This window comes from Rhinolophus sinicus, linkage group LG06 (assembly GCF_036562045.2).
Source record: "Rhinolophus sinicus isolate RSC01 linkage group LG06, ASM3656204v1, whole genome shotgun sequence".
In the NCBI taxonomy this organism is placed as follows: Eukaryota; Metazoa; Chordata; class Mammalia; order Chiroptera; family Rhinolophidae; genus Rhinolophus; species Rhinolophus sinicus.
In genome coordinates, this window is record NC_133756.1 from 121651725 (window position 1) to 121723813 (window position 72089).

The 72089-nt window shown below is 37.0% G+C and overlaps 6 protein-coding genes and 1 pseudogene across 6 annotated transcripts; 4 read left to right on the forward strand and 3 right to left on the reverse strand.

The window, feature by feature from the left end:
• The first annotated feature begins 9286 nt into the window (after positions 1 to 9286).
• Positions 9287 to 10237, forward strand: LOC109436953 (olfactory receptor 51F2). The gene has a single exon (XM_019715834.2). It carries the CDS (start codon positions 9287 to 9289, stop codon positions 10235 to 10237), a length of 951 nt encoding a protein of 316 aa, XP_019571393.2.
• A 4067-nt stretch (positions 10238 to 14304) lies between these two features.
• On the forward strand, positions 14305 to 15222 carry LOC109436968 (olfactory receptor 51A7; annotated as a pseudogene).
• A 5690-nt stretch (positions 15223 to 20912) lies between these two features.
• OR51S1 (olfactory receptor family 51 subfamily S member 1) lies at positions 20913 to 21884 on the reverse strand. The gene has a single exon (XM_019715839.2). It carries the CDS (start codon positions 21882 to 21884, stop codon positions 20913 to 20915), a length of 972 nt encoding a protein of 323 aa, XP_019571398.2.
• An 18464-nt stretch (positions 21885 to 40348) lies between these two features.
• LOC109436903 (olfactory receptor 51H1) lies at positions 40349 to 41305 on the forward strand. Its single transcript, XM_019715782.1, has one exon. The coding sequence runs from the start codon at positions 40349 to 40351 to the stop codon at positions 41303 to 41305; it is 957 nt and encodes a 318-aa protein (XP_019571341.1).
• A 5180-nt stretch (positions 41306 to 46485) lies between these two features.
• On the reverse strand, positions 46486 to 47436 carry LOC109436904 (olfactory receptor 51H1). The gene has a single exon (XM_019715783.2). It carries the CDS (start codon positions 47434 to 47436, stop codon positions 46486 to 46488), a length of 951 nt encoding a protein of 316 aa, XP_019571342.1.
• Positions 47437 to 61140: 13704 nt separating this feature from the next.
• OR51T1 (olfactory receptor family 51 subfamily T member 1) lies at positions 61141 to 62166 on the forward strand. Its single transcript, XM_019715784.2, has one exon. It carries the CDS (start codon positions 61159 to 61161, stop codon positions 62164 to 62166), a length of 1008 nt encoding a protein of 335 aa, XP_019571343.2. The 5' UTR covers positions 61141 to 61158.
• A 7036-nt stretch (positions 62167 to 69202) lies between these two features.
• On the reverse strand, positions 69203 to 70138 carry LOC109436956 (olfactory receptor 51A7). Its single transcript, XM_019715837.2, has one exon. It carries the CDS (start codon positions 70136 to 70138, stop codon positions 69203 to 69205), a length of 936 nt encoding a protein of 311 aa, XP_019571396.2.
• Positions 70139 to 72089: the final 1951 nt, after the last annotated feature.

Consider the following 72089-nt stretch of genomic DNA (forward strand, 5'->3'; position numbering starts at 1 on the left):
TTTTACCATTTTATTCTTTAGAACTAACAACTGATTTGTTTAACTGTTGCCCTGAGTCCTTTTCATCCTTCTGTTTAAGTCATTTGGGCAACTTCTCAGGGTAGAAAACCAGTTGAAAAACACTGGTTTAAAGGTCCATAGCAATGTTTGTAGTGATGCTGAGTTAGCTTTGACTCTGGGACAGTTACCATGAGGATTTTGGTTGGAAAGTAACTGACTGACCAATTGTGCACTTCTAATTAAATATGTTATCTTTAGTGTATGGCTCCTCCTAGATTAAGGGACAGCAAAGTTTACTTTTTTTTTTCCCTATAAAAGGTCAGATCATAAATATTTTAGGCTTTGTGGGCCATACAGTCTACAACTACTCACCTTAGTCAATGTAGCATGAAAGCAGCCACAGTCAATATATAAATGTGTGGATGTGGGTATATTCTAATAAAAGTTAGTTTACAAAAAAATGCTGAAACCTGGATTTGGTCTGCAGGCTATAGTTTTCTAACTCCTGTCCTATATGATAAATTTTCATGAGGTGAGCCCTGAACAACACACCATCCATAACACTTCTGTGCTTGGCATAGAGTAGGAGTTTAATAAACATTTGCTGAAGCAAATAACAAATAAATGCCATTATTCACTGGCAGTGGATGGACTTAAATAACTAGTTAACCATATCTTAAAATATTCTGACAGAGCCCACACAGAACTTCCTCTCTTTCAATGCTTCTATAGGTCTCTGCTGGTAATCTCTTATTTATTATTTTATCATCATCCCCTGATGTATAAAATGTCAAATGAAGATTGGAGAAAAAAGCATTTAAAAATAGAAGCAAAGATTTATTTGCAAAGAGTGCAAAGGAGTCAAATTTTAGAAGTTATGCTTCACAAAATACAAAACACAACACATAGGGGAACAAATCACACATAAAGTTACCAAGGTTATTAGGTTTACATTAATCTATTAATGATGGATTTTGATCATCATATTCACAAAGGTTGTGATATATGTTAAAACATCAGTATAAAAATCAGGGATACAACAGTTTTTATTAGGGAGTCCAGGTTTACAGAATATATTCAAGGGTTTACTGTTTTGGAGATGAGGCTGACCTTATAATTTTGCATTTATCTCAGGTTTCAAATAATTTTTCTTCCGCTGTTTCTTTTAACTCTACACATGAAGCACTTAACACAATGAAAGTATTAACAGAAGAAAGTGTTAGGTTCTTCTCTTCCTCCTTCTCTTTTCCTCCCTCCTCTTCCTCCTTCTTTCTTCTAGACAAACTTTTCTCCCCAAATAGATGTGACATCTAGGAATATGACCTGAGTTTCTTCATCTGTTAACTCTTCCACAGTCCCAGATGCAATGGTGCCTCCAGACAAACATGACGCCAGGCTCTAGTGGAAGTTACTTGTTAGGCCAAACACACTACTTTTCAAGTATAGCTGGTCATGGCTTGCTGAAAGGAGTGTATAGTAGAAAGTTTAGTCTTTTCCTGATTGACCCTTTTAAAGGTCCCTCATCATTTGTGTCTTTCAAAAATAGCAGGATGCAGAGAGGTGTTGAATTACATCCCCCCAAAATTCATGTGTCGAAGTTCTATTCCCCAGTATCTCAGAAAGTGACCTTATTTGAAAATCAAATCATTAAGATATAACTCGTTAAGCTGAAGTCATAATGGAGTAGGGTGGGTGTTCTTATGCAAAGGGGAAATTTGGACACAGGGACATGTACACAGGGAAAATACCATGTGGACAGGAAAGCAGAGATCAAGATGATATGGGTACAGGCCAAAGTTTCCAGCAAACCACCAGAAGCTAAGAGAGAGGTCTAGCACAGTTTCTCTTTCATAGACAACAGAAGGAACTAATGCTTCTGATACTTTAGTCTCAAAATTCTAAGATCCAGAACTACAGCATGTCAAAAGAACTCAAAGAGAGTCTGGAGGCTTTGGCTAGAAATAGAGGATAAAGAGTTATTCAAGGGTCTTGGAGTTTACAAATTAGAAACACAGCTAGGCAGAAACCCAGTACAGTTTCAAGAAAAAAACAACTTAAGAGTTCTCATAATAGAAAGTACAGTCTTGAAAATAATCAATCCTACATTCTTAGCTCTCGGATTCGTCCAGGATGGTTATTAGTCAGATGTCAGGTGGTCTGGATAATGGATGTCAGGTGGTCCAGAAGATGGGTGCCAAGGGGTCTGGTCATGTCCTATAGTCTGGATAATGGGTGTCAGGTGGATGTATATGTGAGTCCTTCGGGGAGTTATCAGAGGGTCATCTAGAGGTCCAGATTTATATCCAGGCATTGACACAGGACTGGAAAGTTCAAAAAGTTTAAGTTCTGAGGCTAATTAGAACAAGAATGGAGTCTTTCCTCATGCCTCAAACTTCATAAAGTTAATCATTTTAGCGGCTTGGTTAAAATGATTCCATTTTGTATATTCCCTATCTTCACTCTTTTCAGGCACATTTCTATTGTTTTAGCTAGTCATCTTGTGGTACTTTTTTAAAATTTTTATAGCAGCCCTCATTTTACAGGTAGAGAAACTAGGCATAGAGAGGTTAAGATTTTACAGTATAGATATACAGACCTAGAATTTTATACCTAGTCTTATTCATTATGTTAAACTAAACCTTAAAATGTTCAGAAAAAATTTTAAAGCCTAACAATTCTATATATAGCCGATATGCTGATATAGTATAAGAGCAAAAGAGTATCTTTTTTTTAGATGGGAACACAGAAAATTTATCATTTTCTGCTTCCATTTTTTTATGACTAAAACTGGAGTATGTTCTTCAGCAAAATGAAACAGATATCCAATAAAGTTCAACTATTGCTAACCAAGTAGTAGTGGAAACTACTCAGGGGTGCCATGTAACATAATCTCAGGAAAGCAGCAATTCAATATGCCTTAAAAATGCAGAAAGCATTAAAGCCCTGCACAAAAGTGGTGTCAGAGGAGAAGTGGTGTCCAAAATTCAGAACTTAGGCCCATCCCAGATGTAATGAATCAGAATTTTCATTTTAATAAGTTCTCGTGGATGGTTTATATGGTTGTTAAATTTTGCAAGCTTTTAATAACCATTATGAGTAATTAGCAGTGAGACTTAGGGGGATGAAGAAGTCTTTATCCTGCTAGCAGGCAAAAGGGAAGATCATTTGAATTCCAGAGAAAACAGAAAGTTGTCTCAGAAAACCATGATTCAATGTAAATTAAACAGAAATTTGACATAATTGAATCAGCGTCCAAGGAAAGCATCAATTTTATTTTGATGAATGGACGCCCCCTCTAATAGTGGTATGTGTTTTGTGACATAGGATAACATACCGTTCCTTTTTTAGTCACACCATGTATTATAGGTTCTATGTTGAATAATGTTTATTTAATCTCATTTCAGTAAAAAATTATTTGCTTTAAAATTCAAACAACTGAAATACAAATACACAACATTTAATCATACCTCCAAGGCTGTATGTTAATTTATATATCCTATCCAGGGAAATATTATGCTGTAGGTGACTAAAATTGGGAATCAAGAAAGAAGAGAAGGAGGAATGTGTAACAGCATTTCTTGCCTGCACCCTACATAGCAGTAAATAAAATATAAAGTTAATGGAGATAAAAATGAATGTTTATATTTATTCTATTACACAAATAATAAAATACTTAAAAGGGGGATGATTTAGTCTGGTGTGGTGAATCTCCTGGGAAATTCTAGTTCTCAAACCTAGGATCATGTTATTCATCACATTATATTGTCTCCAATCCTCAAGGGTCTCTTGGCAGCAGGGCTGGGTTAATGCTGGGCTCCTTATAGAAGACCAGATCCAAGAGCCACCCACATACATACTTGGCTGGGCAGTGAGTGGAAAGGGCAGCTCTCCCTCTGTCTGGAGCCAGGTATGATGCTAGGGCCAGAAATAGCAGACCAAGAAGAGGGACTGTTGAGAGCGAACCTGGAGTACAAAGGCTAGAGTAGAGGGAGCGGTGGGGGATGGGGAGGCAGGCACTTACAGGCAAAAGACCGTAAATTAGATGTAGAAGAGTGGAGATATTGGGAAGAGGGCTTCAGGGGGACAGACTCAAGCTAAAGGTTGTGGGAATTGAGTGAGAGATCAACAAGAAGTTTGCAAACAAATATTTCCAGGAGAAAACGTCAGTCAGTTAAATCAAGCAAGTAGAGTGAATTGTGATTCTGTGTAGTCCGAATTTGACGTTTATTATATATTTTATTGTTGTTTTACTCAGCTTTTAAATTTGGCTGATTTCTGTATCCCTATTTGCTAGAAAATAGCTTTTGGAGTTCTTTCACTTGGCATCAGCTCCATCTTTTTGCAGGATCCTTGTAGTCTGAACTTTCTAATAGCTATCTTCATAGACACGATTTATATTTAGAAAGAAGGACTTCAAATACCTTTTGTCATTTGACCATCACAGAAATCACTAGAAATAGTCAGACCAGAGATGTTTTTAAAGTCCAGGATTCACAAATGAGGGATCTTAGATGGCAATGAGTTTCCAAGTTCCTACCCCTTGTCTGTGTAGGACCAAGGACTTCTACCTTCATGTAGATTATTCTACTGCACCAAAATAACATATCCCAAAGTCCACCACTTCCTTCTTGACCAAATCCTCTAGATATAGAGATCCATTCAGTGCTATTGTTTCCTGTTCCCAACTCCCTCACCATCTATCAAACCACAGACTCTCACCAAACCAAAACAGACACAATCTAATTTAAAGTAAATGTAGCAGCATTCTTTGGTCTTGGCCTTCTAATGTATGTATGGCACGCTCTACTTCTTATTTTTTTTACATGTATCTTTTGCAGTCAGTAAACATTTAAGTTTGATGTGGTGTTCTGTATCAGTATTTTACTTACTGGCTTTAATTTCATCTTAGTTAAGAAGGCATTCCCTAAAAGAGTCATAAGTGCTTTTTCTCTAATACTAATATTATTATAGGGATTTGTTTTGCCTTGTAATTCTTAATCCAAATGCAGGGATGTTGAAAATATTTTTATGTTTTTATAAATTTGTAGCCAATTGATCAAACATCATTTATTACATTTAAGTTATTTTTTCTAGTGATGTAAGATGTCATTGTCATTATATTCTTTATCTATCTATCTATATCTATATCTATATAAATATAATATATATAAGAACACTGCTCTTTTCTGGGGATATGTTTTTTAAACCTTTGACTGTTACATTTTGTTAATTATAATAGCATTATACTAAATTTTTACATCTCAAAGGATGTCACCTCTGTCATTTTCAATATTATATTGAATATATTTGCACATTTATAGAACCTGATACATTTTAGAATCCATTTGTCACTATTCATCAAAAATTCTGTGTATTTTTGATCAATAATGCTTTGAATTTATGAGAATGTTAATGGGTGAATTCATGTCTTTTCACTATTGAGTATTCCTATTGTCAGGAAAGGAATAAAGGACTTTCTTTATGTTTGACAGTAAATTTTTACAGTCCTCTCCTGTCCCCATCAAACACAAGGTTTTGTTATACCGACACATTTTGTAGTTTTGTGGCTACTGTAAATAAATCCTTAGTTTTATGAAGTTTCCTCAGTAATTAATTTTTATGAATAAGAATAGCTATTAATTGAGATACTGATCTTCTACCTGGTCACTTTGGTAGACTCTATTTTAAGAGTTTGCAGTTCATTCTTTTGAACTTTTCAGGTAAAAAAATCAATTAAAACCTAAATAAAGACTTTTTTTTCCTTTTAAAGGTAACACTATCTTCTTTTATTTATTTGTCTTTTTTCATTTACTAAGACTGTTCCATAAAATGTTGAATAATATTGCAATAGTAGGTATCCGTATTTTATCATTGCTTTTTAATAAAAATGCTTTTAACTGGTCACCAGTAAATATGTTTGCTCCAAATTTCTAGAAGCTATCTTTCATATGGGAATTTATTTAAAATATTAAGAATTTGATTCTGGATTGCCATTGAATTTTCTGATTTTTTTTCATCTCATGAGAAATCATATCTTCCTTCCTTTAATCTATTAGCATAGTCACACCATTGATAGATTTCTTAAGCTGAATATTTTTTTCATTCGTAAGACAAAGTCTACTGTGTCAAAGGGCAATGTTCTTTAAGAGCACAGTTGCATCTGACTTGCTAAAACATTGTTTATAATGTTTGCACGTGTCATCCTAAGTAATTAGATGAATAACTTTTCATCTTTTTATTCGCTCTAGAATAGGATTTCTCAACCTCAGTTCTATTGACATTTGGGGCTGGATAATTCTTTGTTGCCTTATGCATTGTAGGATGTAAGCATCCCTGGTGTCCAACCACTAGATGACAGTGGCACCTCCTCCCCAGTTGTGACAACCAAAACTCTCCAGGCATTGCCCTAGGGGGTGGGGGACGAAATTCCCTATTTTATGCTCTACTAGAATTTGTAAAATATAGAAATTCTCTACTTTTTTAAAAAAATTAAAGTTTGGTTGTCAGTGGAGTTTTACCTGGCATTGCCGTTTTTTCTGGCTGAATTTGATTTCTTGGGCTAGTTTGGTGATTAATGTTTTCCTATAAAATTATTCATTTTATATCTGTTGCTAAATATAGTGTTATGCATCTATTCCATTATATTTAAAGTTTTATTTCTATATCTATTTCATTTTCTTTTTAATTTCTCATGCAGTTAATTGTGACTTTTCTAAAGTTTTCTTGACAACTCTTGAAAGAAGTTCACATATTTTCTTTTGAAATAATCAACTTTGGTTTTATTGTTAACTCATTCATTTGCGCTTTTTTATTTTTGTGAATTGCTTCTTTTGACACTTATTTAAATATTTTCCCAGCATCTTACATTGAAAATATAAAAATGTAATATTTTATATCCTTGTTTTCTAATAAAAGTATATTCTTCAGACTATACATTGCACTTTAATGTCTTACCCCACAAGTTCTGATATGTGGTTTTCTCATTTTTATTCAGTTTAAAGGATTGTTTGTCTCATTTATATTTTTCTGTCGTAGAGAAGATATTTAATAGATGGATGTTGCTTTTGCTTTGGAACTTTTGTTATTTTTACATTTATAATAAATTATTATTATTTGTAGGTTAATTTAATAGTCAAGGTTATACAGTATGAAGATCTGAAAGAGATTATTTCATGTTTAAATATAGAAGAGATGGAAGAAGAAAGAGAGAGATTAGAGATTCAATAGAAAACATTTGGTAATTAATTGGCATGGTGAGCATCAGAAACAAAAAGCATACAGGATAACTCCCAGAACACTGATTTAGATAATTGGCTAATTTTTGTGGAAATTGTAAGTTTTAGATAGAATGTATAGGAGAGAAAACAATTATAGGGGAAAATGATCCATTTGGTTTTGAACACATTGAATTTGATTTATCTATGAGAAATCCATAAGACAATGTTCAAAAGGCAGATCTGTTTTCAGGAACCTGGAAACCAGAGAAGGCTTTCAGGTATTTATTTGAATTTTGTCTTTAAATAGGTGAAAAATGAAACTGTGAAAATGGGTGATATAATTATTTAAATGTCTTGAGAATGGGCAAAGGACAGATCTTTGAAGAATTCTGTATTTAAAGTTCTTGGGGGAAAAAAGGCAGAGAAAGAAACTAATAAATGGGAGGGGGAAATAATAGAGACTGGTGCCATGCAATACACGGGGAGAGACAATTTCCAGAAAGAAAGTTTCATCAGCCTAGTTAATCTAAGTGTTGGATAAATGGATCACTAAAATGAGTCAACCAAATCCAGCAGTTCTATTTTGATGTTGTTTTCATGTAGGTGGGTGTGACTTTGCCGCCTGCTTCCCTGGGCCCTTTGTATATAGGGACTATCAATGAGATTCATTTTCTGAAAAGCCTAACGTGCTTCATGTTTACACAATTCCTATGGAATTAACATAGGAACTTTAGAACTCTACTCCAAAGATGCCACATTGACCATAATGGGTCTCTGAAAGCACACATCTGAAAAAGATTTGTCAGGGACATTTGTCAGACTGGTGTAGAGATTCCTCCAATGCATTCCTCAGCCTTAGTGAATGAAGGTGTTGAGGTCATATATGAAGATTCCAACTCCTGCTCTTCTACTGCCTAACTGCGTAATTTAGGGCAAATTACTTAATCACTTTAAACATCAATTTTCCTGTATGTATATTAGGGATAACAATTTTTGTACTTCACTTGACAGTTACGATTATTGGATAAGATTATGGATATGAAAATGATTGCATCTGGCACATGGTATTTGTCCAAGAAAAGCTGGTTATTAAAGTTCTTTGTGTTTCAGCAGTAGCCTGTGCTATTATTTATCAAAATGTAGTGCTTACTGCACTGTATTAAAATAATTGCAAGGTTTGCCTTTCTCCCTCCTTTCAATGTCTTCTCTCCCTCAGTTTCTCTCTCCCTTCCTTCCTTCCTTCCTCCTTTCTTTCTTCCCTCTCCCATCTCTCTCAATTTTTCTTTTTTTCTCTTTTTTCTTTCTCTTTCTTTCCTCCATCTTTGTTATATATGTGATTTCTCTCAACAACTAGGCAGTGCTTTATAACGATAACCTTGGGGGATTATTTAATTGTTGAGTCATAATTTCCTCATATGAAAAATGCATATACTACTACTTACCTCCTAGAGATGATATATGGATAAAATTATACAATGAATATAAAAAACAATAATGCAGGGAACTCTCAAATATGGGAGTTATACTTACTTTTCTTAGGATGGTTCTTTGGACCAGCCTGTTATCATATATATATATATATATATATATATGTCTTGGGGGATATCTTTGGCATTCTTCTAGACATATCCCAGAAAAACCTAATTATATCCACATTTCAAATGAGACTTGATTTTTTGGTGCTTTTTTCCAGAATCAAGAATTTATTTTCAAACAATACTGAATGTTAGATTTCTCATCATATTGTTTAGGTATTCTACTGGGAACTTTTATTGACAAGGATGATTTAATTGTAATGTTTATTGCCACCAAAGAGAATTATAGACTTAAGAAACTTGATGTGGAATAATTCAGGGAACCTTTCTTCTTAACAAATGAGAAGTACTGAGAGGTGAAGAGAGAAGACTGTAGTTCTAGAAAATTCAGAAAATACTAAAGCTCTTGGAGAAATAACAATAGTAATTCAGTGAATCTGAGTGCCAGAAAGGTGTTCTAAGTGATAAGCTATATATATTCATTATGTGTCGTATTCAATTATTCAAATATTCTTGTTGTCTCAGTCCCTCATTATGTTGGAGCTCAATAATACCAATGATCAGCCTCTGACATTCCTCCTGACGGGTATCCCAGGCCTGGCAGCAGCCCAGGTGTGGATCTCCATTCCTATTTGTCTCCTGTATGTCACTGCCCTGTCTGGGAACAGCATGATCCTGTTTATGGTCATCCATGAGCAGAGCCTCCATGAGACCATGTATTATTTCCTTTCTATGCTGTCAGCCACAGACCTGAGCTTATCCCTGTGCACACTGGTCACTACTCTTGGTGTGTTCTGGTTTGAAGCCCGAGAGATCAACTTAAATGCTTGCATTACCCAGATGTTCTTTCTCCATGCATTTACTTTCATGGAGTCTGGGGTTCTGCTGGCCATGGCCTTTGATCGTTTTGTGGCCATCTGTGACCCACTGAGATATACCACCATCCTCACCAATGCCAGGATTGCCCAGATTGGGGTGAGCATATTGATAAGGAATGTTGCTGTCATGCTGCCGGTTGTGCTCTTTGTCAAGAAGCTGTCCTTCTGCAATTCTATGGTCCTTTCACATTCTTACTGCTACCATGTTGATCTCATTCAACTCTCATGCACAGACAACAGAATCAACAGCATCCTTGGTCTGTTTGCACTCTTCTCCACAACAGGATTTGACTGTCCTTGCATCTTGCTCTCCTATGTTCTGATCATCCAATCTGTCCTCAACATTGCTTCCTCAGAGGGACGGCAGAAAGCCTTCAATACTTGCATATCCCACATCAGTGCTGTTGCCATCTTCTACATCCCTCTCATCAGCTTGTCTCTTGTCCATCGCTATGGACATTCAGCACCTCCATTTGTCCACACCATCATGGCCAATGTGTTCCTGCTCATCCCTCCTGTGCTCAACCCTATCATCTACAGTGTGAAGACTAAGCAGATTCGAAAAGTTATTGTCAAGATCGTAATTCAGAAGCAGCTCCAAATCTAATCATTAGTTATCTCAGAGTAGAGATAAAGCCATCTATGAATGAATGCTTTGATAGTATGGAGTAATTGTCCCCAGAGTGCCTCGATATGCCTCCAACAGTTGAAACTATGCAACTTGTCAGTTATATGATATTTGCTTAGTTAATTTCTTTCTCAATAAGTCCATATTAATATCACATCAATTACGATTTTTTTCAAGACAAAGTGAGATAATGTATCTAAACAACTACTGATATTTGCAAGCAGTATGAGACCCCAATAAATTATTCATACTCTACAAACAATTCTAAAAGTCCAGATTTAATGTAGGAAATTTATTAAAAAGCCAGTTGTGCTTTTCTGAATAATATACAAAAAGCACTTCAATTAATTGGATTTTTTTCTTAAAACTCTCGATTCTCTGCATGCTTCAAATATAGCCATCCCATCTTAGAGTGAATACTAAACTACACATCAGTGTAATGCAACACTGGATCTTATGTAGTGGAGTTATTTTGCCCTTTATCATGTGTAGGGGCATATTCAATGTAAATACAAAATGCCATATCAAGTGCTTAGAATCAGTTACTTCTACTGTTAGCTGAACATTAAAAATTAAGATAAACTTTGTCCAGAATGCCATTGATCATTTTACCTCAATAATCTCATACTTTAACCAAAACAGAGCATCATGGTATGTTTGGTTGCCCATTATCAGTGAGAGATTATATCCTATATTTTTTTTTTTCTAAGAATGTGAAAAGTCAAAGTTAATAGTTTCTAGGTCTGTTTTCTTCAATGTTCTGCCTGACCTAATTTGTTGACTGCAGCCATCACCTCCAGCACATCCCATCTTGTCTTAATGTGAAGACAGAGTAACAAGTGTTGACTCACCAACATTGACTCATTGATTTGTTCTTATTTTGTTTCCGGCCTAAGATATTTTGCTAGATCTTATTTTGTATTCTCTACCTGAAAAACATATTCTCTCCTATAACATGCCACCAGAATTATACCTTTTATTTATTTCCAACCTTTAAAGTTTAGGGATGAATACAAATTGATATTCTCTTCTGAACTTGAGGGTTCAAGATACCAAGAACACTTGTGACTCTGGGCTTTACTTTCTGCTCTGTGAGATGAATTGCCTTCAGTGACCAATAAATGTGAAGCGACTGCATGTAGAACAATGAAGAAATGAGAAGTCAATGATACGTTTGAGAACTTGTGACCTACCTAAATCCATTCACATTAAAAATAAAATTAGACTTTGTGATGAACAAACAGGACATATCTGCGGGCAGAACTCCATATAAAGTCTCTGATAGCCTTAGATAGTGTCTACTATGGCATATTTTTGGAGCCACAGCTGGATCCAGGCTGCCTTACTAATGTCTGAGCTTGGCTCTCCCCAAAGCCTGCACCTGATGTGGGAGCAGGATCACAAGCGTTAAATCTATGACTGTGAACGAGAGCCCGCTTTCTGCATTTCCTTAAGAGAGCCCTTACTGACAGACAGTGATGAAGCAAGTGGGGTCACCAGGGCCTAGGTGTCTGTTAATTCTCAGGAGGATGTGCCTGTGCTAGAGAAAAGTGTGAGAGTGTAAATGGAGATATGGATTTCCAACAGGGTGCTGGATCAGAGAAGCTGCAGAATCTGACTTATCTGAAACTTTTCTACCCTTGCTCTGAGATAAGAAAACCAGGAGCCTGGTAGGTGTCCTAGAGACTCAAACTAAATTTCTGTAAGATAATTTTATGTTTCCCAATGAAAATCTGTCCTTTGTAGAGATCAACCCTATGCCTTTCAGAAGGATGGAGGTAAAAATGCTTTATGGGTTGTACAGCCTAAGGGATCAAGCTATATTTGAGACAACACTGACAGTTGAAAAGATAAGTGTCTATTTATAGGATGGAGTACATTTGTGTATTTGCATGATGAATACAGTTGGAAAAAAAAACCACAGTGTTGTCAACAGTTGTCATTTCTTTAGTTATCTGAGTTAGTTTGGGTGCTTGTTAAGAAAGGCCTGAGCCATGGAATCTTGGAAATGAGCCATTTTGTGGGGACTCATTGAACAAGAATGGACATTATGTTATCACTTTTCTCCCTCTGTCTGAAACCCACTTCCCAGGCAAGAGAACACTGTCAGCAGAATGATTGAGGCTTTTCTGGTCTAGAGCTGTTAAAAGGAGAGTTACCCGAGATATCGGTGATGCTGGTACCAAGAGTGTGAGAAGGATCAGGTCTAAATACCAGAGATAATCTGAATTGGTCACCAATCAAATGGGTAGACACAGAGAAGCCAAGAGCAATTGGAAAGGAATCTATGAACAGGGAGAGAAGAGCAAGGGCTGTGGCCATTTTGAGTAGGATTAGTAGCAATTACATGAAAACGATGTGAGTGCTTTAAGCACCGACTAGTAACAACTGTGGTGTGTGCTGCATGCCAAGGGAACATTAACTGCATTTGAAAGGCTGAGAAAAAATGGACACTCAATACTGTAAGTGGAAAATACGTTCTCTTCATCCAGGCTTACCACTTCCCTTCTCCATATGATACCCATACATACCACTACACCTCCTCCACAGCCCCTATCTCAGTCCATTTGAAGTAGATCTTTCAATTTTGGCAGCAGACGGGGGAGCATCTGCTTTCTATTTCCACCCTTCGCCCTGCAATTTCTTTTATTTGGATGTAACCTCCTCTTTGTCTACCCTTGACCAGAAATGCTCATAAACAACCCGTGAAAAGAGAAATGCTAGTGCCTGGCCATTGCCTCCTCACCACTTTGTGGTCTTCTAGCTGGGTCGTTTACCATGTAGGTCATGATAGCTGGTGTCAGAGGAGTCTCCTGCTCTGCTCCTTGAGGTGCTGCATTCTCTCACAATGCCCTGCCTCAGGCTACTGTCAAGTTCTGACAAACTGGAGATCTCTCTCAGTTTTTGAGTTTATGGTTCTGGGAGTGGTGCTGTGTAAGACAATTAAGAGGCAGAAAGAATTAAAAGAATATAGAAAAATACAGAGAGTAACACCTGTGTTTTCATGATTCTGATGGGCAAATTTAAACATTTATGTATTTGCTTTATGTAGTATTGTTTTTGTTAATGAATAAAGAAACATTTGAAGTTCTTTTTGACCCATGCTCCATTCCCTCCATACTCATTGTATCGTGATTGTGTGTGTGTGTGTGTGTGTGTGTGTGTGTGTGTGTGTGTATGCTTTGTATGCATAATTTTTTAGTCCAGGGTCAACAAACCTTTTCTTTAAATGGCCAGAAAGTAAATATTTTAGACTTTTCAGGCCATAAACTGTTTCTGTTACCTAGGTTTCTTCTTCTTCTTTTTAAATACCATCCTTTAAAAATATATTGATTTTTTAAATTAATTTTTATTAAATTTATTGGGGTGACATTGGTTAATACAATTGTATGGGTTTTAAGTGTACATTTATATGGGGATGAAAGGAGAACTGACTCTGGGTGGTGAACACACAATAAAAATATTTTTAAAAACCCCATAGGTTGTACAAAAACAGGCCATGGGCTGAATTTGGCTCTGCATTTTAGTCTGCCATCCTCTATGGTAGATCAATTTTATATTTTCACACACATGTACCATGAACAATAATATCAAATTTAGTCTTCCTTTAACTCCTGTTACTGTAGCATCTGTGGTTTGTATGAGTACACGACCACTGACCACAAGCATGATGTTAGAGCTTTTCCAGACTGCAATATATTCCAACTTAGTTTACTTGATGAATAAATCTCAAAAAGTGGTAGTTAAGAAAGGGTTACTGAGGCACCTCGGTACTTCCAGGTTATAGAGTTTAGAAATCCATTGAGGAATAAAAATAGACTTGAAAAATATAAAGGTCTTATATGAACATAATGAGAAGCATGTTTAAATCTACTCCATATTTTTTATATAGAAAAGTTACCTTATTTCTTGACACCTAAGGATGAACTGTATTTAATTTAACTGACAACTGAACTTATTTGTGTTAAGTAAATACAACTAAGAATTTCTGTTTGTTGTTGATATTATTATCTACCAGGAACATGTAAACAAGAGACCTGTTTATGATGTTTCCTCTCAATACCTCGGAAGTTGACATCTCCACATTCCTGTAGATTGGGATCCCAGGGCTTGAGCACATGTACGTTTGGATCTCCATCCCTATCTGCCTCATGTACCTCCTGGCCATCCTGGGCAACTGCACCATTTTATTTGTCATCAGGACAGAGTCTTCCCTTGAGGAGCCCATGTACTATTTCCTCTCCATGCTGGCCATCTCTGACCTGGGTCTGTCTTTCTCCTCTCCTCCCACCATGCTGAGGATCTTCTTGTTCAATGCCATGGGGATTTCTGCGGATGCCTGTTTTGCCCAGGAATTTTTTTATCCACAGATTCACAGACATGGAGTCCTCAGTGCTCCTCATCATGTCCTTTGACTGCTTTGTAACCATTCGCAACCCCCTGAGATATAGCTCCATCCTTACCAGCTCCAGACTGTTGCAAATTGGGCTGGCATTTGCTGTTAAAAGCATTCTGCTAGTTCTTCCTCTTCCTTTCACTTTAAAGAGACTCAGATAATGTAATAAAAGGCTATTATCACACTCCTACTGCCTCTACCAGGACATCATGAAACTGGCCTGTTCTGACAATAGGGTTAAATTTTACTATGGTCTGTTGCACTCTGCATGATGTCAGACAGTATGTTCCTTGCTGTTTCCTATGTGTTCATCCTGAAGACTGTTTGGGGTATTGCATACCATGGGGAGCAGCTTAAAGCTCTTAACACCTGTGTGTCCCACATCTGTGTTGGACTCATCTTCTATGTGCCAATCATCACCTTGTCTACCATGCATCACTTTGCCAAACATAAGACCCCTTTGGCTATGATTTTCATAGCTGATGCATTCTTGCTGGTACCACCCTTGATGAATCCCATTGTGTATTGTGTAAAAACTTTACAGATCAGAGTGAACATCCTAGACTAACTAGGCCTGGAGTCTAGATGATGGGGCAAAGCTGAGAGTTCCATTTATCTCTACAGCATATTGTCTTAGGAGAAGGACAATATTTGCTTTCAAGTGAGATGCTTCCATTGACTTCATAGTTCTTCAGTTACATTAATTAGTTAAGTAATTAATCAGTTAATCTCTATCAGGAATCTAATATACCACAGCTTTTCCTGCTTTTAAGGAAGAAGAGGCCTGCATTTCATAAAGTAGGTAGGAGCCCTGTTGCTGTTGTTTGGGGGGGGCGGGAGTTGGTGATGTTTATCTTCAGCTATAAGAATGAAGAGTGAGAATCTAGAGAAGTTTCTAAGGAGGAGCTAGGGAGAGTGGGCCTGAACTGTGATGTGGAGAACTCTGCAAGGTTCTGGAGCCATTTAGCATCTTTATATTTGCCTCCCTTATTTGATTCCTCATTGGGGTTTATATTAAACTCTTTACAATGTATCTAACTTTGTCTAAGTAAGTTTTCTTCCTTCCTACTCAAAGGGTAGTATATTGATCAGTAGCATCACCAGGAAAGTAATTCGATTACAGAAGCTCATGCCTTGTCAGCTTTTCAGTCAGAATGTGTATTTTAACAAGATCCTCGATGATTGGTGTGTACACTAATGTTTGAAAAATGCTGTCCCTAGTGCAAGGTGAAAGGGAAACCTAGAGGGTGTATTTTTCGCTGAAGTCAATTTTGAGAGAAATTGTAGGAGGAAATTATAGGTGGACATTGTCATTTGGCAGCCTTTCAAATAAAGGTAGGTATTGGGTCCTTGACACATATGTCTTTCTCATTGACTGTATTGTGAAACTCAACAACAAAAGGGCTGAGAATTATTCAGTTTTAGAAGTCTCCTCACAACAAAGTAACTTGTCCAGAGTTTGTGTTTGGTAGATGTATATCAACTTGCACTAAAAGAAAGATCTAAAGAAAAGGTAAATAAATAAAGGACAAATAAAATAATAATTCTGGAAGTTTCTGTGAAAAGAGAAAACTTGAAAACTAGTTCCTCGGGTTTTTCTAAGGTGGGGAGATTCAGGGGTGAATCAGGACAGTCTTCATCTATTTTCTGCACCTCTTGCCAAGAAGTTAATATTGACAGGGAATTTAGGGGCCGGCCTGGTGACTCAGGCAGTTGGAGCTCTGTGCTCCTAACTCCAAAGACTGCCGGTTCGATTCCCACATGGGCCAGTGGGCTCTTAACCACAAGGTTGCCGGTTCAACTCCTTGAGTCCCGCAAGGGATGGTGGGCTCTGCCCCCTGCAACTAAGATTGAACACGGCACCTTGAGCTGAGCTGCCGCTGAGCTCCTAGATGGCTCAGTTGGTTGGAGTGCATCCTCTCAACCACAAGGTTGCCGGTTCAAGTCCGCAAGGGATGGTGGGCTCTGCCCCCTGCAACTAAGATTGAACACGGCACCTTGAGCTGAGCTGCCGCTGAGCTCCTAGATGGCTCAGTTGGTTGGAGTGCATCCTCTCAACCACAAGGTTGCCGGTTCGACTCCCGCAAGGGATGGTGGGCAGACCCCCTGCAACTAGCAACGACAACTGGACCTGGAGCTGAGCTGCGCCCACCACAACTAAAACTGAAAGGACAACAACTTGAAGCTGAATGGCACCCTCCACAACTAAGATTGAAAGGACAACAACTTGACTTGGAAAAAAAGTCCTGGAAGTACACACTGTTCCCCAATAAAGTCCTGTTCCCCTTCCCCAATAAAATCTTTTTTTTTTTTTAAAGAGAGACTTTAGGAGCCACTAGGACTATGCCATCACTATTTAAGGGATAAGAGTCTAGGATTACTTTTAACACTAACATACAAGGTAGCTCCAGTCTGAGGATTTAGAAGCCAACCCATAGAAGAAAGAGTAAAAAGGCCCCATCACAGAGTACATGTCTTATAAACTACTGTGATAGCTTAGTCTTGCCGGAGAGGAGACAAGAGGAGCAGAAAAGCTAGGGACTCAGCCAATAAACACTTCCTCTGGTCTCAGCTCTGCCATTTCCTGGCTGTGTGGTCTTGAAAAAATTACTTTGCATAATACGTATTGTGTATTATGATCTATTTCATATGTACTTAGAAATGTTAAAAAACCCTTCTTCTACATTGTATGGATTAATAAGTTAATATTTTTAAAAGCTATAAGATCTACCTGTGGTCTTCAGACAGGTTTGTCTGGACAAAATAGTGTTTAGATGATTTCATATAAAAATATCAATTTACAAGTTATCTTGAAGGTGGGAAGATATGTTACCACATGGAAACACTCAGTAGAAACCCACTGAGAAGTAGCTAGTCCCTTAAGTTAACACAGTCCCCACTGCTCACAGTCTGAGTGTGTACTTGATCCACTTATTTCTATTATCACCTTACTCCTCTAGGTATTTGAACTAATGGATCCCTGTTATGAATTCTTAATCTCTCTCTCTCTCTCTCAACACACACACACACACACACACACACACACACACACACACACACACACACACACAGAGCCTGGAGGGCTTTCTTTAGCAATGAAACCAGCTAGTGATCTGGGTTTTGCAAAGCTTTTCCTGGTCTGCAGTTTCATCTGACTCCCATGTATCACTGTTACATTTTGTTTACAATTGGAATGTTCTTGCTAATACTTCTATCCCCCTGCACACTGTTAGAGGAGAAAAAGCATTTTTCCTCTCAAACCTATCAGTCAAATTGACGTGAAGCAGAGACAGAACAGAGCCTCCTGCTGGGCCAGGAGTGGTAATAGCAACCACTGGACAGAAAGGCTTTGACAGGATGGATGGGAATGTGGCCAGCGAGTGACCAGCAGTGAGTGAGAAAGGAAAGAGCAGTTCCGGCCTTGCTGTGAAGAAGTTCTTTTCTCCCCTACTTAGTGAAGTAATAAACACATGCAGGTAGCCAGCAGTGCTAAGAGTAGTTCATCTACCACTGACTTACAAAGGTCTATTCACAAGTGCTTTCAGCAGCCCCTAGTTGTGGTTTTCTGTCTATAAAATGAGGTGGTAGAAACTTAAAGAATCTTCCAGTGTAAAGTATTTTATTCAAATTTAATATGCATACAAAATTTAAATATAGTTATTTTAATTTCATTATTAATTCCGAATAGCCACCATTTATCAAATATTAATATCTCATGTGTCCAGACACTACGATATAGGGATTTGATTCGTGTAATCCTCACTATACCTAGTTTACAAACATGGGAACACTTGATGCCACATCACACAGGAAGCAGTGGGTTGAGAATTCAAGCCCAGGATAGTGTGACTTCAAACTCTTTGTTCACATCGTTCTACTCAGACTCAGTAAATACATGGAAGTCTGAGGTGGATATAACAAGGAGGAGGAAAGAGTAAACTTTGGGAAAAGCAGGGTTTCTCAGAGACCTCATTGCTATTGCCTCAAGACCAGGCTGTTATTCTATTCAGTTTTAAAAGAGTGTTTCATAGCAGGGGCTTTGTATTAAGGTAAATCTGAAAATAAATGTTGTCTCTCTAATTTTATAGACTTGGGGAATTCTTCAATTCTCAACCTCAGTATTCTTACTTGTGAAATAGAGAGACTAACTTATCTAATTAGTTAATAAGAGAGTGTATGAAATATACCTTGTGGAGAAACAATATAATATGAAGACATAACTATTCCTGCATTTCTGAAATGTATTCTAACATATTATTGTGTGTTCTTGTTTTGGCACTGAGTGAATTTAATTTGCTACTTTTCATTTAAAATGTGTTTCAAGGATGTGAAACAAGGATGTTTCAATATCAGAACACTTCTCAACACATTAAAGAAGACAGTTATGATTATATTAGTGGATGCTGAAAAAGCATTTGATAGGATTCGTTAAGTAAGCTTATTAAGAAACAAAACTGGACTTTAAATGAACTATTTAAATGTTATAATGTTTACCCAAAGATCTAGCAGCCAACCATTGTTGTAATAGGTGAAACACTAATGCCATTTCTATTAAAATCAGAAACAAGATTTGAATGTTCACTTTCATTCAATCTTTCATAATGGGTTGGTGATTCTAGTGAATTAAATAAGAAAATGAGATAATTTGTATAAATATTGATGAAAAGTTACCACCCATCTACTCTTACTTACATATGTTATATCCAAATAAAATAAAATAAATTGCTATAATGCATATGATAATTTGGTAAAATATATATTAATGCACAGTGAAAACTGTTTTTCTCTATCTAGCAATATGTAAGTGGAAGTAAAAATGGGTAAATGTTTTATTTATAATAGCAATAAAACCATACATTTAAGAACTACATGGAAATTAATTTAATTAGAGCTAATAATTTTATTGAAAAATACAAAACAGATATTACTAAGTGAAACATTTTTCATATATTATTGGATGTGAAAAATTATTATTATAATGTTGATTCTCTTACAGTCAATCTATAAAAACAATGTAACTCCTTTTAGAATTCCAAAGCCCTTATTTGTTTTGTGAGAGGGGGATCACTTTATATCACATATTAACAAACTCACAATATGAGGCTACTCTAATGGATCAGTGGCATATGATTATATATATGACACATATATATCAAAATCCATAAAGTATCTATAAAGCAATGTACACCCATATATGTATATATGTGTATTTAAAGATGACACACATAGTATTTTATTTTGGTGAAAAAAAGAGAATGTATTTAATAGATTTTGCCACCAGTTCATATTCACCTTGATTAATATAAGTTTGGACTTATGACACACAAATGTTTAAAATGAAAACTATCACAATTTTAGAACAAAAGCATGAGACTATATGTAGAACATAGGAGTCAAAGCTACTTTTTTAAAAGCAACATATGAAACACCAAAATTATAAAGGAAAATAAAGGTGGATATGATTATATAAAAGTATATTTGCTTGCTTGAATAAGGCCAAATACAAATACTGTATCGATAAAGGCATAAAACTTGGATCTCTTGCAAATTTATATTTAAAACATAAACAATACAATAAAAATGGATGAAGTTTATTTGAAGAGGCTATTCATAGAGGCAGTAACAAAATAATCAATACATGTGTGAAACACGTTTGTTCTTACTATTAGGGAAATTCAGCATATAGTTAAATATGGTAATTCTCACTAACAAAATTGATGAAAATTTAAGAACAGTGGTAACAGTGAGTTTTAATGGATATGCAAGAAAAAGGCACACTCCTACATAAGTTAGAAATATGAATTTGATGTGCCTTTGGGGAAAGGCATCGACCAATAAATGTTGAAATTAAAAATGTAGAACCCTTTGCAATCAGCAGTTGATGATCTGGAGATCAGTCTTATAGAAATAAAAGCATAAGCGTACATGAAGAGCTGCATAAAAATGTTTATTACAGGATTGTTTAGAGTGCTTTAAAACGCACACTTGTATGGCTGTAACAAGACCTAGATTCTGGCCCTTTCAAGGCCATTGATCTGTAGTGTAACAGTGGGTAGACCACTGCCATTTTCTGAGGTTTGTAAGCTTTCATCAATATACTCGTACACATGCACACGTCTAGGAACAGGCATATGCATCCATGTGTATGTGCTTCTGCGTGCCTGAATGACCATTTCATGTATGGTGAACTGAGTTCTCAGTCATAGAAAACTTTGTGTCAGTTAGCCTTGAGCCAACAAATGTGGAGAGGCATCTTCCTCATTGAGCACAACCCACCTTTCTGGGCTGCAACCTCTTGAGTATTCTCTCTCTAATCTCTTTCATCTTGACACTATAGAGAATAGGGTTTATCAATGGAGGAAGCAGGAAGTGGATATAGGAGAGAAGAGTATGGGCAGGCTGAGGGATTGGCACCCTAAGATGGTCAATGAGTGCTAGGAGGATCATGGGCACGTAGAAGAAGAGCACAGCAGAGAGGTGGGCAGCACAGGTTTGGCCAGCTTTCCAGCGATTCTCACTGGATCCCAAACCTTGCAATACCCTGCCAATCAGACCATAAGAAAAGAAAATAACCAAGGGGTCTAATACCATAGCTGACAGGACCACAAAGAGGCTATAGACGGCACTCCAAGCTCCTGGGCAGGCCAATCGGGTCATATCTGGATGCAAGCAATAAGAATGGGTCAGGACCTGTGGGTGGCAGTAGGGCATGTGGGCCAGTAGAAATGGCAGGGGCAGATGGAGACCCAGGCTTCGGAAAACAATGGCCAGGGTGATCTTACTGATGACATCATTGGTAAGGAGTGTTGGGTAGTGGAGAGGGCGGCAGATAGCCAGTGCCCGATCTATGGCCATGGTGAATAAGACAGAAGACTCCATGATGGAAAAGACATGGACAAAGAACATCTGTAGGAGGCAGGCTGAGGCAGGGACAGCATGAGCATCAGCAAGGGCAAGACCCAGCAGAGTGGGCATCAGGGCTGTGGCCAGGCCAACATCAGACACACTAAGCAGGGAGAGGAAGAAGTACATTGGGCGGTGCAGAGTGGGCTCCAGGGCAATGATCCAGAGGATAGTACCATTGCCCAAAACAGAGAGAATGTAGACAGTGATGAGGAGTATTGTCCACCAGGAGGGTACAGCTGACAGGCCTGGCAGGCCCACCAACAGGAAGGTGGGGGCCATTGAAGTGCTGCTGTTGGGGGATGCCTGGGTGAGGAATGTTGACATAGTTCAGAATCCCACTTAGAACTCTGGAACCTGAAAACTGATTGGAAAGATTTACTTAATCTTATGACATACTTGCATCATGTTTTCTAAAACAGCTTGCCTTTTCCCTCCTCTGCTCTACCTTGCCCCCGACAGATGTACACATACACATACACATTCTCTACCCCTGTATACATATATTCTAATATTTATGCCACAGTCACACCTTACTTTGGAGTTTTTCTATAGCCGTCCCTAAAGCTCTGTTTTTCTCTTTAAATTGTTTTTCCGTAATCATTTAACCCTGCCTTTCCATGTAACTATTTCCTAATATCTCTCTCTCTCAATGTAAACACCTGGGAGAGGGTTTATACTCCTGTATGTATTTTTTCTTTTCCTTTTATTTTTTTTTTTAAATTAAAGTTTATTGGGGTGACAATTGTTAGTAACGTTACATAGATTTCAGGTGTACAATTCTGTAATACATCATCTATAAATCCCATTGTGTGTTCACAATCCAGAGTCTGCTTTTTCTTCTTCTCCCAATCCTAGGCCTTCTGACTTCTGTGCTGCCTTAACACACTCACATTTCAGTCACTTTGAAGTTTCTCCTTAAGGTCACCAATTAGCCATTTATTACTAAATCAAGAAACGCTCATTTTCTTAAATGGATTTAACTGTCAGAATTTAACTTCTTAGTTCACCTTGCCCCATCCAATTTATACATTGGTGTTTTTGAGGGGTCTCTATTTGGCTCTCTTCTTTTTCCTTAGGAGTCTTATATACTCTCATGACTTCGACGAAGCTCCATGAGCTGATGAATCATGAATATATCTCCCAGATTATTCTATACTCATCTCATCCTGGAAATCTCTATGTGAATGTCCCATGTATTTTAAATTCAAATAATCCCAAACAGATCTTAACAGATGCATCTTAAAACCTTTTCCAGACTCAGTTAAGAGAGAGTGGTGGGAAAATTACAAAAATGACCAAAATAAAAGGAGAGAAGCATATATTGATTCCCTAAGTCAGTTGGTGGCATTACTACTCACCAATTTCCCAAAACAAAAGCCTCACAGTGAAAAGTCTTCATAAAACAGAAATATAAAGGAACTTCCTCAACCCGATAAAGAGTGTCTATGAATAAACATAACATCATACTTGACTGTCAGATTTAGAATGAGAAAAAGTTATCTGCTTTTGCTACTTCTATTGAACATTGTATTAAAAATTCCAGGTAATCCGTTAAAGAAGACAAATTATAACGTCTGGTTTGGTAAGGAAGTCATAAAATGATCTTATTCGCCGATGACATGACCCTATTTGTAGAAAATTGTAAGAAATCCATCAAAAAATGACTGAAACTAATCAATGAGTTTAACAAGACCACTGGATACAAAGTCAAGACACAAATATCAAGTGTATGTATATATAATAGCAATGAAAACCTGAAAATAAATTAGGAAAACTATTTTATTAAAAAAATATTAGATTGGTGCAAAAGTAATTGCGGTTTTTGCAATTATTCTTAACCTTTTAAACCACAATTACTTTTGCACCAACCTAATAGAATCAACAATTTAAAAATAGGGATATTTTTGGCAAAAAATACACTATTTGTATATTGAAAACTACAAAAACAATGCTGAGAAAAACGAAAGAATCTCTAAGTAAATGGAGAGCTTTCCATATTTACAGATTAAAGACTCAATATAGTCAATATAGTGAAAATACTCATAAATATGAACTCTTTAGATACCTCCCTGTCATTCCCAAATTTATCTTTAGTTTCAACAATAACACCAACAAAAGGCCAAAGTCCTTTTTGTAGAAACTGTTTTTAAGCTTATCCTAAAATTTATATGGAAATGCTTTGGAACTAGAATACCCAAAATGATTTTGAAAGTGAGAAAAAAAAGTTGGGAAAGTTATACTACCTAACTTCAGAAACTTGCTATAAAACAACACTAGTCAAGATAGGGCATAAAAGCAAATATATGGACTAGGGGAACAGAACATGTAAGAGACTGTTAGCGTGTGTGTCCTCTGTCTGTCTGAGGGGTGGACGATTCCAGGACTTAACAAACAGAAATCTTGCAATGAACTCCTGCATATGTGGGCAATTGATCTTCAACAAGGGTGCTGATGTACAGTGAGTAAAAGAAAGTCTCTTTACCAAATGGTGTTGGGAAAACTGGATATCTACATGCAAAATAATTAAATTGTATATATTGCACAATACATAAAATCACCTTAACATGGGCTAAAGATTTAAACATAAGACCTGGAACTATAGAAGAAAACATAGGGGGAAGTTTAATGACATTAGAATTAGCAATGATTTCTTGTATATGACACAGAAAGCACAAGTAATAAAAGCAAAATTAGACAAATGGGACTACATCAAATTTAAAACTTCTGTACAGCAAAGGAAATAATCAACAGAGTGAAAGGTAACCTACTGAATAGGAGCAAAAATTTGCAAACTATATCTGATAAGGGATTAATATTCAAAGTATATAATGATCTCCTATGACTCAAAAGCAAACAAACAAACAAACAAAACCCACTCAATTTTAAAAAGGCAAAGAAACTGAATAGAGATTTCTTCAAAAAAGACTTACAAATATATTCAACATCATGAATCATCAGGGAAATACAAATGGAAACCATAATTAGATATCACCTCACACCTATTATGATGGATATTATCAAAAACATAAAAGATAAGAATTAATGAGGATGTGGTTAAATTGGAACCCTTGATGGTTCCCACTGTTGGTGGGAATGTAAAATGGTGCAGACACTATGGAAAACAGTATAATGGTTCCTCAAAAAATTAAAAGTAGAATTATCCTATGATGCAGCAACCCCACTTCTGGGTCTATATCCAAAAGAATTGAAATCAGGATCTTGAAGGATATCTGCACTCCCATGTTCACTGCAGCATTATTCACAATAACCAAGATATATAAATAACTTAATCAATGGATACATGGGTAAAAAAAATATGTACATGCATATAATGGAATGTTACTCAGCCTTAAAAATGAAGGAAATCCTGCCATATGCTACAACATGGATGTATCTGGAGGACAAACTGCTAAGTGAAATATAGCTGTTACAGAAAGACAAATACTGCGTGATTCCACTTACATGAGATATATAGATAGTCAAAAGCATAGAACAAGAGAGGAGAATGATGGTTTCTAGGGTTTAGGAGGAGGGAGAAACAGGCAATTGCTGTTTAGTGAGTATGAAGTTTCAGTTATGTAAGATGAAAAAGTTCTAGAGATCCTCCGTACAACATTTTGCTTATAGTTTACAACTTAAACATTTGTTAAGAGGTTAGAGCTCATGTTAAGTGTTCTTACGATAAAAAAATTCACAGCAAAAATAAAATGTCATAGCAATGGCATCATATATAAAGTTAAAAAACAAGGAAAAGGTGAGACAGTGTCTCAGAATGGGAGAATTTTTGCAACTTACATTACTGAAAAAAGTTTAAATTTAGAATATTTAAAGAATTACAAATAAATAAGATGTGGGCAATCTAATATTAAATCAGGCAAAATATGAGCAGTGATTTATATAAGAATAAATACAGATGCTAAACAAATGTATAATAAAATCCATCTCAGTAGTTACCTTAAGAATACACATTTTTAAAAAATTGATAAAACATTTCCTACCCATCATGTGGAATAAAAATCACAAAATTTGATAAAATTATATTCTGGAAAAGACATTAAAGCACGATTTTTAATCAAGGCTATCAATATTATAAAATTATGTAGACCTTAGGGAAAGAATTTGGAACATCTCATTAAAATAAGAAATTTACTTGATTTGACAATTCTAGTTCTTGATATAGCTCTCACAGAAAAAGACTTTCATATGCATAAAAAGGCATTAAATATTTTTGTTTGCAAGAGGAAAAAAGTAGAGTTCTTCATAATTCTCATATTAATTCTGATAATTAATCAGAGAGATGGTCGTGATGCATGAGTTTCAACAGCTAAGAATGAAGATATTTTGTTGAGCTGAAAAATAAAACGCATAGTATTCATGTATTGTGGTATCATATGAATATATGTTTTAAAAGGCTCCTAAAGTTTCTATCTCCCTGATAGGTATATTTGTACATAAGTATCTAGAATTAATCTGGAGAGATTTGCATTAAATTTATTTCATTAAAGTCATAATGACTGGGGGAGGGGACTAACATTGAATTGTGGATAGGACTCAATGATGACTTTGGCCTTAACTCTAATACTTTATTTTTTTCTTAAAAAGATATATTTTCATATGAAATGAATAACTATCAATTATTCAGTAAACTCCATTGTCTCATCTGAAATTTTTCTTTCGTTTCTAATTGTTTTCCTCATCAATGGTGCTTTGGTTTTTGCTGAGGCTTTTGTTTGCATTATCCCAATTGGCTTCTCTGCTGCTAATTCTCCCTCCATACAGATCCCACAGTTATTTCCAATTTGCAATCTGATAATGTGGCTGTGGCGTCTTCCCTTTTTTAAACCCATCTGATTTTCCTCTGTTAAAATAAGGGCCACACCTTTATTTGTCATAGAAACCCTTTCACCATCTGGCCCCAGACAATCTTGACTGCTTAACCCGTTTTTATTTCTGCTTCCATCTTAGCCTTCCAGAACTAGTGGGATTCTTCAGCTATGTTATTGCTTTTTACACTTTCAAAGAATACATTTTATAAGTGGAATTTCCTTCTCCCTCTCTGTATCATCATACTTCATATATATCATGAAGTTCCAGCTAGGACATTGTTGCTCTTCCTGAACCCCTGCTGAGCACCTCTCCTCAAACAGCTCCTGGGTAGATTATTTACCCTCTCCTATCACAGTGTGGAACATTTTCTAACATAGTTCCTGTCGTTCTCAATTATTAATGTTTCTATGTCTTCCTCCTCAATGGATTGTTACTTCCTCAGGACATGGTTCTTCATTTTATTCATTGTTGTGAATCCAGTTTCTGGTTTACATTAAGCCTCAAATAAATGTGCTTCATAAATCTTTTATACTTCTATTTTGTGCTTTTGCAATTCCATTTCTCTAAATTTTCTTCTGGATATGGTCCCTCTTTTTGAAATGCTCACTTAATTTTATTATTCCATAGCTATCACCTTTCTCAAAATATTCCCATCCACCCCTCATGTAAATCCTCCAAAATGTTTCTTTCTTCAGGGGAGTCCTTTTTTTTCCAACATATGTTTTTGGTCTCCACTCTCTCCTCCTCTGACTCTTGAATTCTCTGCTTCTCTTCCTGAAATGCACCCTAGATTGAGCTTCTTCTGAGTGTCTAGGCTTGCAATATGGAGAACAGAGAGGTTTCTCATATATACTATACATTTACGGAACATTCCTGCTCATCAAAAACAGGTCAGGTAGTGGATATGCTTGATTATGGGTAAAACAGAAAGAGGTTTGGGATAGGTGCTTGTTGAGCAAAGCCTTTGAGGCTTTTGTGGGGCTATTTAAGCTATCACATGGGAACTTTCATGACAGATTCACTCCTTCCCAGATTTTTGAAAGCCCTCTCCTACACGCCTAATTAATATAATCTGCCATTTACACTATTCTCACACACAAAAGGATACATTTTATAATTATTACCCATGTCCACACATAATATAGACATATGCATACACACACGCTTATCCACATTGGTACACAGAAACACACACTGACACATTCATAAGAAAGGTTTATATTCATGGACAGAAACATTTTTTGAGGCAGACACATATCAAATTAATAGGTACTCAAACAAAAACTGTAATCCATACTCATGCATGCTTTCAAGGATACAGAAATGTACAAATGCTCATTTCCTAAGATAGAAGCACTTCTGTATATGAACTGACATATATGCATGTACTCACATGAAGAAGCATGTGGAAACAAAAGCACCTGCATGTGCACATATGTGTTATTTCAAACACACACACACACACACACACACACACACACACACACACCCCTCCAAAAATCGTGAATGGCAAATGTTCTTAACCAATCTTTTGCCACCTCACACAATCACAGGCAGGTAAAGTCAAAGATTCAGTCATTTTTCTAAAACACACATATGCAGGCAATGAGTAACTTATCCCTTCACATACACAAATATTCATCAGATGTTCACAAACATCCCTTCAATAGTCAGTGCATACACATATATACATTAGAAATGCAGGGAATCGTAAACATACACCTTACAATCACTTCTCACGTCACTCATTTAGGCCCTCCTTCTTATTTTCCTTCAAATATCCAATAGGTTGCTACAAAGACAAATAAGCTTCCTTATTCTCAAACTGAAATGCTGCTTTCTATAGATTTAATTCTATAATTCAAACTGAAAGTTGGGGACATTGTCACCAAAAGACATTTATAAATACTGAATGATGTTTTCTAGGAGAGGACAAACGTTTCATTCATTACCACATTAGTGTCTTGCCATCTGAAAGACAAATGACTGTTCCTAAAGGGATGGAACATAGGATATTTGGTTATAGGGGAGATTTGATGCTGGTGTAATGGAGGAATCTAGCAGTCACATACAGATGGCAGAGTGTTGTGAACAAATTTGTGCCCAGACTTAGTCCTGGTTGTTTGGACCCTCACCACAATCTTCCCTGCTACTTACCAGACCAGCATTGATGAGCGTGTGTCAGATAGCGTCTTTGGTTGCAGATGAATGCTGCAGTATTAGAATGGCTTCAAAATGTGGCTAGTGTGAGGGGATTTATAGCATCAAATCTCTAGGAGTTGTGTCATAGGGGATAAACCAGAGTAGGAAGAAATGGTTAAGAGAGTGGACTTATCAATCCCTCCATATAATGAGAGACCCTCATTTGTCTCCACATTAACTCTGACTGTACTGTAAGAGATATTGTCAGTGCTGGGCACCAAGAAATCTGCTGGAGAGAGGTGGTGTGACCCATGGGTAACCACCTAAAAAAGTATGAGATCAAATCAGGTACATTATGAAATATAGATATGGTAAGAAACCTACGTATACAGGGAGCATAAACAAATCAGCATAGTATGTGGGGTGAAAGAATAAAATATCCTAGGGAAGAGTAATGATTAGGTAAGTCATGGGGCCCACATTTAGAAAATAGCCTCCCATATTCTTAGTCCAAATCTTTATGGAGAGTTGCAACATAAGGCAATAATCAGTTCTGCTGACCCCCTGGGGATTCCCTGAAGAACCTGGGGACAAGGACCCCAGCGGACCATCACTGAGGTAAGGTAGGTAGAAAGCCAGCCCATATGTATAGAAGATACCACTACTGAATTTTCAAGGTTTCCCTAGTTCCACCATCCAGAGTTTCTGGCCACTAGTAAACTCAGAACTGCACTATACAATTTTAAGATATCTGTCAGTGATATGTTTGGTCAGCAAAGTCTGTTCCATGTGGCTTCTTAGTTCTAAAGTATAACGTTGAATGTTGAGTCCCAATTTCACATAAGGCATGCTTTGTCATAATCCTTGCCTTTGTACCTGCAGTTATCTCTACGTTCCCTCTATTTTCCATCTCAGGAAACAATTCATCCTTACTAGAACTCAGTTGCTACCAGCGCCCATAACCTTCTATTACCCCTTCCAAATGAATCACTCCCTAATCTCCTACCTCTATGCATCACTTTAACATAAACTAGTGCATTATTGTACTTCTTCCCATGCCTTCCTACTACTCTGTGAGCTAGTCAAAGACAAACACTATCTTTTTATATTTTTCACTCATGTAATAACAGCACATTTCCATTATACATGAAAGAATGAAATGTTTTAAAGAATCTGCTTATACGGAAATCTCACTCACTGTCGAGATTCTGAGCCCCATAGCTCCTTACCTTCTATAAAGGGCACTGTGCTTTTCCAATCTCTCCATTTGTTCCATCCCAATTCTGTAGCCCTGATCGACATTCCGACTCTTCAAAAACTGAAGTAACTTATTGAAAATGGTCAAAATCTTTGCGCTATCTCCTTTCTGTCCTTCCAAGCTCAGACGCAGTGACTTCCACACCAATTTCTCCCTCTTCTTTCTTGTTTCATCTCCCCACTTGCTATGCTCTCCCCATTGATTTTTACCATCTCATCTTGAGTCTTATTCTTCTTTCCCACCCCTGCTTCTCCCTTTGCGCAGTTCACTCACCACACTCGGTTCTCCCAGCGACCCTCACACACTTTGGTGTTCTAGCGGACTGCCTCCGGTGTGTTCTTTATGGCTACCCTTGTTGTACCCCATCTGCGTGAGTGAGTGGGGTGTGGGATACTGGAAAGGTGAGCACAGGTGTCCAGTCTCTTGTTGCCAGAGCCCCATGGGGAACCTCGATGAGAATGCTGTGGTTAGTTAAAGGCTTGCTGTTCTGCCCAGAGGAAGCACCACAATGACCTTTGAACTGCAGCAGGATGGAAGAATTCCTCCATGCCTAGCATCCAGTCCTGCTCTCATAACCCCAGAAACAGGTTCCCCTCCACCTCACACTAGTCCTGGGCTCATAGGCCCAATGGGTCCTCATACCCTGTCCTGATATCCTGTCTCGCCTTGGCCTGTATGCTTTTTGACAATTACCACAGCCCTTCTCCAGCCTTTTTCTCAGAGAGCAGATAATGAGCCCTAGACAATGCCCCAGGCTCAGTCCACAGGGACACCTTCTGGTTTTGTTGCTTGTCTTTGTTTTGACTAATTGTCATTAGCTCAGTGGAGTACCACATGGTGCTAATGGCTCTAAGTTCACAGGTTCCATCTCTACAGGGATCACTTACTCACTTTGCTTTGTATCCCTCAGGCTAAGGCCTAAATCAATTCAAAGACTACCTGGGCTATAGAATGACCTCTTATCCTTGTTATGATTTGATCCCCATTCCTGGACATACACACTGCTATAATAAAGCCAGATCTCTCTGAAATACAACAGCTAGCTTGATTGGACGCTCTCTCTCCTCTGGCTCACTTCTTTTCTCTGCCTTCACTGTACTTTGCACTTTCTCATTTTCCCTGCCATTTGTCGTTCATTATATATGCTCTGTTTTTTGATGGATCAAGTATCATCAGATATCCCCACTCCCCATGCCAGCTTGTGGCTTTTCCTTCACACCCTGGACTTAATCAGCCTGAAGACTCATTGTATGCTATGCCATCCACTGCTCCTCCCCTTCCTGAGATCTTTCAGAGGTGTTTTTGTTCCTTTAATCCCTGCAACAGACCTGGGTAACCAGATCCCAACTCATGAGTTTATCCTGGCTCATCCTTGTCACTTATACTCCCTTTCAGGAGACGGTACATTAATCTCCCTATGCCCAGGGTACATCTAAACGTCTCCAGGGCTCAGGTTACTGCATCCCTTCTCTTTCTTCCAGAAAACTCTAGCAGGTGTGATCTATTGGACCTGGAAGCTGCCCTCAAATCCTCCTGCTGACGTTTAATGCCATGGTGAATGGAGGTGAGGACATTAAGTCTCAGCTCTTCAGTGCACCCACAGCCCCAGAAGGTACTGTCTTAGGCTCCTCGTTCAGTTCAATGCACTGCTCCCTATCCTTTCGTCAACCTGGGATCCAGGGCTTTCTTTCCTTTGATCTCTAAACCGTGGAAAGGACCCCATATCTGTCTGAGCTCTGCTCTGTTCAGGACAGCATTATTAATGTGATAAATGAATCTGCCCTAATAAGTTGGAGGGAGGGACAGAATTAAACCATCGCTGGTCCTTCTTTTCCTCAGCTCAATGTGTGTCATTTGATAGTGTTTCAGGAGCCCACAGTATAATGCTGTGGCTTTCATATTTAAACTGTCTAGGGAAAAATTCTCATTTTGCCATTTTCTTGCTATAAGACTGTGGACAAGCTACTTCACATCTCTGAGCTTCAGTTTCCTCATCAGTGAAAACAGTTTGGATGTAATGTTAGTGAAACGTCCAGGACAATACCTCACTCCTGTTATTTACTGTATATGCACGTCAAACTCGGTTCTCTATAGCCATTAAACAATAACTCCTTTTCCCCTCTTCCCACAACCCCTGGTAACCATCATTCTATTTTCTTTCTTTCTTTTTTTTTTTTTTTTTTGCATTTCTTTTTTATTTTATTTTATTTTATTTTATTAAATTTATTGGGGTGACAATTGTTAGTAAAATTACATAGACTTCAGGTGCACAATTCTGCATTACATCTATAAATCCCATTGTGTGTTCATCACCCAGAGTCAGTTCTCCTTCCATCACCATATATTCGATCCCCCTTACCCTCATCTCCCACCCCCCCCCCCCGCCCCCGTTACCCTCTGGCAACCAGTAAACTATTGTCTGTGTCTATGAGTTTCTGTTTCTCATTTGTTTGTCTTATTCTTTTGTTGTTTTTGGTTTATATACCACATATCAGTGAAATCACATGGTTCTCTGCTTTTTCTGTCTGACTTCTTTCGCTCAGCATTACTCTCTCAAGATCCATCCATGTTGTCACAAATGTTCCTATATCATCTTTTCTTACTGCCGAATAGTATTCCATTGTGTATATATACCACAACTTCTTTATCCATTCATCTATCGAAGGACATTTTGGTTGTTTCCATGTCTTGGCCACCGTAAACAAAGCTGCAATGAACATTGGAGCACACGTGTCTTTATCTCTAAATGTTTTCAGATTTTTTGGGTAGATACCCAGGAGAGGGATTGCTGGGTCATATGGCAATTCTATTCGTAATTCTTTGAGGAACCTCCACACTGCCTTCCATAACGGCTGCACCAGTCTGCATTCCCACCAACAGTGTATGAGGGTTCCTTTTTCTCCACAGCCTCTCCAACATTTGTTACTATTTGTCTTGTTGATGATAGCCATTCTGACTGGGGTGAGGTGATATCTCATTGTGGTTTTGATTCATCATTCTATTTTCTGTTTTTATTAATTTCACTACTTTAGATAATTCAGAAAAGTGGAATCTTATAGTATTAAAACGACATCACCCATGTTTTTGACACCCAAATAACAAACACGTTTTAGTGATGCTCATTTATTAGCAATATATTAAAATGCTTCTTCCCCCGCCCTCAATTGAAAACTTACAGACTCTCTCTGGTGATACTTGATACTACCCAGATAATATTGAAATTGATATTTGAACTTCAGCCATCAATTCACGAAAAATCTCACGGCATATTTCATATAAAGACTCAAAGAGAAAGTTTTCATCTTTAAGGAGATCAGTAGTTGCTCTTGATCATATTTTTTTCTCTACATACATATCTTTAAAAAGTCTTACTGAACAATTTGATGGATGAAAGATGTCATAGCACACAGTCACATAAACAGCTTTTGAAAACAAAGTCCAGCTCAAGGCTATTTTATTTTACACAAATGAACAGCTTTTTAAAATATTGCCCTTATCTGTTAAAATAAAACAAAACAAACAAACAAATAAATAAAAGAACATGTGATACGAGTATAGTTGCAAAAGACTAACCTCTATTCTTATTCCATTGGTGCTATACCATGGAACACTGTTCAGCAATAACACGGATACATCTCAAAAGCATTATGTTAAGTGGAAGAATTCATGTTTGAAAAATTACATACTGTATAATGAACCAAAATGATAGGATTAGACAAAGATCAGTAGTTGCCAAAGGCTTGTGTTGGGTGGAGGGGTTGACTACAAAGGGGTAACATAAGGGAATGTTTTGAGTTGTTGGAACGATTCTGTATCTGGTTTAGGGTGTTGGTTACCTGACTCTATGTATTTGTCAAAACTCATAGAAATGTACTAAAAAGTGAATTTTAGTGGATATAAATTTTAAAAACATTTAAAATATATAGTCTCATAAGAGCATTTAGCATTTTTGGTTCTTTAAAATTTACCTTTCCAGGCTCATCTATATTTTCTATGTCCTCCCTCTGTCTCTCCCATTTTCTCATTATTTATTTCTTGCTTGTTTCCACTTCTTTCCTTTCTTTTTTTCTTCTGTCCGTCCATCTTGCCATTTGTTTTATACAACAAAACTTTTTGGTTATCTTGATCATACAATGTACATTAGCCCTGGGTTATGGATTGAAGCATCTCTGTTCTAGTAATCCAGTTGTTTTTAAATACCTCAGAAGTGTATTAAGAATGAGTCAATAGGAAAGAACATGTTTTGGGAAAAATATACAATTTTATTAATGCTAAAAATTATCCTGATATTATGGAAACTACTTAAGGATTTACAAATTATTTGCGACTTCATTTTCAACTTCTCACGATTATGCATTTTTTATGAGGCTTTCATACAAAATCAAATTTATGTGGCAATGAAATAATTTAACTAGATGGATTAAGACATCTGTCTAACTCAAATTTGGTTAGTGCTAAATGTTATGAGCGTAATATTTTCTAAAGAAATTGACAAGAAATAAGAGAAACCTCATTAGTCATTCAGTTAAGAGAAAGAAGGAACAGGAAAAATCAAGGATAAGCAAAGCAATTTATTTTTATGTGAATAAAAAGTTAAGATGTCATTGAAATAATCCATGTAAGAGAAGTAGAGGGTCTATAATTATATAACATTGTTGGATGTAGAAAGAAAATGACAATATTAGAAATATTTAAGAGGTAAAATTCTCAGGACTTATTTATTTGATGACATATGTATTTTCCTATTTTATGTGAATAGATGGATAGAATTAACAACTGAGATATAAAAGTTTAAAAAATAACCAGTTAAGGCATAGCACAAAGTTCTGTTTTAAGTTATAGACTTGTTGATTTTGATAAATATGTGTGATACAGAGGTGAAAATCATGGCCATGAGGCAGATACATATAACTCTCTGAAACTCAACACAAGAATAAGTATCAAATATATAGATTTGGAATGAATCTGCTTCTATGTAGAGTTGAATATATATATTATTCATATGAATAATATGAACAAACTCATGAACACACACACACACACACACACACACACACACACACACACACACAGAAATACAAATTCAATTGCCAAGGAAGAAGGGGAAATGGGAAAAGCAAGTGGTCAAGTAGGAGATGAAGTCAAAGACATTGGGAATGCAGTGGGGTTACTATTAAACCCCTGGAAGAGGCAATTTACTTAATTCTAGGAAGGTTAGAATAGGTGTGGATGTATTTCAAAAAGGAGTTAAGAGAGGTGGATATTGAGAAAGACTGGATGAAACTATCACAATTTTTTTGAATGAATAGGGGAAAGGTTTTTTTATAGAATGTTATACGAGCAAGATTGAGTGAGAGTGGGGGTCAGAAATATGATGAATATTTGAAATTGTTTTTGATAGGAATGGGATTGATATTCAATCAAGAAAAATTAAAATAGTTAACTGAAAATAGATTCTCCAAATTTACAGGACCATGCAATCTGACCTATTTCATAGTCAGTCTCCTTTACCCAACTTCAGTTTTGAAGATGTTAAAATGAAAAAAGAGAGACACTTGTTTAGTTTTATATTTGTACTGGCAGTATGACAGAAAGTTAAAAGAAATCAGACTCCACGTGAGATACAAATGATCAACCTATATAAGTAAAAAAGAAGAACAAAAACAACAAACATAGTTGGCTGAGAAATTGTAATAAAGTTATAGTGATTCAGTTACTCCAAAACCTTATTTTTCAATATAGAAGAAAAATATGAATAAGAGCATGACAAGTATCATAAGATGACATATTTACAATGAACAGTGGAATATGGAGTTTAAGATATTGCAAATAGAGCAATTCCACATTTTAATTACTTGAAACAGTATTAAAAATGGTTATATGATGTAGAATGAATATTATTTGAGTTAAGGACTCAACACTTTGAGAGTGTATGGTATTGAAAGCATAATCTGCATTAATATTACATTATTCTAAGACTATCATATAGATAAATGGTAAGTGAATAAGAGAGGTTAGTATATGAGCCTCATTCTATATGAGCATTGTTTTCTTACCTAGACTTGGTGACCTTCAAGATCCAGGAAGTCCAGGACACACCTGGGGTAGTGGAGAGCCCCTGTTCTATTATTTCTATCATAAGTATAATTTCTACAACCAAAGTCTTACAATTACATCAAGAATCTGGGCCAGTTCTCAGTGTGATCCTTTCAGGTCAATGAGAATAATACTTAGCTTATCCACTCTACAGGAGTATTAAAGTCATGAGGATTTATGAGGATTTTGATGATGAAAGTATAAAGCAAATGTAATAAATTACATAATTGATAAAGCTCAGAATTAACATTAGATATTATTGCTATTATTAATGTTCCTGCTGTTATCATTATTATTATTATTCAGAGGGCAGGTTAGGACAATAATATTATTTGAAGGTAATAATTGGATATTACAGAATATGAACTGCCTCTTGATTGATGGGTACATCAATTCATTACTCCCCGTAGGGCCTCTTGCTTTCCTTTTGCACTGAATATGATAAGACTTATTAGGTTAATACTGAGAGCTGAAAAATGCAGGTGAACCAGCACAAAAAATTCATTCATTAGGGAGTCATCTCAACTTTAGAATTCATGCGCAAAATGGAATGGGAAAATCATGGAGTCACTTTTACTTGGGATGTTTTTGTTAGTTTTGCTGTGTTTTGAGAAAAATAAAGGCAACTATTATACATTTCAGGGCATGGAAAGAACAAGGTGGTTAAGATGGCCCTGAGAGACTATGATTCAGCATTCACCAGCGTTTGGAACTCCCCAACCAGCCAAACACACAAACACGCACACACACACACACACACACACACACACACACACACACATTTTCCAAATAGCCTCTTCAGTACTATCTCATTTCCCAGAAATGAGAGTCTAGGACATGATTTTACAGCCCTAGAGAGAGTCCTTAATCTTGGAGGCCTGGGGAATAACCCTATTCATAGATCTGTGAAACTCTCCATGGTATGGTACAGGGAGGGGTTTGGAGCAGCTCAGAAAATAAAAGTCCTCACATGGGTAGTGGCAATGGTTTTGCCAAGCAAGCCTCAGACTGCTTAAGAATCCTCTGCCAGCTGGGGAATATTCTTGGCAACCAGGTAAGTTTTAGGGCAAAATCATAGGATAAAGTTGATATAAGCTAAATATCAACAGAATATTGTAAGATATCATCACTGAAGTTTTTTTTAAATTAAAGTTTATTGGGGTGACAATGGTTAGTAAAGTTATATAAGTTTCAAGTGTACAATTCTGTAATATGTCATCTGTATGTCACATTGTGTGTTCACCACCCAGAGTCAGTTCTCCTTCCATCACCATATATTTGATCCCCTTTACCCTCTTCTACTATCACCCTCCCTCCCCTACCCTCTGGTAACCACTGAACTATTATCTGTGTCTATGAGTTTTTGTTTCTTTATTTGTTTGTCTTGTTCCTTTGTTGCCTTCAGTTTTATATCCCACATATCAGTGAAGTCATATGGTTCTCAACTTTTTCTGTCTGATTTATTTGGCTTAGCATAATAATCTTAAGATCCATCCATGTTGTCATAAATGGCACTATTTCATCTTTTCTTATGGCAGAGTAGTATTCCATTTTCCATCCACATTTTCTTTATCCAATCTCTGATGTTCATTGCAGCTTTATTTACAGTGGCCACGACATGGAAACAACCAATGTGTCCTTTGATAGACATTGAACTTTTAAAATTCCTTTCATCTAGACTCTTACAATGATTGGAGTTTGAGAATTTTCCCCTTGAGAAGGGAATCTGTGGTTCTACCATCAGATGAGGGGTAGTTACAATTAATCTCTAGATCAGGAAGGGTTTTCTTCCTTTTTCCTCAGGTCCTCTCTGTCTATCATACGATCCTGGTATAAAGAAGCACTAATTAGCAAACTTCTTTTAAGGCCAGTTCATTATTCCATCATCCACAAACACTCTAGAATTCCTGGAAACCTGGAAGTCTCTCTAGTACCATGGCAAATGGAACTGTGTTTGTTTGCTGCTACTCACACACTAGAAAAAATTGTAATTTTATTTATTGTTCACCTGCTCTTTAAATCTAGGATCTATAATGAGGTTATGCAGCTTGTGGTTGCCTAGAGGAGCAGATATAAAACACTTACACAGTCTATTTTTCCATAAATGTGGCAGTATGGATAGCAGAGGGTTAGGGCTGGATAAAACTTCCAAAGGAAGAACTTGAGATCTAAGTATGTAATCTTCAGGGCTTGAACTCTACCTGTTTTTTAGATCTTGAGCAATATAGATAGAGAACAAAATCTAAGACCCTACATCAGGGAGCAAGCATCTTTGCCAAGAGGTGCAGTTTGGGCTTGGTCTTCTCTAACTGAGACATCAAGTTCCCATTGCACTTAGTTGAATTTTTCTCAACAAGGCTCTGCCTCACGCCCTCCTCCTCTTCTCTTCTGTTTTACTACTAACAAGGTTTTTGACTCAGCAAGTTATTTCTTTATCTCGGCTTCAATGTCTTTATTAGTAAAATGTGAAATAGACCAACTTTTACTTCTATCCATTGGATCTCTGTTTTTCTCTTTTTATTCTTTTTCTCTTTTCTTTTTCCCTTCCCTCACCTTATCCCCCCCCCCATTTGTTTACCTCTTAAACTTTTCTCTCATTTCATCTCTTTATTACAATTGTTTTAAAAACGTAAACATTTTCTTTCTCAAAATCCACTAACACACAAAAACTGAAATAGTAGTTTAGTGGAAGGATAGAAAATATATGCTGGCAATATGATAGTCCAGATATTTGCACCAACAACTAGCTGTCTTTCATAAAAGCAATGGAAAGAAATGGATATTTTATAGACAAAAGGAAAATATGCTGGCTAAGTTTGGGGAAATGTGAACCAGAAATCTTTCTAAGAGGATATTTTGGGAGATTTCAAATACAGTTATGATATGCTTTTTGATGCATCATGAGCATGGGTCAGCCAGAAGTGTATACATAGACTTGGGTTGAGCCACTCAATATATGTAGAGCAGAGGGTAAATTATTTCAAAGTTACAAGAGATACAAAATTAAATATGATTTTTTTGCTGATGGAAAAGAATCTGTCAGTTTTCACTTCCACCAACTGAAAAGAACTCTGGTCAAAAAGTCCAAAACAGACAAACAAACAAAATAAAAAACATGAAAGAAACAAATGAAAAATCCAGTGTAAACATTGAGAACATGTGAAGAGAATAACTTTTTAATCATAATAAAAAACACACATTTTATTTTCTGAAAACTTTGCATTTAAATCCTCACATGGCCCCTGTGGTTTAGGATTATTGTTGTCCACATGTTACATGTATAGGGCTATACTGAGGGGCAAGGTACCTGGAATCTGATTACAGCCCTGGAGAGAACATTACAAGATGTGTGGCTCAATAGTCCAGGTTCTTAACACGACATTGGCTCTTAGTCATCTTGATTGCAGTCAATTGATGAAGGCACCTGATGAATGCCTGAAGGTTGAGAGCTTTTCAAAGACAGTCTGCTCTACCTCTGACCAGCATTCATGTCTAAAGTTGAATGATCTCATCAGGGGGCCTTTGGAATAAATACAGTTACTGATTCTGGCAACATGAGTATGTCTTCCAGATCTCTGCTAAGGCCTCTGTACTGACTCAACCAGAGTGTAACATGCCATTATGAGTGATCACTGTGCTTTAGCAATAGGATGGCCAGATGATCCTGATCCTAAAAAAGGAATCAGGTAAGCCTTGGGTGGGGGGGAGGGGGTGTTCACTTCCTCTTGGATAAACTGATTTACTCTAAAAGAGAATTGCTATTGTTTCTTTCATAAGTATAAGTTTCTCCCCCTTCCACTAAGATTTCACTGGATTGAAGATGAAAAATACATTTCATTTTCTATTCTTAGAAGTGGCTGTCTGAGGTTCCTGGGTTGAGAATTATTCTGAGGCCACATCCAGGTTCAGGGGAAATGAAGGAAGGTCATGCCCAAATAGAAGCATAAGCATGTGTGCTGGCATTTCCATCCCTACCCTACGTACAAGATTCACTGCCTTCATGAGAGTTCTGGACATAGGGGTGTGATGGGTGGGAATGGCATCCTTTGGGGGGAATAAATAATTCATATTTATATTGATTCTTAGTTATTATGTCCTTAGCCTCTGATTCAACAGCTTATAAGCTATTGATTAGAAAAAGAGAGGAAAGGTCAGGAGAGGCAGAATGTTTACCTAATGCATTGGCACTATGGTATGTGCTTTAACTGAATATGATTTATTTGTATTTGGGTGAGTCTTTTTCCCTTGGGCCAGTAGAAGTTTTCTTAACAGGATACACATTGGAGTAGTGATTTCAGGGTTCAGTCCTCTCTTATACTCTCCCCAACACATGTGAAAATAAAACGGTTCAATTCCCAGGGAAGTCAGATTCTCATATCTTGTTAATCCCTGTTACTATATTTTTAGGAAGCCACCAACCAGGATCTCATAACCTGCCTCCTCATGCATGCGTCACATTGGCTTCATGGCAGATAATAACCACTCCCACTTCCAACACCTTTACTTTGTCTTAACTGGAATTCCAGGGCTTGAACAAAAGTACTACTGGATGGCATTCCCTCTGGGTGCTATATATGTCATTGCCCTCTTTGGCAATGGTGTCATCATTTCTACCATCAAGTCTGAATTGTCCCTGCATATCCCCATGTATTACTTTCTGTGTATGCTGGCATTGGCAGATATGGGACTTGCCCTTTGTACTTTGCCCTCTATGCTAGGCATATTCTGGTTTAACTACAAGTCCATCACCTTTGATGCCTGCCTTGTTCAGATGTACTTCATCCACACCTTCTCAGCCATTGAGTCTGGTGTTCTGGTGGCCATGGCCTTTGATCGGGTTGTAGCAATCTGGAGCCCCCTCAGGTACAGCACCATCCTAACTAATGGTGTGGTCTGCAGAACAGGGGCAGTCATCTTGACAAGGGCAGTCTGTGTGGTCTTCCCTGTGCCTTTTCTCATCAAGCGGCTCCCCTTCTACGGCTCCAACATCCTCTCCCACTCCTTCTGTCTCCACCAAGATGTCATGCGCCTCGCCTGTGCCAGCACCCGTGTCAACAGTCTCTACGGGCTCATTGCTGTCATCTTCACCAAGGGCACTGACTCCCTCTCCATCCTCCTTTCCTATGTGTTCATACTCCGAACAGTAATGTCCATTACCTCAGGGGAAGGCCGGCTGAAGGCACTCAACACCTGTGTTTCACACATCTGTGCTGTACTCATCTTCTACGTGCCACTCATCGGGGTGTCTGTCATTCATCGTTTTGGAAAGCACATTTCACCACTGACCCATGCCCTCATGGCTAATGCCTACCTTATTGTACCCCCTGTGCTAAACCCCATAGTCTATACTGTGAAGACCAAGGAGATACGAAGGAAGCTCATCCACATATTTGTTCAAACCAAGATCACTGCAGGGGGTTAGGGTCTGCACGTTTGAGAGAGAAAGAATCTATTCTGTAAAAGCTCAATTATGACTATGAAAAATAAAGACTTATATATATTTTTTTTTCACATTTCTGTGTGATTTGAATTGAGCAAAGATAGATTTGCCTGTTCTCAGAGCGTAATTTCCTTTTCCTGTGCCAGTCTTTTGCCCAGTACAGAAAGAGTGACAATCGATGGGAACCGTTCAATGTACTGTCCTGTATCCCTGCTTTTATGAGTTGGCATATAACAGCTGAAGGAAGGGAATATTACTAATTCCATTTTGTAATAATGCTTTTGGACAGAAATAGTCCATTAATTTTATGCTTTTTAAATTAAAGCTCATTAAATTAATTTAACATTCTATCTCGAGAGTTAGGAATGGCCTCCACTGGCTTAATAGGGAAAAAAAAAAAGAACTATATTTATTAAATAATAAGAGAACACCTGGGGATAATACATTATTAAATAAGATATGAATCAGAAAAACTGACCACATTTCAGGATTAAGAATATAAACATATACAATTGAGTGGGGACCAACTGTGTTGCATAATTTGGGATCAAAAATTAAGGTCTTTCATGTGTGATTCTTACCTTCTCATAACTGCAATTTTTAATTTTAAAAATGGAAATGATATCACTTGGCATCTGATATTGTTACAAAATTAAATTTAATCATATAAATACAATTATTTGTAAACTTTGAAATGCTGTGAACCTATAAGAAGTGTTTAAAAATATCAAATGTAAGAGAATAAGAGAACTTATATTTATAGACTGGCCATTAAGTAAAAGAAATAGTGCCAGAGCCTTCTACATGTTATCTTATTTGATAATTATAGCATCCCTGTGAGGGAGGTTGTTATGTACTGTTTCCATATGAAGATACAAGTCACAGAGCCGCTCACTTGTTGGCCAAGGCTCAGGCAGGCTGATTTCCTGGAGATTGTTGGACACCATCTATGTCATGGGAGTTAGATAAATGGGTTAGGCCAAGTGGGGAAAACACTCATAATAAAGCTTAAAGAATCATTATGGATTTTGTTTGAAGGCAAACTACATATAGGAAATAGAATGGACAAAGGCACATGTATACACTGAACTATTAGTATCCCTTTACATGGTCCAAATGACATTTTCTAATTTACTGTTTGATTGTTAAAAATCTATGACAAAAAATTCTTTGTGACTTGAGTGGTGAGTGTTATTATCTATTACTCAAATGAGTATCAAGTTCAGAAGTTTATTAGCACAGACCCTAGGTTGGTTAAGATTAATTCAGTAAGAGTTTGCATGCAAGAAATTATTATTTCCATTTTAATATTGCTTTCAGGTTCAAGAGACCTTACTGAATTAATCTTAGATAGTTTCATAAAAAATAAGCTTTATTTTTTAATTCTATAAGAAACAAAAGCATATTGCAGACATTTAACAGAATCATAAAATATAAAATTGCATTTAAATGTTCTGGATTATGCAGGGAGAGTTGCGCTCTATCACTCCTGGAGGCACTTGTTAAGAGTTAGCCAACATGATCGCAGTCCTGAATTTGGAGCAGGGAGTGCAACCCAGAGCTAGTCCTGTGATTAAGAGGCTAGGACTCAAGCTGTTCTTTTGACTTGAGGGAAAAGTCCTTAGATGCAGCATAAAGTGACCAGTATCCTCAAGGGATGAACAAGTCTCTAATGAGTTTCAGTTCTTGGGTGTTTTCACCCATATGTGATGCTTGACATTTAATCTATGCCAAAAAAATTCTAAATCATACTCTATGGTTTGGAGACAAATAGAAATGCTCTTCATAGCCATTGTCTTTATCTTTGGTGCCTTCAGTACATAAAAGCAGAAACAGTGTCTGGTGAAGGAGTTTGTGGGTTTCCCTATGTCCCTTTCCATCACCTTCACTTTCTCCTTTAAAGATGAAGGTGGTGATGGCCACAGCAACAGCAGTATCGGCAGTGGTAGTGATAGCTGCAGTACTGTAAGGGTGATGGTATACTTTTCGGGATTTAGCAATCTAGTTTGCTTTACTGAATTACAGTTTGATTTACTTTCATTTGTGGCTTTTTCCTCCCCTCCTCTTTGTTTCTCTCCCTCACTGCCCGATTTAATTGCTCTGCTTTCCCAAGGCCTAACTTGTTAATCAGCAGAACAGCAACTTGCAAGAAATTGAATCAGCCTTCAGCCATCTGGACACCAACAATCAGGCTGCAGTTCTGGACTGTGATTTTTCTGTAGGATGACATATGAATCACCCCTAAGACCGGGTTCGAGATAACCATGGCAGAACAAACTGGACCCTAGGAGAGCAGCATGACTAACTCCCCCTTTCCTGTGTTCTGCTTCTTCTTGTGTAACTATAGAACCCTCTGAGTGTTCTAGGAAGGGGGAAGGTGGTCTCTGAGACAACAGTCCGCTATCTTCCTTGAATGTTGCTGGCATTTTGAATAAACCTACTTTTCTTTCCACCAACTCTTGTTTCTTGATCGTTGGCTCATGAGCCAAGCAACCGAACCTGAGTTTGGTAACAATACCATCTACTAAATAATAACCCAAATAAGTGGTATTTTAGACATGGTGTCATTACTTCTAGAATTAACTCTATGAGTGAATATATTAAGAGCAAGGGCTTCAGTGTCCTTCACCCCTGGGTTTAAATTCTGGTTGTGTGACTTATTACCTGTGTGATCTGGGCAAGATACATAATTTATTTAATGCTAATTGTCCTAATCTACAAAATCTGGGTAGTATTGCTCATTCTGTAAAGTTACAGAGATTAAAAGAGTTAATACATGTAAGGTTTAGCCCAGGGCCTTGAAATAATAAGCATTTAATAAATATCAGCTGGTATTATTATCATTATTATTATTATTAATTATGGTTCTCATTTGAAAAAACACATTGAGGCACAAAGGGTTTATGTTACTTGATCAAGTTCACATACAAGTTAAGTAGGCACAGCCACAATTTGGAACCACGTCATTACTCTAGCTCCGAGATTAACAAGCAAAAGACTCTAAATATTTGTAATTTGTCTGAATAAATCAAGCTGAAGGAGATTTGAGGGGAAATATTTGATTCGTTCATTAGAAGTAGATATGAGCCATGGAAAACATAGCTTTCATATAGCAAGGGAGACAAATATGGTAGAGAAAGAATTGCAAAGTTGAGGATATGGAGTATGTATGTACATTGCTGGTAAAGAATTTAGATTTTTGATTTTGTCACCTCATGGTCCCATCAGAGAATGAAAAAAAATGACATTTAAAGGGTACTTCCAGCTAATTGCTTCTGCTATCACAGTTTTTGAATACTATAAATATATTCTGTGGTGGCTGGCTTTTAGATATAGTCTATTGTAGTTTTCAAATATTTGGTTATGCATCTGTATAAGGAAAAAAAGCACACTCTAATATATTTATATTTTATTCTTATTAATTCAAAAATTGTATACAGACATTACAATACTACTATCTTATGTATATAACAACACATTAAGGAAAATAAGCATTTTTGAAGGATGAAATAAACTTAAATACAAATAAAAGTTCTGTTATTTTCTCCTTGCAGGCTAACTAATTATAATATGTCCTGTTTCAGAGTCATGTTTTCCATTTAGATAACATCAATATTGAGGCCTTGGCTAATATTTTCATTCTGCACAAATCAACAATATTCAAGCAATTTCCATTGAAAATGTAAATTTTGTGTCAGTCTTGAAGATTTAGTCTTAATCTGCCTCTCTGTCTAGTTTTATTCTGGCAAACTGAACCTCTTACTTAGGGATTTCACAATATTGATTACCAACTTCTCACTCATGCATCTCTATCTGAGAATCACTGGTTCCTTCCCTCTCCCTGGAATTTACTTATAAGTCTAGAAAACCCTAGGTAGAGACATGAGTCTCAATTCACAGGTTTTATAATTTCAACAGATCTAAATTTGAATTTAGTTCTGCCACTTAGAAACTGTATGGCTTTGAGGAATTTACTGAACTGCTCTAAATCTAATTTTGCCATGTGTAAAATGTTGATAGCACCCGTTCTCAAAGATTGTTGGGAGAATTAATTGAGATAATATATAAAGGCAACTAGCATTATTAGTTAGTATTACCAAATTAAATATGACATTGTCATGTGATACCTACTCAACTTGTAATTTGTATGTCTTTCCTTACAGAGAAATATGCAAGGGATTGAGCAGAAAACTGGTGCATTTTTCTCTGTATCTCCAGGGTCCAGCATCATGACTGGCATTTCATTAGTGTTAAATGTATATTTATTGAATCAGTAAATAACCCCCCTAGCAACTTGATTGTTTAAGGATTAACAAAAAATACTTAAAGCAAGTATTAGCATCACCGCAAAGGCACTTTACTTTTGATATACTCATCCCCACACATGTGAACACTGCTTTCTTGAGGTTCTTCCCAGTGCTGAACGTTTTCATTTGTCCTCATACAAAGCCATAATTTTACTTGGTCAAGTTTTTTGCTGGATTCTCTAGTACACAGCAAAATAGACTTTATGCTGGGTCAAAAGAGTAAAGGCAGAACAACTATTATTCTATTAAGTATGCGGCAGAAAACTAGAACTGTTATAAATCCATAAAGAAGTGATATCCCTTAAAAGAAAAGGTATAAATCAAGCAACCACAGATATGTCTGTTTTAATTTTATCATAGGTGCTCTTTACCCAATAAACACTGAAAGAAAAATAAATGCTATTTGATTCTGTAGCAGTTTACTTTGCTCTATTAAAAAAAAGTGTTATCTCAGAAACCCAGCCCTTCAGCAGTGCTATAGGGCTTCAACAATTCTTATTGTAATTATTATTTAATTGATAGTTAACGAAAATATATTACTTAACAGTATATGAATAAACACTCATAAGTGTTATCTGGATTAACAGGTAATAATTTATATCATCACTGATGCTCATCTCCAGTTTTAAAGAAGAACAATTATGATATCAATTAAATCAGGTTTTGTATGTGACACTAGACATCAAATTATATACATCCCCAAATGGAGTATATGTGGACCAAGAATGACCTGTGTTATATCTTTACTCACAAGCCTTACCTACCCTTGCATTTTACCAGGTGTGTATAATTTGACTGCATTGTAACTGCTGAAAAGGCTACTTATTCTACATCTTAACATTTAATTCCATTTCCCTAGGTTCTGTTCTTTCTCCTCTGGAACACGCGGATGATCCGCCTTCGTATCTGCTTGGTCTTCACACTGTAGACAAGGGGGTTCAGAACAGGGGGGAGTAACAGATATATATTGGCCATGAGCATGTGCACTACTGGTGATAAATGCTTCCCAAATCTGTGGATCATAGTGACGCCAATGAGAGGAACGTAGAAGAGGAGCACAGCACAGATGTGAGAGAGACAGGTGTTGAGGGCTTTGAGCCTTTCAGCTCTGGAAGCAATGCCCAGCACAGTCTTCAGGATGAGCACGTAAGAAAAGAGAATGACGAGGGCATCCAGCCCCAATGTGAAGATGACTATGATGAGGCCGTAGAGGCTGTTGATGCGGGTGCTGGCACAGGCTAGCCGCATTGCATCTTGGTGGAGACAGTATGAATGAGACAAGATGTTGGATCGGCAAAAGGGCAGCCGCTTTATAAGGAAGGGCACGGGGAAGACGACACAGACTGCCCGGGTGAGGACAGCTATTCCGATCTTGCCAATGATACTGTGGGTGAGGATGGAAGCATAGTGTAGTGGGTCTCGGATGGCCACAAATCTGTCGAAGGCCATAGACACTAATACTCCTGATTCTACCACTCCAAATCCATGGATGAAGAACATCTGTGTGATGCATGCATTGAAGGGAATCTCAGGGGCATTAAACCAGAAGATGCTGAGCATGGAGGGCAAGGTAGACATGGAGAGACTAACATCAGTCAGAGCCAAGATAGAGAGGAAGTAGTACATAGGCTCATGGAGACTCTCATCTACCTTGATGACAGCTAGGATGGTACCATTTCCTAAGAGAGTTAGTGTATAGAGAAATCCCAGGGGGAAGGCCATCCAAGGATTTTTATCTGGCATCCCTGGGATACCTGTTAAAATGAAACTATGGTGGTTGGCATGCGATGCGTTAGAATTCATCATGATGTTCTCACTATCGGGTGAGGCTGGACTCTCCCATCTAGCTCATAGCTCCTAAATTGAAAACATATTTTCATATAAGACAGGTAAATGGCTTTTAAAATTATAAATGGAACAGCAGAGGCAAGAATGGTGTTAAAACCTCCCTTCCCTTGAATTTAATTTGTTCGGTCTGGCAGAAAAGAAGCAGAAACACCCACGGACTTAATAGCATAGAATATTTTGCTAAATAATAAAAAAACGCTAAACTCACATTACCGTACACACTCATCTACACACATTCCACTGTCTTCACAAACCCACGTGTGTGTGTGTATATATATATATATATATATGTACATTCTCATACACACACGCACACACACACACACACACACATATGTGTGTATGTATATTCTTCCTCATGTCTAGATATCTATTTCACTGTATTTATAATGGCCTTTATTTGTAAATAGACACATTAGTGGATAAAACTGTTCAAATTAATATTTAATCTTCACAAATTTTAAAAATGTATAATTTTCCATAACCTCATTTAAAAATAGCAAGGAACTGAGAATAAAAGTTATTGGCTCAGAACAACCACACATAAGAGAAGCCACTCACCAGATTTTTATTTTGAGAGTCTCCTAACTCACCAGAAACTTGCAGCACTTCTTGAAACCTCTTCTGTCATCAAACCAACATTTGACCCCTTTCAAACTTGCCTCCAAAACATATGAAATAATTATTTCCTTTCTTCCTTTTGTATAGCCAATCAACAGTACAGCCCATTCCTTGCAGGCTCCCTAACTAACGGTCCTCTATCCACCAGTGTCCCCCTTCCAATAATTCTTCATTCTGTAGTTAAACTAAACTTTTAAAAATTGGAATATGATTTATTCATCACATGCAAAAGCTCCTTTAAGGGCTTCTGTTGTACTTAGAACAGAGTCACAAGCGCTTATCTTAGCCAGCAGGGTAAGGCATGATTCAGCCCTTATCACCAACTCACACCATTTCTCTCCCCTTTGGTCTCTTCAATCCAGCCAAATTTGCAGTACTTAAGTTCTTGCATCTCACTAAGATACTTCCTGATGTAGGGTTTCCACATATGTTCTTCCCTGTTCTTTATGCCTTTCTCCACCTTCTGTAGAGTTCCTCTTTGCCTGATCAAAGCCTGTCTGTCCTTCCCAAGTAAGCCTTTTCCAGCTCTCATCATCCTTTAAGACTCCTCAGTAAGCTGTTTTTACATTCTGGGCTTTTTCTTCTTATAAGTAAATACAGTTAACCATCGCATAGAGTGGTTGTTTCATATCTGTCTCTCCTACTAGAAGTTTAACTGCCTAAAAAGAAAGGAATATTTATCCGTTCATCACCTAATAGACCATATGTTAAGTGTATATTAGCTTTTCTGTATGTGTTGAATGAAGGAATGAAACAATGAATGAATGAATATGGATGATCAAATGTCATTCTTTTTTCTAGAAGTATTGCAAGCCCTCAAACTCCTCTCTGATCTTTTGCATGTGGGTTGAAAATCATTAACCAAGAGAAAAATCTGTTTTTCTAATAGGGCCCCAACAAAAAAAGGAAAACAAAAACTTAAATGAGGACTCTTTGAGAGGTAGCATGGTGTCTTTTTTGTCCTCACCTAGGCACCTTCTTTGGAGAAAGGAGGAAGAAAAATCTCTAAAGACGTTTTGGGAACTTTGAGTCCAGGTGGGGAGGATGGGGGTGTGGTCGGTGCACAAGACCAGGTGGGCTTCGCTGCTTGTTCGCCTCCTTTTTCTCTGCTGTGAGATAGAATTTTCTGTTTGGGAGGCAACACTGCCAATAGTTATTTTGCAGATTCTGATCTCTTAGACAAGAGGAATCCATGAAAGATAGCGTAGTCCACTTACAAAGGTCATGTTGTGTGTAGCAAACAGAATTCAGGCCTCTCTCCCAGTAAATCACAATGCTCAGATCGAAACAAAGCATGCCGTGGTGGCTGTCTAACCCTTTGGCTCACTTTGAGAAAGGAGCTTTTTTATACTTTACATGCCAAGTGAGAGCCCTTCATTGCCAATCCCTCGTCTCAAGCAATTCAGATGGCTTTCACTTGGGAAGAATCAATTGGCTCATCCTTACTACATGTTTTTTTTGGAAAGACTTGAAAAATCTTTGATATTCTCTGAATGAGTCCCCAGGGCCTGCTGAAGCACTGTTTTTCTATGGAAATTGTTGATTTTTGTTTTCTCCTTCTTTCTCATTGCTTTTCATTCTATACATGCAAATGGTTTTACCCCATCTTCTCCTTTTTTTCTCTCATTCCTTTGTCTATTCTCCATCTTCCTTCTCTTTGCCATTCTCCCTAAATTTTCAGCCCCCTCTTTTCTCTAGTTCCCATTTTAATTCACATTTACTATTCCATCCAATCTTAATTTCATTCTTCTCTATGCACCAGATCCCCCCCCCATGGTATATCTTCTTTTATTCTAAATAGCAACGTCTACATTTTACTTTTTTTCCATCTTTTCTTTGCTTCCTCCCACCCTGTAACACTCTATAGACTCTTCTCATCTGTCCTTATCATTTCTCCCACTAGAACGTCTATGAGGATTTAATGAAATAGTGTTCATAAATAATCCAGCACAGGGCTTGCTACGTGGAGAGCATGTACAAAGATTTTAAGATTAATGTATACCTGTATCAACCTCTGTGTTCCAGTTCAGAATTCATTTGGCTTCTTTCTATCCCTAAAACTAGCAAACAGAGCACTTAAGAAGACTTCTGAAACCCCCGGTGGCATCTGGAGCCATCATGATTTTACAATAACTTCGTAACTGCATTCGAAAAATCCCTTGAGGCATGTTATGTAATGCCACCAGGAGTACTCTATCCTGATTTCCCTAAGAACTCCAAACTCTTTCTTCATCTGTTAACTGCCCTTTCTTCTGCCAACACATTTAAAATTTTTCATTTTGAATTCTCTTTTTTTAAAATTAAATTTATTGAGATGACATTGGTTAATAGTATTATATAGATTTCAAGTGTACAATTCTACAATACTTTATCTGTATATTGCATTGCGTTCAACACCCAATCTCAAGTCTCCTTCCATCACTATATATTTTACCCTCTTTACCCTCCTTTACCCACCCCGACCATCCTACTTTCCCTTTGGCATCTTGTCAACAAAGTTTGAAGAAGACAGAAAGATCTATTTTAGTCTCAGTCTCAATGACGACATAGTGTTGTGATTTATCCTGAAATAGAGTTGGGGTCTAATGTTCTTTTTGGATTGCCTGGATGCTCTATCAGTAAAACAGAAGACAAAGTTCTTTAAATTTGTTGGACTTGTTTGGTTTCTTGGGTTGTTATTTCAATCTATTGAATATAATTACTTTCATTTGTTTCAATGTATTTTTCTGTAATATTTTTTCATCAATGAAGTAATACTTAAAATTACAGAAACAGTTGGCACCTCAGTATGAGCCTTTGTGTGGTTAGTCCTTAAATTGCCCACAGACCCTCTTATCACCTTTTCATGACCCTTTGGGTCTCATTTATTTTCCTTCATAGATATAGTTACATTATAACAGCAGAGAACGAAAGCCAGATATAAACAATTCTTATGATGATACTTTCTTTTCCACGCATGATAGAGAATTATGACAGAAGATTATCTATTTATTTTCAATTTCTAAACTCATTTTTTCCACAGTGTGTATTATAACCTATAAGAGACTACCTGAACCATAAACATTAAGAGCTGGTGCTTTATAATAAATGTTTCTGCATATTTTTAATAAGACTTTGTGAAAATATCTAAACAATACCATGTGTTGTCAAGAATGTGGAGCAATTGGTGATGTGAGTGTAAAGTGGTTCAGCTACATTGGTAAATAGGTTGACGTTTTCCCTAAAATTAGATAAACACCTATTATACTGCCCAGTAATTCCTCTCCCAGATACCTGCTCAAACATGTTCACACACAGATTATATACAAACATTTGTGGCAGCATTATTCATAATAGTTAAATGCTATAAACAATCCAAGTGTATATCAACTAGTGCATGGATAAATAAATATGTTTTATCCATATAATGCCATACTACTCAGCAAGGAAAAGGAATAAACATGAATACATCCAGCAATATGAATAAAACTCAAAACATTATATTAAATGAGAGAAGCCAGACACAAAGGCAATTTATTGTATGATTCCATTTGTATGAAATTTCTAGTAAATGCAAACTATAAAAATAGAAATCATATTCATGGTTTCCTGGGGTCAGAGACAGGCCCAGGGCTGACCTCAGACTACCATCAGGAAATCATTTAAGGTGATGGGAGTTTTAAAACCCATTTGGGGTAATCGTTTCACAATTATATACATTTACTAAACCTCTTCAAATTGTGTGCTTAAAATGGATAAATTCTATGATTTTTAAATTATACCACAATACAATAAGATAGATAAGTAAATAAAATAGCAATTGAAAAGTCAGTAGTAAGGCAGGAACTATTTTATACTTTACATGCGAAGTGAGAGCCCTAGACCATTGTTGTAGTCTAACTAAGAGGTCATGGTAACTTTGCAAACATGGTAGGCGTGAAGATGAAAGGAATTTGAAGTACGTGGAACATATTTTGGTTTGGACTCAATAGGCCTTGGTAATGGATTATATATAAGGAAGAGGAAAAGAAAGATCTGGAGTTTTGTTTTGGGCAACTGGGTAGATTGTGGTATGGTTAGTGTGATTTATTGAAGTTAACCATAAGCAGAGAGGAAGAAAAAGATTGTTTTTGTTTTACAGAATCCATCGTGCTACTGATAACCACCAGACCTTCATCTGACTGAGACTTCAGGAATGCCAGAGAGGGACTTCTGGTAGCCTTGCCTCTCTGTGTCCTTTAGAGTACCACATTCCTGGGTAATGTAATCATCGCTCTGTTATCAAAGTTGAGCAAAGTCTCCATGAGCCCATGGAGACTTATCTTCTGGCTATACTAGCTGCCTCTGACCTCAGCACTAACTTCCATGCCCACCATGATCAGTGCACACTGGTTCATCTGGTGCTCAGTAACCCTTGATGCCTGCATCACGCAGATGGCTTTTATCCACACCTTTGGGGGAACAAAGTCAGGTGTTTTGGCGGCCATGGCCTTTGATTGCTTTGTGGCTATTCACTTCCATTTCACTATTCTACCGTTCTCACTCATGGAGTCATCAGCAACCCTGGAGCAACAATTCTGTTGAGGAGTGTGGTGGCTGTGACTTTCCTCATCAAAAGGTTACCTTTCTGCCACTCCAGCATCCTCTCCCATGCATACTGCCTCGATCAACATGTCAGGAGTCTTCCCTGTGCTGACACCCATGTCAATAGCATCTGTGGCCTGCTGGCTGTCATTTTCATTACTGTACTAGATGCCTGATCCTTTTGGTGTCTAATCCTGCCTAATCCTCCAGGCAGTATTGGGCATTGCTTCTTGGGAAGAGAGACACAAAGCTCTCAACACCTGCCTCCCTCATATCTGTGCAGTGCTGCTCTTCTGTGTGCCTCGTAAAGGCATAACCCTGATTCATCACGTTGGAAGGTATTTGTCACCAGTAGAACACACAGTTGAGGTCAATATCTGCCTGTTCTTCCCTCCTGTGGTCAATCCTGTTGTTTGCAGTGTTAAGACCAAGCAGATTTGGCAGCAGATTGTCTGAATATTCTGTGGGGGCAGGATTGGCCCTTAATGGTGTCTACTACTTCTGTGCAAATGCAATCAAATCAGTGAAGAGTATCAAATGCAGCACTGTCCAGTAGAAATTCCTGCAGTGATGGAAATGTCCTGAATCTCTGTTGTTTAATATAGTAACCACTAGCCACACATGCCTATTGAGCACTTGAAACTTTGCTAGTGTAACTGAGGAACTGAATTTAAAATTTTTAATTAATTGAAATGTAAATTTAAATAGTCACATGTAGCTCATAGCTACTCTATTGAACAGAAAATCTAATGGGTTATGACATGCCATTGCATAATAGTTTTGATGAAAGCAAGAATCTATCTTAGATAGCTTAATCAAGTAGGAACTTTAGCTTCCTCAAAATGGTATATAAAAAATTTTTCAACACTTAGATACAATAAAATTTACTATTTTTGGTATATAGTTCTATAAGTTTTGACAAACACATAGAGTCATGTAACCACTGCTGACACCAAGATACAGAAGTACTATATTATTCCCCCAAATTCCCTCATGCTGCCTCTTTGTAGTCAGTCCCTCTATCCATACCCAATCCCTGGAAAATACTGATTTGTTATCTATGACTATAATTCTTCTTTTTCCAGGGTGTCATGGAACCCTACAGTATATAGTCTTCTATGTCTGGTTTCTTAGCATAAGGCATTTCAGATTCACCCATCTTGTGTGTATTAGTAGTTTATTCCTTTTTATTGCTGAGTAATATTTCATTGTATGCTCTGCTATTGTTTAAAACTTTTTCAAGAAAAATTCTCAGATTTTTTTGCTCTGTTATAATCAAAATAGCGTAAATGCTGGCATTTGCTAGTATTCAATGGCAACCACAGCATATTTATTTATTTTTGCCTTTTGTGTTTATTTATATGTGCTTTGAGTATTTTTTAAAAATAAAAATGAGATGTGTATGTTCCACAGTTGGAATCAGGAGAGACGAATATTAAAAAGAAAATAGCATGTGAAGAGTATGAAATCATGGTGCATTCAGTGAGCTAGAAGCCTAAGCAACTCTACATATAGTTAGATTTCAGTTTCAACCTCACTTCAGTCCAAAAGGCTTTATATACTTCACAACAACAGGGACACTTTTCATTTTATTTCAGTCTATCCCAAGTACTCAATGTAGTGCTGAAAATATGGGGGCACTCAATATGCATTTTTTGAATTAATGAATGAGTGAAAAACTATACTAAGTAGTTTTGACAATTAAGTTCATGAACTCATCCTAGTAAAAGTACTGCATACTTCATTGCTGACTATCACTAAACTCACTTTCGAAGTACTCCCCTTGGGAAGCTACACACCCATCTCAGTGTCTAGTCACGCCTTCAGAGCAATTTTGGAACTCTTTTTCTGGAATGGCCATCAAAACTGTTGTCGTATTACCCTTGATGTCTTGCATGTCATCAAAATGTCTTCCTTTCAATATTTCCTTTACCTTGGGGTAACAAAAGAAGTCACTGGGGGCCAGATAGAGTGAGTAGGTACAGTGTTCCAATATAGTTATTTGTTTACTGGCTAAAAACTCCCTTACTGACAGTGCCATGTGAGCTGGTGCATTGTCGTGATGCAAGAGTCATGAATTGTTGGTGTAAAGGTCAGGTCATTTTCATCTTTTTCACACAGCCTTTTCAGTACTTCAAAATAGTAAACTTGGTTAACTGTCCAGTTGGTACAAATTCACAATGAATACCCCCTCTGATATCAAAAAGTTTAGCCACATCGTTTTGACTCTTGATTTGGACTGACAGAATATTTTTGGTTGTGGATAATTGGCTGACTTCCATTTTTCACTTTGATGCTTTGTTTGAAGGTTGTATTGGTATACCCACGTTTCATCACCAGTGATAACATGGCCCAAAGCATCATCTTGCCTCTCCAAAAGGTCTTTGCAAACTTCGACTCTCCTTTGCTTTTGTTCATCAGTGAGCTCCTTCGGGACCATTTTTGCACACACTTTTCTCATGCCAAGATTATCAGTTAAGATTTTCCTAACTGTTTCTCTATCGATGTTTACTTGGTTTGCATGCTTCTCACAGTCAGTCTATGATTTTGATGTACAATTCGATGAATTTTTGCAATGTTTTCATCAGTTCTGCTTGTTTCTGTCCGCCCTGATCTCTCTTCATCAGTGACGCGTTCTCTCCCCTCAGAAAAATGTTTAATCCACTTGTACACTGCTATTTTCTCATGGCATTATCCCCATAAACTTGGATTAACATGTCCCTGATTTTTTGCCAAGTTTAACAAGAAATTCAAGCTCAGACATTCTCCCGATGGCACACAAAAATATGCAACAAGAATAATGAACGCCACTCAGGAAGATACCACCACACATTGACACAAGCACAGCAGTGAGACACTGATATACCAAGGTTATGAAACCTTACCGAGCTGTTTGTACAGTGCTGCCAATGTAAGTGCACAGAGGCAAGTTCGCGAACTTAATTGTCACATCTCTATATTTTATCAAGATTGATTTCATGCTTCTTAACCTCTTTCTCTCATTTAATATTAATAAGTCTCCCTTAAAATTTCCAGTTACTCATCTTTCTTGATGGGAACCAGTGGGAAGGAGCGGTGTTTATATATGAATCTGAACATTACTTGTGTAACTTTATGGAGTTACTTAATCTCTCCAGATACTGATTGGGATAGGCAGCTTTGTGCAGTGTGCCTGATACAGATACAGTGAGACCATGGATAGAAAACATGTTTTAAGGAGGAATAAAAAGTCAGTGATTGTTAGATATGGTCAGAATTATTTATTTCTTGCCTACTATGAAGAGGTAAATTCTGGTCAAATGAGGCTGAGACCAGATGTGGGTGTGCAATCAGGAATCAAGCAATCTGTAAGATGGATAGATTGAGGACTATGATTTATAACCATATTTCCTGAGTATATGAGTGGAAGCAGTTGACCATAGAAGTAGCATAGCAATATTGGTTAAGATCAAGGAAGAGCTTTGGAGTGAGATAGACTTGGGCTTCGATATCAGCTCTGTAACTTGCTAACTTTAGATGGGGAAAGTTATTCAAAATCTCTCTGAGTTCCAATTTCCTCATTTGCAAAATAATGGAGAATAATAGTTAACCCATAAGCATGACAATAAATAAATCTGACAACATGTTTAAAGGGTATAGTTCTATTTTTGGCATATATTCTGAATTTATTAGATGCTAGTTTAATTATGCTTAGAAGGGGAATTGGGCTGCAGATGTGACTCTGTTAAGAGGATGACTTCTTAGGAGAAATACCTGGGTTAGAGGAGAGACATGGGAATGGTCAAGGGAACATTGAGAACTGTTAGGAAGAATACATATTGGAGCAGAGAAACAGAGGGTTGACTCTTTCTGCACTCTCCTTATCCATGGCTGAGGATCTGTAGCCTAAGGCAGGTGAAAAGGAATGGTTGTAGTCATCTGACCCAGGCAGGCAGTTTTTGAAGATACCCATTAGTGTCAGCCCCCAGGGCCAGGACTCTGCTCACAGCCTCTGATGTACGGTGTTTGCTTGGGCCCAGGGGCAGGGTTTGAAGCTGCATCAGGGATATGTGTCTGAGCTGTGATAGAGGAACATATTCATATGGGTCTCATAACTCTTACTCCAATCAGTACACTCCCTAATGGAAAAAGCTCTCTGATGCTTGCTGACTTCATTAGGCTGCCTATAAATCCCCCACCCTTGGGAGATGGTTTAATTCCTGCTCTGTGATGGGATTGAAGAGAAGTTGATCGTGTTTCCCATTGATGTGAGAAGGTAAGATGAGTACATAAGGAAAGGGATGGAAGAAGAGGAATTAAAGAGTGAGGAATGCTAGGAGAAGGTGGGAAGGGAGAAGAGAGATGAAATGATGGGAGCTGCAAGTAAGGTAGAATAAAGAAATGGAGAGGTGTATGGAGCCTGGAAGAAATTGAGATAGGGAGATGGGAGATATGAGGAAATGGAGGAAGAAAGAGAAAAGGATATAGGATTCAGTACTCTCTTTCTGTGGCAAAGATTTTTCAAGAATCACTCAACATTATTAATTGAAGCTCTATTATTCCAGATCTTACTTTAGTAGCTCACACTGAGAGAAGAAAAACAGGCATGGCGATACTGTTAAGAGACTCACACTTCAGGCAGATAAAGAAGATGATGCTTATATATATAAATTATCAATATCAAATGTGCCTCATTATTAAGAGTCAAATGAAAGGTAAAATCATGAAGTGGTGCAGAGATTTAGAAGCAGAGGGAAAGTTACAGATTAACATGCCCTGAACCTGTCAGGGAAGGTTCCAGATTGTGACCAAAATAGATTTCAGTCTTGAGAAATAAACAGAAGGTGGGATTGGTAAATGAAGAGGATGGGTCTATGCCATCATTCATGCCAGAATGCAAGGATGTTGGCCTTTGGGTTACTAAGTTATTGAGTTGGGTTGATCTTATCCAAGTCATTTAATTTAGCCTTCTGTATATGATTTGGAGGATGTTACCTTCTGCCTGGGCTGTCATATGGAGAACTGAAGACATAAAGCGGTAGCTTATTCTTCTGGTTAGTGGACAGTGAAGAGAAAACCTTGATGAACTGAGGCACTGAACTTTTTTCTACAACTTGTTCCAGAGTGTATGAGCTCATTAGATAAGGAGAGAAGGCCTTCTGCTCCTTCTGCTGTCAACATGGCTTCATTCCATAGGAAACAAGTTCTCCACTAGTAAAATAAGCCATTGTCTCCTGTCCTCCCAACCCTCACGTCATCCAGTGTCATCTTTTTGTTCTTTATGAGATACGATCCAAAGAACAGAACGTAATGGTTGTCTGCTTTATGGTCATGTTATCTCTTAATTACTCTTCCATTCCAAAACTCCTTTCTACATACACTAACACAGAGATACACACAATGCAAACATATGTGGATATTCACATATTTTAACTTTTTTTATTTAAAAAAATTTTTGATTAGTATTTTTAAAACATACATGGACTGACTTCACAAAAATTCTTCTCTAAATAAGTCATGAGGACATTGCTCTCCTTTCACTTATTTCTCATCTCTATTCCTTCTCCAAGTCATATAGATGTACAATAGAATATAAACAATTCTTATATTTTAGAAGAAGGAAATCATACTGTCCCACTGTTAACTTCTCTCATAAGCCTGACTTCCCTAATGGTCTATGGTTTAATGAAGAATAATGGACTAGGGAGCTGGTAAATCTAGTTGTGAATTTTGAATCTGTATCTATTTTACCTTTAATATACTATTTTACCTTGCCAGGTAAAATAGTAATTTCCTTTCTTTTAAATAGGAGAAACATCTATATCAAATTTTCCTGGGATTATATAAAATTATCTATAAGGTGGCTAGCAAATGTTGAGATATGCAGAAGATCTTAAGTCTTTTCCTTTTCTCTTAACCCTCCTTCTTCTCCCAGTCAATGAGAGGATGATTACATTGTTTTTGTTCCCTGGTGTCTGGGGAAATTATTTCCCTCTGGCTCATCCTTCTCTCAAAACTTCCAGGCTCATCTAGTCTTTATTCATTCCTGTATCATCTATCCATCCACCAATATAGCTAATGTAAATAAATCATTAGAGCTTTTATTATGTACCAATAACTGTGCTTATCTCTGGAGTAAATGCAAAGATGAACACATATGTTTTATATTCCCAGAGAGCCAGCATCCTAGGAGAAAGAAATGTGATCAAGCAATAAAATTTTAGCACTATAAAAAGTATATATAAAGTACTAGTGGAAGACAGTCAACAGAATGAGTGATTTTGCATTGCAGAGAGATTCCTTGATAGTTATCACAAAGAAGGAGATTCACTCTTAATATCTGTGTTTATCAGGTTGAGAGGAACAATGAAATAGAAACCTTAATAGCCGGCTTTCCTGTCTGGCTAGTCTCCTGTTTCCCCATGTAGTAATTGCCTTCCATTCATATGTTGCTTTGGCTTTTCACATTATTCCTTCTAGTAGGTTGAGACAGTTTTGAACTCAGAAACTGCTTTTTACTTAATTCTGTCTTCCTGGCCATCTTGTACAGTAACTGGCATTAAAAAAGTCATTTAGAGTCTGAATGATTGATTTAATTCAGCATGTCTAATCCATATCTCATTTGGCACTAGTTTTCCTGATTTTCAGTGTTATTTCTCAACCATATGTAATATAATAATACTAAATATTAGCAGAAAAAGCATCAGTCTTCCCCCCCAACCCTCTAGAGTAACAAATGATTATTATCACCATCTTCAGTAGACTGAAGGAGGGAGAGAAAATTAGTAACAATCTCTCATATTTCTCCTTATATAACAACTGGCAGTGTCTGGTACTAGCAAATTCCTTATATCTATTCAGATACAAATATCTTGTATCTATGCAGACTCAAAGGTAGAAAGCCTAAGGCTACTGAAAAATAAGAATACTTATGGCTGGCCATATCTGCACAATTGGGCTAGGTTATATCATTCTTTATTACCTCTGTGTTGATAACTAAATGCCCTAAGTAAAAATTTAAAAATCAGCAGCAATGACACCAGCACTCCGTGGAAAAGTCCGGAAAGAAATTCAATGGTCATCTTAAATATAGATTACAGATTCTGCCTGCTCTTTGAAACCATCTGTTTTCTTTGCTGTTATCATTCTGTGGACTTTCTCACCTAGTGAATTACTTGATATTCCAATTTGTAATGTTTTCTCAGCCTGCCAGTCCCTGAGTAATTCTCTTTTATTTATCAGTTGCAACTTCTACCCCATTTATGCTTTTTACAAAGTCATTCATCACATGTTGCTAAGTGCCTCCCTGCCTTTTGTATGGGTGTTTTATTTAGGCTTAACTACTACCCTGTTTTCCCGAAAATAAGACCTAGCAGGACAATCAGCTCTAATGCGTCTTTTGGAGCAAAACTTAATATAAGACCAGTATTATATTATATTATATTATATTATATTATATTATATTATATTATATTATATTATATTATATTGTATTATATTATCCCGGTATTATATTATACTATATAAGATACACTCATATTATATTAAAACAAGAGTGGGTCTTATATTAATTTTTGCTCCAAAAGACGCGTTAGAGCTGATTGTCCTGCCAGGTCTTATTTTCGGGGAAACATGGTGTACTTAGATTAGGATGCCTCAAGGCATGTATTCCAAAATGCTGTTTGGAATTTTTTTTACAGGTTTCATTAGGGCAGTCAACTCACAGTAGGTTGGTTCAAAGTCACATGGTTGATATTCACGGGAAGTAGAAACAAATACTCCAAGGTGTAACATGGAGAAAAGAAGAGCAAGAGCCATTATTTCAGTAGACCTAGAAAAGTGCAGAGAGAAACATAATTAGAGCACAAAATGAATCTAAATCCCATACATATGTAAGTGAAGAAGGGAGAAATTATAGGAAGTATTCCATTATAGGAAAAGGAATAAAGAAGCCCTGATACAGAAGAAGACTTCCAATAGAGTCTACTAGAAGAGGATGGCCAATTATACCTCTGGATTCAATATCTCAGACCAGCTTCCAGCAAGGACATCATGGAGCTTGCTACTACAGGTGTCCAGTGCCTCTTACATGCTTCTCCATTATTTCTGGTGCAAGTTATTTGGCTTGGAGACTTAAGACAAAGACACATTGGTTGTAATTGCGGTAGCTGTTGTTTTGTTGGTGTGTGTGCATGTGTGCAACATAATACTATAAGCATTTCATATTTCAGGTCAGGGCTCTGGGCAGTAGGGTGAAGATGAGTTTAGAGAGATGGATGGTTATAATTAGGACAGGGTAGAGGGAAAAAAATGAGGCCAGGTTCTGACAAGAAAAATTCAAGATACTGTGGAATTATGTGATAGGTGCCATGATTAGATTGGGGGTTTTGAATAAAGTGAAACAATTGTGTAATTTGGGAAGAGTTTGTAAAAGTGTCAGGGTTTGAAAAAAGCCTGACCAACATGACCAACATTCTCATTTTTGTCTCTCTTTTCAAGGTGTGTCCTCAACCCGCCATGGTAATTTTCAATAACACCACATCCTCCTCCTTGACCTTCTTCCTCACTGCATTCCCTGGGCTGGAACTGGTTCATGTCTGGATCTCTATCCCTGTCTGCTGTCTCTATACTATTGCCCTCTTGGGAAACAGCATGATCCTGTTTGTCATCATTGTGGAGCAGAGTCTCCACAAGCCCATGTACTATTTCCTCTCCATGCTGTCAGTTGTTGATTTATGTCTGACCATCTCAACCCTCCCTACTGTGCTTGGGGTTCTCTGGTTTCATTCCCGGGAGATCAGCTTTAAAGCGTGCTTCATTCAAATGGCCTTTGTACATACCTTCTCCTTCCTGGAGTCCTCGGTGCTGGTAGCCATGGCCTTTGACCGCTTCATGGCCATCTGTAACCCACTGAAGTACGCCACTGTCCTCACAGGCACGATGATCATGGTAATTGGACTGGTCATCGGTATACGACAAGGCATTTTCATTTTTTCCATGTTTCTAGCTTTGAAGAGTACATCTTTCCACGGGGGCCAGGAACTTTCCCACCCATTTTGCTACCACCCAGATGTGATCAAATACTCATATTCCAACCCCTGGATCAGCAGCTTTTTGGGCATGTTTCTTCAGCTCTACCTGACTGGCACTGACTTATTGTTCATACTTTTCTCCTATGTCCTAATTCTCCGTACTGTCTTGAGCACTGTGGCCCCTAAGAAGCAGCAAAAAGCTTTTAGCACTTGTGTCTGTCATCTCTGTGCTGTCACTATTTTTTACGTTCCAATGATCAGCTTATCCATTACACACCGCCTCCTGAACTCCACCTCCAGGGTAGTCTGCAGCATTCTGGCCAATGTTTATTTGCTCTTACCACCTGTACTGAACCCTATCATTTACAGCTTGAAGACCAAGACCATTCGCCAGGCTATGCTCCAGCTGCTCCAGTCTAAAGGTTCACAGGGTCCCAATGTGAGGAGACATAGAGGAGGGTGGGACTCAAGGGGAGAAATTGCTAGTACATAAATTAAATTTAAGTAGGAAAGGGGTTTGGGACCATCTCATCCTCAGGCATTTTTGTTACTGAGGCAGTTTCAATTGGATCATAGGTGCAGAAAGAAGAGAATAATTTTCCACTAATCTTATCAAAAGTTTAAAAAGAAAACACTGTAATTCAAAGCCAAATTACTTTGGTATACGTTCTTCAAACATTTAAAACAATTACATGGACTCCTGTGCACATTAAAAACACAATAATATCATTGTATTCCAGTTAAACTATTTGATCATCTGCTTAAAAATGGTAATTCTTAGACAGACAAAAAATAAATGGCAATAATTTTATTTTTACATTCAGCTGAACAAAATCACTTATTTCTGTGGTTAAATGTCCTAGGAGGCAATGGAGGTTTTTCCTTGAGCTGGTAAATGGAAAAGTTACAGATATGCAGAAAGGCACGCAGATAGAAATTCGTAACTTAAAATTCTAGGAAATTCTTACACACTGATTTCTGTTCCTAGAGTCACTTCTAGAGAGCCCCATGTCCTTACAAATGCACTCACTGAACATCTATCTTTTCTTTAATCCCTTTTTTCCTTAGTAAAAGTGAAACTTTCACAGTAACAATTGCGATTTGTTATATTCCAATGAGTCCAATATATAAAAATGACATGTTGCCTTATTATTTTTTCTATTGCCTACACAGTCTAGTACAGCTCTGATTCTGATTTCTCAATCCCTCTTCAGTGTCTACGCTGCCTCAGGACTGCACCTTTTTTCTATTTGCCCTGGTTTCTTGAATTGTTCATTTTCTCCCTTGCTGTTAGGTTCCTTGACCTTTTGGTATATTTGTCAGTATAGAATGGCACAGCAACCTTGATGCTTTCATAGAAAATCTTTGGATGACCTTTATCAATAATATTTGTTTTGTGGAGAAGTAACCTCAGTAAAGGATTGATAGGATGTAGGGAGAATGCTCCTAACTTGTCTTTCACACACGGAATTATGAAACTTTTGTTCCATTCAGGATAATTCTGACTGAGCACAGTGGACCAAACCGATAGGCTGATCTGAGCTACCTGTCTCTGCCCCCCTACATCAACTTCCTACTCCTGGCAGATGGGGACTACCACTCCCAAACTCTGGTTTGCTTGCTTCAGTTTTCTGTTCAACTCAAGCACTGACAACTTTGTGACTCTGTTTTGCCCAAATCCCAACCCCCTTTTTTCTAATCATTAACAACAATATCCACATGTTTTTTCTAGCTAAAGTTATTTGTATGATTTCCCTTTTATACAGCATATTCAGGTACCTTTGATATCTCCTTGGTTGTGTCCCACATACAAGAATGTGTGGCAGAAGCCAGTATTTTAAGTGGAGAATAACCAGTGTGGGGTCATCCAGAAAATAGTGCAGTTTGGAAACAAAATTCAGTTTTTCAGACTCTAAGGCCAGCATTGCAGCCAGAATGTCTCTTGGCCTTATGCACTTCGTGATAAGTCTTTGTATTCCATTATACCACAGTTCAGCATTTCAAACTTCAATTTTCCATTCTCATGTTATGGACAAATAGATATGTCTTTAGTTCTATCTCCTTCAACAGGATAAAATACAATTACTATGCAAAAGTTTTAGTCCCAAGATGCATCTAGTTTCTAGATACCTTGTTCCAGAACAAGGATTAAGGATAGAAGCCTTCTTGTTAGTCAGTCAGTCTGTTAGTAAGCCTAGAATAAAACAACCAGAAGAGATTTAAGAGAATTTATGAATTTAGATAAGGATTTTAGATATGTGATTTAGCTAAGATTAGAGGTATGGGGATGGGCAAAGAGAACTGTCACAGAACTGAGCATGTCAGAAGTGCTAGACGAGGTGACATGGAACTCTCAGAAGATTTTAGGGGATGATGTAAAATGCCAAACAATAGTTCTCAGTATTCATGTTTTTGAGCCCAGACATTGCTGTGCCTAGAGAGGGAGGAGAGATTATACAGCAGCTAAGAAAGGCCAGTGGAGATGAACTACGAAACTGGAAAGAAGAGACAATTTCCCGTTGAAAGCATCACAGTATATCAGAAACTCTGAACCTGAAATCAACCTGTGGCAGAGCAGACATCTCACACCACACAGTAATCTAACCAGCCAAACTTTTCCTCATCAGTTCTTAGTAATATCAATGGCTCTTTAATTGTTTCTTTGGAAGACTTTTCTAAACGTTTTCTTCCTTTTCTTTTCTTTTTTAGATCAACAACTTTATTCACAATTCATAAATTGGAAAACATCTGGAAAAGAACTTAAAATTATTTTTCATAAGTTTGGTGCCAAAACTGATTGGCAGCAAAAGCTACACGACCTAATGTGACTATATTTATGGTCATTATTTATTCCACATTGAGTGAATACTCACACGTTTCACTTCAGAAATATAGCTGTGCTTGAATACAGGGTAATGCCTCAGGGTTGTAGGGTCTTGTAAAAGTATGAAAAATTTTGAATTCAAAGAGTTATAAACAATTATAGGTATGTGTAATCATTCTTCCAGTTTTATGATGGGCATTATATAAGGCAGTCAGCCGTGTGTATGTTCATCTTTTATTACTCTAAAAATACTTTTCATATCTGGCTCAAAATGCACTCAACTGTTCAATACAAAGACATTTTCATCAGTGTACTTCATCCCTATAGTAACTGTTAATAGGACAAGAATTTGTGCTTTTTTTGTTAGTTCAAGGAATGTATGGATTTAATATATTTGGAGGTTGTTCTGATTATGACACACATATATACCTGTATAGTTAAACACACATACACTGTATATTATTAAAATCTTGTGATTGTATTGAGAAATTTAGAAAAGTATTAAAAAGATAAAAATCATTCATAATCCTATTAATAAGAGATTATATGATATATGACATAATCTTTTTTTAGTAAGCCAACATATGTGAACACACACATACATATTTATAGACTAGGATAATAGTGTGTAGTCAAATGTACATCTTATTTATGTTGATATTATTCATTGTTTTTATTAAATCGTATTTTATATTAGACTTTACTTCCTCCAGGAAGCTTTCCTTTCATTCTCCACTAAAATATGCAACTTGCTATTCATTTATTTGTGCTTTCTTATATGTGCTCTTAAACTTACCATACTTTACTCAGCAAATTTAATTATTTATTCACTTCTTTTCCCCACCGCCAACTGTAAGCTCCTTGGTAGTAGGCCTATGTTTTTTGTTTCATTTAATCCTTAACATCTAATGCAGTGCTTAGTAAATACCACTCAGTGGTTGATGCTGTGTTGCGTAAGTAAATAATATTTGATATTATTTGTATATCATGGTTAATGTTACCATTTCCTATTATTTAACATTTCAGTAGTTTACAGTATTTTTATCATAGAAAATAAAACTTGATATACGTTCTTATAAATACATATTTGATCACACCTATGATTATATTCTTAGATCCCTAGAATGTAAATTATTAAATTTCGAAGGAGACAAAAAATGACAGGCTAGTGTAGTGGATGAGGTTGTAGGCTCTAGATTTAAACTCAAGCTCCTAACACTATATTTCTGTGTCCTTAGAAATGTTGGTTAACTTCTCAAAGCTTTCACTTCTTAACTCACAAAATAGGGAGAAGTAATAAAATCTACTTTCCTACATTCTTGCAAAAGTTAGTGGAATTAATACAGGCAAATTTACAGCCCAGTGAACATATTCTATGTTATTATCTTCTAAATTACAACTATTTAAATGTTATTTGTATACCTAATTGTTTTTCAATAAAAACTCACAACACTTTTCCATTTTTGTTATTTCCTTAGGAAATTGTTCCCATCCAGAGATAATTTATTTAGTTATGTTTAAGTGAATTTTAAAATTATCTTTGTACTTAATTCTTAATTTATTTTTGTTTTTGTGTGTGATAAGAGATCACACAAATATGGTTTTATAAATAGATTGTAATTTTTTTCTAACACTATTATTTAAATAATCAGTTTTCATTGATGTTCTGATATTCCTTAATTATATATAATTTTCATATTATGTATGGTACATTGCTGTGTGTTTATTCTATTTCTTTGTTCTTCCCATTGATTTCTTGAGCAAACTACACACAACTTTATAACTGTTTAATAAATGTCATTATCACATGAAATTTCATTACAATTCCTGTATATTTTTATCTTATGTTCTCCAGTTTACGCTTATAAATCTATTTTTAGAATTACTTTGGTAAATTCTCAATGAAATGTTACTGGAAGCTTGATTGGAAATGCATTAAACCTGTATTATAATTGAGTAAAACATACAAATTTTAGTCTATTTACTCTTCTGATCCAGAAACAACATTTATTCACATCTTATGACTTGGGACATTTTTGTCTTGTAAAGATTTGAATTTGTGAGTTGAGGGCAAATACTAAAAGGAGGATAAGTATTCTTCCATGTTTCTTTTGGTCAACCTGTTTCCTTTTTCTTGTGCTTAAACAGGACATGACCTGTTTTTCAGGGCAGCTTCTTTGACTTATAATTTACAGTTATTCCTTACTGAATTTGGCAATAGGTTTTCTATGATTCCAGACATTCTGTGTACTTGTAATTTATCATCGTAGTCTGAGTTTTTAAAGGCTTTTTTGTTGCTGTTGTGACTTTTTCCCAAACAAGTTAAGAAATGTGTCAGACTACTATCCAGACATAATTTATATACACTGCGCAAGTACTGGAGATTGCCAACAAATTTGATGTGTACAGTTCTTTTGAGAAAACAAAATTCAAGTAGGAGAGACAGACATGTGAACTAATAATTATAGCATGAAAGATTGTCCCTCCCTTCCTTGATTAGGCTATGGGTTCTAGACAGGGTCAGCTATTGAACAATAAGAACTCAGTTAAACTCACCTGAGGGCACAAAATGTATACGAATATTTGTTCATCAGAGAACAACTTCTTCAAAATGGTTTTTTGAAACAAATAATATTAATTACTTGTGAGTTCACCTCAGACAATAAAACACTGAAGTTTGTTACTAGTAGTTTTCTCCCAATTCACAGGACAAAGTTTTTAAGCGTTGGTTGACTTATTCTAAATTTTATGTTTCATATGTTTGTCTACTATGAAGTACTCACAAATAACAGATGAACAAGAAACAAATGTATTTTATAGAAAATACGAGGTGTGATAAAAAACTACAGTGAATGTTTTTCATAAAGGAATCCTACTCAGCAATAAAAAGGAATAAATTACTGAACAATGGGATAACTTGGATGAATTGCAAAGGTGTTATACTGAACTAAAGAAGTCAGACTCATAATATTCCTACTTGGAATATTATTCAGCTATAAAGAAGGAACAAACTATGATACACCCAACAATCTGGATGAACATCCAATAAATTATGCTGAGTGAAAAAAAGCCAGTCCCAAAATGTTACACACTGTGTGATTCCACCTGTAGAACCATCTTGAAATGACAAAATTAGAAATGAAGAATTAGTAGTTGCTAGGGGATCAGAAGGGGCTTGGCAGGGAGGGAAGTGGGCGTCGCTATAGAAAAACAAGTGAGGGATCTTTGTGATGATGGAAATGTTCTGTACCCTGACGACATCAATGTCAATGTCCTGGCTGTGATATTTCACTATAGCTTTATACGGCATTACCATTGGGGGAAACTGGGTGAAGGGCACACGGGACCCCTCTGTATTCTCACAACTGCATGGGAATCTACAATTATCTCAAAATAAAAAGTTTAATTTACACACATACACACACAAAAAAAACCCCAAAAACCAACTATGGTGAATGTTTAAATTTAAAAAAAAATTGTTACAGTAAAAGACGCATTGCCATTAATCCCCCTCAAAATAATCCCCCTTGTTCAAGCACATTTATCCCATTGTTCTTGCCACTTTCTGAAGCAGTTCTGGAAGTCCTCTTTTGTGAGTGTCTTTATTTCATCCTCTATTATGACACCTCTCCATGTCACACATTACTTCTGGTATGGCAATTTCCATCAAATAAAAACATTACAGTGTGTCCTCACCCATTTTATTCATGGGATCTTGCATCATGGGACTTCTGGCTCTTCCCCAAAGTCAAAATGACCATGAAAGGAAAATATTTTTAATCAATTCCAGACATCGAGGCCTCCACAACAGAACTACTAAAGACACTCATGAAAGATGATTTCCAGAACTGTTTCAGGAAGTGGCAAGAATAATAAGATAAGTGTGTTCAAAGCAAAGGGAAGTATTTTGAGGGGGATTAATGGCAATGTGTCTTTTACTGTAACACAGTTTTTTTGTTTAAACATTCACTATGTTTTGATTACACCTCATAATTTGAGATAGCCAATCACCTTTAGTTTGCTATTTATCTTTTTTAAAATGGAACATATATGCATATATATTATTTTATATTGTTTAATATATGGTCCTATTTTCTGCTAGTTTAAAAATATTTCTAGTTTGTTTAATGCAATTGACTATATCATAGTTCAAAATACCAAGTGCCTACACAAGCATGAAAGCCATTATTTTAGAATATATATTTTAGAATAGTTAAGAACATCAATGCTTTAAAAATCACTGTACTATTAGCTTTTCCATTTCTTTCCAATAACAGAATATCTGTTCTCCTTTTAGTAACTATAAGTTCTTGGAATCTTGTTGTAATATAGATAAAAAATATGGTCTGCCTTAAAGAATTTTATAAAAGAGTTTATTATCATAATTCAAGGCTAGGGGAATGCTAAAGAGAATCACTGGTTATCCTTATTTGATTATTTAAAAAAGAGCAAACAATAGACTCCTTTCACTTAAATGGGAAATCAAGAATTTACATGAAATTGACTGAAGACCTCTCAACAAATACAATATTTCTGAAGGCTGCCTGAAAGAAAATCAGGAACTGGATGGGGGTAATATCCTTTAGCTTCCAGGTCCTTTAATATTCAGTCTCTATAAGGGGGCACAATCTTTACTTCCCTGTGTTGTAAACAGTATAACTATTCTCTAATCCTGGCTGACTCTGCTTCACTTATTCTCATCCCTTTATTTTAGACCAAATTTCCCCAGAAGCTTCTTACGAATCTGCCGTGTTTTCACACAGTATACAATGGGGTTCATCAGAGGTGGCACTAGCAAGAAAATGTCAGCAATGAGGATCATGGTACTTGGGGATTTGTGATTGCCGAAGCGGTGCATAAAGGCCAAAGCAATGATGGGCATGTAGAAGATGAGCACAGCACAGATGTGGGAGACACAGGTGTTGAGGGCCTTGAGACGCTCCTTATGGGATCCAATTCCCATCACGGTCTTCAGGATGAATACGTAGGACAGTGCAATGAATATACTGTCTGACATCATACAGAGGGCAACAAAGAAACCATAGAAAAAGTCAACTGTGTTGTCAGAGCAAGCTAAGTTCATGACATCCTGATGGAGACAATAGGAGTGAGAAAGTTGGCTTTTCTTACAATATGTCAAACTTTTGAGAGTGAAAGGAAATGGGAGCATTAAGACCATGCTTTTAATGAAAAACACCAGGCATATCTTGGTAACTCTGGCATTGGTGAGGATAGAGTTGTATCTCAGAGGGTTTCGTATGGCCAAAAAGCGGTCAAAGGACATGACCAGGAGCACCGAGGACTCCATATCTGTGAATCCATGGATAAAGAATTCTTGAGCAAAGCAGGCATTTGGAGAAATTCCTGTAGCATTGAAAACAAAGGTCCTCAGCATAGTGGGGAGGGATGAGAGGGACAGGCCCAGGTCAGAGATAGCCAACATGGAAAGGAAATAATACATAGGCGCATGGAGTGAGGGTTCTGTCCTGATCACAAAGAGGATGGTGCAATTGCCGAGGATGGCCACCAGGTACATGAGGCAGATGGGAATTGAGATCCATTCATGAACATGCTCCAGTCCTGGGATTCCAATCAGAATGAAGGTGGTGATCTCAATTTTAGAGGAATTGGCAGTGTGCATGATGAATCAGTTGGAAAGTATTTATTCCCAGACACTTTTAACATAGATCTATTATGCTCATCTCCCTCCTTTCAGCACTTTTGTCTGAGACATAAAGAAAATACAATTTTGAGAGATTTCTCATATTAAGGAATACAAGTATTTCTTGCCTACCCACTGTGCTGTATACCTGAAACTAATATAAAATAATGAATGTCAACTATAATTAAAATTATATATATATATGTACTTACTTATATATACATATGTGTGTGTATATATACACACACATATATACACATATATACATATATATACGTGTATATACACACACATATATACATGTATATATAAACATATGTATATGTATTTTCATGGGATGTAAATAAGTAATATAGTCAATGGTATTGTAATAGCTATGTATGATGTTAGACAGAAGGGTAGTAGACTTGTTGAGATTATCCCTTTGTGAGTTGAGTAAATGTCTAATCATTATGTTGTTTTGTATACCTGAAATTAATAATAAAAAATAAAAAAAGAATAAGGTATTTCTTCTAAACAGACAATTGCTAATAGACTCAGATAATGTTAATTGACAAAGAAAGACAGAAATGTAGATTTTATCTTGATCAATCACAGTTCTCTATAAAGTTCACAGAAAAATACCCACATAAAGATCAGTGACTTGCAAATAAATTCCTCCTTTACTACTAGGCTTTGCCCCTCCCTAACCCCAAGCCAATGAAAAGTTTTAAACAGTCAGGCTGAACTACAGGATAACTTTTTTTCCTTGGTCCCTTTGAGCCGAGAATCTAAAAAAAAAGAAGGAAACTGCAGGAATTAGATTTTAAAAGAGTTGATGATAAGTGGTTCCTCCAATTGCTAGAACTTTTTGCTCCAAGAAATTTTCAGACCAAGCCTGGAGCTTCTAAAAGTGATTTTACTCACAAGATCTCCATAGCATTACAAAGGAAGGACAGAAAACAGGTTTTGTGTGCTTGACTGTTAACCCTCTCTTATAGTACAGTGAAAAATCCCATGTTTTTATATGGAAGCAGATAGAATGTCCTTAAAAATGACTAATCCACAGCAGTATTCACCATCCTCGAGCATGGGAGGAAAGAAAGGATTCTTGGACTTTCTCTATAGTCCAACCTAGACTATCATAGGCATACAGTGGCTTAGTCAACCGGACAGTAGGCCAGCCATGGTGCGTGGTGATGTTAGAGACACAGTATGTTGGTGATGAGGGAGATTGGCATGATCTGAATCTATTATTTTTTCTGACACCATAAGATAAATAGATGTTCTGTAACTGAGTTAACTATGTACCTTTGAGAGTTTGCTCTTTATGGAAATACATTCATCAGGAACAGTGAGGTTCCAAGATACATAGAGCATATCAGTTTCTACCCCTTTTGCCTAGAAACAGTGAGGATTTAAATGAGAGGCTCAGGCTTTGTCAGAGGACTCTTGCAAACATTATTAGAAATCACAAATACAAGCTTTTCAACTAGCTGATCCTCCAGAATGAGACACTAATGAGTTGTCATTAAGGACCAGTCCTCTTCTTGGAAACTGAGCTGCCTTCCCCAAAGGATAAAGCAGTGGTTATGTCATGATCTGGGTAATGGCCACTATTTCACCTCTAAAATCCCTAGCATGAAAGTACACAGAGGTCCTTTAAGATTGTTATTAGCTCTTTGGCAATTCTCCTTCTTCTCCTCCTCCTCCTCCTCCTCCTCTTCCTCCATTTCTCCTCCTTCTTCTCTTCTTCTTCTTCTTCTTCTTCTTCTTCTTCTTCTTCTTCTTCTTCTTCTTCTTCTTCTTCTTCTTCTTCCTTCTCCTCCTCCTCCTCCTCCTCCTCCTTCTTTTCTTCTTCTTCTTCTTCTTCTTCTTCTTCTTCTTCTTCTTCTTCTTCTTCTTCTTCTTCTTCTTCTTCTTCTCCTTCTCCTCCTCCTCCTCCTCCTCC

Bases quoted from the DNA above. Each gene is read 5' to 3' on its own strand.
- LOC109436953 (XM_019715834.2), top strand. From the start codon at position 9,287: ATGTTGGAGCTCAATAATACCAATGATCAGCCTCTGACATTCCTCCTG.
- OR51S1 (XM_019715839.2), bottom strand. From the start codon at position 21,884: ATGTCAACATTCCTCACCCAGGCATCCCCCAACAGCAGCACTTCAATG.
- LOC109436903 (XM_019715782.1), top strand. From the start codon at position 40,349: ATGGCAGATAATAACCACTCCCACTTCCAACACCTTTACTTTGTCTTA.
- LOC109436904 (XM_019715783.2), bottom strand. From the start codon at position 47,436: ATGATGAATTCTAACGCATCGCATGCCAACCACCATAGTTTCATTTTA.
- OR51T1 (XM_019715784.2), top strand. From the start codon at position 61,159: ATGGTAATTTTCAATAACACCACATCCTCCTCCTTGACCTTCTTCCTC.
- LOC109436956 (XM_019715837.2), bottom strand. From the start codon at position 70,138: ATGCACACTGCCAATTCCTCTAAAATTGAGATCACCACCTTCATTCTG.